Here is a 72,089-nt window from a genome sequence, read left to right as displayed (position 1 = left end):
AGCAGAGGGGAACGTAGGAACAGGAGGCCATTCAGCCCCTCGAGCCTGCTCTGCCGTTCAGTGAGATCATGGCTGATCTGTATCCTAACTCCATTTACCCACCTTGGCTCCATATCCCTTAATACACTTGGCTAGCAAAAATCTATCGATCTCAGATTTAAAGTTATTAATTGAGCGAGCATCAACTGCTTTTTGTGGAGAAGCATAGAAAAGCTGGCAAAGCAGCGAGTTGCCGTGGCCTGGGAATGTGGTGGAAGAAAGTCAGATAGACTCCAGGCGTGCGGACCACCCTGCCGGCCGTGTACCAATAGTGGATCCCCCACCCCAAGCAGCAGCCCGCACCGCCTCCACTTCCAGTGGCTCTGGTGTGGCCATCCTCCATTACCAGCGCCTGAGAGAAAATGGGAGCGGTGATTAAGATGTGAACTATTAACTTTAAATAGTTTGTGCACAGAATGTTTGTAAACACTTTTTCCAACTTTTTAAAGATAGAATGGGGACATGGAGCTGATTATTATACTCTATTCTAGAATAAAACACACTGCAATGTTTAGTGCAATGGCAGTGGACAATGATATCATATTGGGCGGCACCAGTTTTGCTCATTCTAAGAATGTAGGCTCTTATCAGGTATTAATCTACAAATGCTTCTTACCCCATCCTATGGCTGTACTACAAAGCACACACTCTAACATACTGTTCAACTGTTTCAAATGTCATTACTGAGATAACAAGTGAGCTGTGTAACTGACTGGTTTGCTCAATTTCAATCTTTAGGCCCCTCCCATATTTCGACAGCACTGTTCATCAGGCCATATTACGTCAGAAAATGACTAAACACCAGCAGTGCCAGATTAAGATCAGCTGTCTGATTTCAAACTCCCCCCGCCTGGCAGAAACGTGGCTCTGGTGGAGTTAAAATGGAGGTGGAAGACTTACTGCTCCACTGTCATTTTACCTGGGGCTTTGTGCTGGGTGGCCCAGGCACCTGCCTCAATCAGCCGGGATTTTTCTATTGATCTATGAAAATCAGGGCACTATTACATACATTGTTAATATATTGTTTGCAGCCTGTGCAACTCCCTGGCCTCAACATTGACTTTAATTACTTCAGATCTTAATTTTAATGGCGGATCGTGCGCAGTGTTACTCTGCTCAGTAAAACCTGGCGGTACAGCAGAAGAGGCTCAAAAAGAGAAGTGTTAAAATTATTTCTCTGGGGCCAGGAGTGCTCCACCGAGCACCACAACAATAATGTGGGCCGCTGTCGACTGAGCTCCTGCTGTCCGAGATCACACCCGCCCCCCTGGATCTACCTCCCTGCCAGCCAGCTTGCAAATGGCATGGCAATGAGGCCCCAATATCAAAATGGACCCGGCCAGGATCGAGCTCCAGCCCAATAGTGCGAATCTACCCCTCTGGTTTCAGTTCGGTAAATAGCTGAGGATTCTATATATAAATGACAATTTTGAGCACAAATATTAATGTAATTATTATTTTTTAAATTCTTTCCTGGGATGTGGGTGTCGCTGGCAAGGCCAGCATTTATTGCCCATCCCTAATTGACCTTGAGAAGGTGGTGGGGAGCTGCCATTTTAAAGGACAGTTAAGAGTCAACCACATTGCTGTGGGTCTGGAGTCACATATAGGCCAGACTGGGTAAGGACGGCAGATTTCTTTCCCTAAAGGACATTAGTAAACCAGATGGGTTTTTACAACAATCCGGTCGTTTCATGGTCACCATTACTGATACGAGCTTTTTATTCCAGGTTTATTTAATTATTTTGAATTTATTCCCCAGCTGCTATGGTGGGATTCGAACTCATACCTCGGGATTATTATTCCAGGCTTCAGGATTACTAGCCTAGTAAACTAACCACTATGCTATCATAAACTCTAAACTCAGTACTATAATGAAGTGTCAGCCTAGATTAAATGCTCCGACCTTGTAGTGGGCTTAAATAAAGGAAACTACGATGGTCTGAGGAGCGAGTTGGGTAGGATTGATTGGGGAATGGCACTCAAAGGGTTGACGGTGGATAGGCAATGGCAAACATTCAAAGACCGCATGGATGAGCTACAGAATTTGTTCATCCCAGTTTGGCATAAAGATAAAACAAAAAAGGTGACTCAACCGTGGCTAACAAGGGAAATTAGGGATAGCATAAGATCCAAGGAGACGACATATAAATTGGCCAGAAAAAGCAATAATCCTGAGGATTGGGAGCAGTTTAGGATTCAACAAAGGAGGACAAAGGGATTAATTAAGAAAGGGAAAATAGAATATGAGAGTAAGCTATCAGGGAACATAAAAACTGACTGTAAAAGCTTTTATAGATATATAAGGGTCAGCAGCTTCAAATTCCTGGGTGTATTCATTACGGAGGACTTAACGTGGTCCCATCACATCGACGTTGTAACCAAGAAGGCATGCCAACGCCTGTTCTTCCTCAGGAGACTGAAGAAATTTGGAATGGCCCCCCAGATTCTCACCAACTTCTACCGGTGCACCATCAAGAGTATCCTGTCCGGCTGCATCACTACCTGGTATGGCAACTGCACCGCCACAGACCGCAAGGCTCTACAGATGGTAGTGAAAGCTGCACAACACACTATAGGAATTAAACTACCTGCTGTGCAGGATATCTACCCCGAGAGGTGCCGGGGGAAGGCCCTGAGAATCATTAAAGACGCGAGCCACCCCAGCCACAATCTCTTCGCCCTGCTCCCGTCCGGTAAGAGATACCGAAGCATACGGTCTCGTACCAACAGGTTTCGAAACAGCTTCTACCCCCAGGCCATAAGACTCATGAATGATTAATTTATTATTATTTATTACTGTTGTTTTATTTATTATTACTGTCTTTCTATTAGTATTTCTATTAGTATTTTTATCATTGTTATGCCATATTTATTCCAATGTTGGGAGGACTCGTTAAAATCAACATTTCATTGTGCAGTACACACGTCTGCTGCATATATATGACAAATAAAATTGAATTGAAATTGAAATTGAAATTGAAGAGAAAAAGATTGGTGAAGTCAAGCGTAGGTCCCTTGCAGTCAGAATCAGGGGAATTTATAATGGGAAACAAAAAAATGGCAGACCAACTAAATTCATACTTTGGTTCTCTCTTCACAAAGGAGGACACAAATAACCTCCCAGAGATGCCGGGGAACATAGGGTCTGGTGAAAGGGTGGAACTGAAAGAAATCAGTATTTGTAGGGAAATGGTGTTCGGAAAATTGATGGGACTGAAGGCCAATAAATCCCCAGGGCCTGATAATCTACATCCCAGGGTACTTAAGGAAGTGGCCCTAGAAATAGCAGATGCATTGCTGGTCATCTTCCAGAACTCGATAGACTCTGGAACAGTACCCATGGATTGGAGGGTAGCTAATGTTACCCCACTATTCAAAAAAGGTGGTAGAGAAAAAGCGGGGAATTATAGACCGGTAAGCTTGACATCGGTAGTGGAGAAAATGCTAGAGTCTATTATAAAAGATGTAATAGCAGAGCACTTGGAAAGCAGTGACAGGATCGGACAAAGTCAACATGGATTTACAAAAGGTAAATCATGCTTGACTAATCTACTGAAATTTTTTGAGGATGTAACTGGTAAAATAGATAAGGGAGAACCAGTGGATGTGGTGTATTTGGACTTTCAGAAGGCTTTCGATAAGGTCCCACATAAGAGATTAGTGTGCAAAATTAAGGCACATGGGATTGGGGGCAAGGTATTGACTTGGATAGAGAACTGGTTGGCGGACAGAAAGCAAAGAGTTGGAATAAACGGGTCGTTTTCCGAGTGGCAGGCAGTGACTAGTGGGGTACCGCAAGGATCGGTCCTTGGACCCCAGCTGTTCACAATATATATTAATGATCTGGACGAGGGAATTGGATGTAATATCTCCAAATTTGCAGACAACAAAAAGCTGGGTGGGAGGGTAAGTTGTGAGGAGGATGTCGTGAAACTCCAGTACGATTTGGACAGGTTGGGTGATTGGGCAGAAACATGGCAAATGCACTATAATGTGGATAAATGTGAGGTTATCCACTTTGGTGGCAAAAACAGGAAGTCAGATTATTATTTGAATGGCAATAGATTGGGAGAAGGGGAAGTGCAACGAGACCTGGGTGTCCTTGTGCACCAGTCGCTGAAGGTAAGCATGCAGGTGCAGCAGGCGGTTAAGAAGGCAAATGGTATGTTGGCCTTCATAGCAAGAGGGTTCGAGTACAGGAACAAGGATGTCTTGCTACAGTTGTACAGGGCCTTGGTGAGACCGCACCTTGAGTATTGTGTGCAGTTTTGGTCGCCTTACCTGAGGAAGGACATTCTTGCCATGGAAGGAGTGCAGTGAAGATTCACCAGGCTGATACCTGGGATGGCAGGAATGACGTATGAGGAGAGATTGTGTCGATTGGGCTTATACTCACTGGAGTTTAGAAGATTGAGAGGGGATCTCATCGAAACCTATAAAGTTCTGTCAGGCCTGGACAGACTAGATGCAGGAAGGATGTTTATGATGGCCGGGGAGTCCAGAACCAGGGGTCATAGTCTAAGGATAAGGGGTAAGCCATTTAGGACTGAAATGAGGAGGAATTTCTTCACCCAGAGAGTGGTGAACCTGTGGAATTCTCTGCCACAGAGGGCGGTGGAGGCCAGTTCATTAAATATATTCAAGAAAGAGTTGGATATATTTCTTAAGGCTAAAGGGATCAAGAGATATGGGGAGAAGGCAGGGACAGGGTACTGAATTTGGATGATCAGCCATGATCTCATTGAATGGCGGAGCAGGCTTGATATACCTATCAATTCAGTTCATGAAAAGCGACGAGTTAAGTTAGTAACTATAGGTTTTTATTGGCTAAATAACAGAGCCTACCCTCGTGGGTGATCGGATCCAACAAGGAGGAATACCAGCCAGTCGACCACCTTTATACCTGGGCAAGCAGTCGGAGCCATGGGCGGAGTCAGCTGTGGTCAGCCCAGGTATAACAGCGTGACAAGAGGTGACCTTGTGTAGTGATACAACAGTGTAAACAGTGATAACCATAGTGTAACGATATAAACAGTGATAACCATAGTGTAACGATAGTGAACGATAAAAGTGGTTTACCACATTCACCCCTTGTTTAAATTTGAGTCCGGCGGGGTGAAGTGTATTACCAGTTCGGGTATGTCAGTCTGTCCGGAGGCCTCGTAAGCCTTTCTGATCGGCGCAGCAGCGGCGGCGGTGTTGCAGTATCCGATGTTAATGCTGGTGTCTGCGTGGTCGGCGAAGGCTCGTGGGGTTCCGGCATGCCATCTACCTGGGCTGGATTTGGGGGGGTGGTGGGGGGTAACGGTGGTGTCTCAGGGGTGCCCGAGGGTGCGAGGTCTCGTAAGGAGACTGTGTCCTCCCGCCCGTCTGGGTATGCCACATAGGCGTACTGGGGGTTGGAGTGCAGGAGGTCCACCCTCTTGACCAGGGGGTCCGTTTTATGGGCCCTCACGTGCTTTCGCAGCAAGACGGGCCCCGGAGAAGTCAGCCATGTTGGTAGCGAGGTTCCCGTAGTCGACTTCCTGGGGAAAACAAACATTCGTTCATGGGGGGTGGCGTTAATGGCAGTGCAAAGCAGTGACCGGATGGAATGCAGCGCTGCCGGGAGGACTTCCTGCCAGCGAGAGGTTGGGAGGCCCTTAGACTTTAAGGCTAAGAGAACGGCCTTCCAGACAGTCGCGTTCTCTCTTTCCACCTGGCCGTTCCCTCGGGGGTTGTAGCTGGTGGTCCTGCTTGCAGCAATACCTCTCGCTAGTAGGAACTGGCGAAGTTGCTCGCTCATGAAGGATGAGCCCCAGTCGCTATGTATATAGTTCGGGAACCCGAACAAGGCGAAGAGGTCGTTCAGGCATTTGATGACCGTGATACTGGTCATGTCTGGGCAGGGGAAGGCAAAGGGGAAATGGTCAGAGGACGGGAGGGGCCCCTTAAAATCGATGCTCAAGCGCTCGAAGGGGCGGGTGGCCTTGATCAGGCTTGCTCTGTCCGGCCTAAAGAAATGCGGTTTGCATTCGGCACAGGTTTGGCAGTTCCTGGTCATGGTCCTGACCTCCTCGATGGAGTAGGGCAGGTTGCGGGCCTTAATGAAGTGGTAAAGTCTGGTGACCCCGGGGTGGCAGAGGTCGTTGTGGAGGGTCTGCAGTCTATCAATTTGCGCGTTGGCGCATGTACTTCGTGATAGAGCATCTGGGGGTTCGTTCAGTTTACCAGGCCGGTACAAGATATCATAATCGTAGGTGGAGAGCTCGATTCTCCACCTCAAGATCTTGTCGTTCTTGATTTTGCCCCTCAGCTTGTTATTAAACATAAAAGCGACCGAACGCTGGTCGGTGAGGAGGGTAAATCGTTTGCCTGCCAGGTAATGCCTCCAGCGTCGTACTGCCTCCACGATCGCCTGGGCCTCCTTCTCGACCGAAGAGTGTCGGATCTCAGGGCCCTGGAGGGTCCTTGCGAAGAAGGCCACAGGTCTCCCCGCCTGGTTAAGGGTTGCAGCTAGGGCGAAGTCGGATGCATCGCTCTCCACTTGGAAAGGGATAGACTCATCCACCGCGTGCATTGTGGCCTTAGCAATGTCTCCCTTTATGAGGGAGAAGGCTGCGCATGCTTCTGCCGTCAGGGGGAAGGAGGTGGACTTCATGAGGGGTCTGGCTTTGTCTGCATAATCGGGCACCCATTGGGCATAGTAGGCAAAGAGCCCCAGGGTTCTCTTCAGCGCCTTTGGACAGTGGGGGAGGGGAAGCTCCATGAGGGGGCGCATTCTTTCGGGGTCGGGGCCGATGACTCCGTTCTCTACTACGCAGCCGAGGGTGGCAAGACGCGAGGTGTTAAACACACATTTCTCCTTATTGTAGGTGAGGTTCAGCCGTTGGGCCGTACGGAGGAATCTCTCCAGATTAACATCATGGTCCTGCCGGTCGCGGCCGCAGATGGTGACGTTATCTAGATAAGGGAACGTGGCATGCAGCCCGTTCTGGTCAACCATCCGGTCCATCTCCCTTTGGAAGACCGAAACCCCGTTGGTGACGCCGAAGGGAACCCTAAGGAAGTGGTAGAGGCGGCCATTCGCCTCGAAGGCGGTATACTGGCGGTCCTCAGGGCGGATAGGGAGTTGGTGATAGGCCGACTTAAGGTCAATGGTAGAGAATACCCGGGACTGTGCAATCTGATTGACCATATCAGATATGCGGGGAAGGGGTTATGCATCCAGCTGGGTGTACCGGTTTATGGTTTGGCTGTAGTCGATGACCAGGCGGTTTTTATTGCCGGTCTTAACGACTACGACCTGGGCACGCCAGGGGCTGGTGCTCCCCTCGATGATGCCCTCCTTCAGGAGGCGCTGCACCTCAGAGCTAATAAAAGCTCTGTCCCCGGCGCTGTACCGCCTGCTCTTGGTAGCGACGGGTTTACAGTCGCGGGTGAGGTTAGCGAACAGGGAGGGGGGCGGGACCTTGAGGGTGGATAGGCCGCAGGTGGTACGCGGTGGGCGGTTTGAAAGCTGCTGGTTGTAGACTGTGAGTGGGGGGAGGGGTCCACCGTATGCCAAAGTGACACTTTGGAGGTGGCATTGGAAATCCAGCCCTAGTAGGACGGCAGCGCAGAGCTGGGGCAGGACGAGAAGTTTAAAATTTTTATACTCCGTGCCCCTAACCGACAGGGTCACAACACAGTAGCCGCTGATGTCTGTAGAATGGGACCTCGACGCCATCGAGATCCGGTTGCGCGTTGGCCGGACAGTGAGGGAGTAGTGGCTCACCGTGTCTGGATGGATGAAACTCTCCGTGCTTCCGCTGTCGAACAGGCAGGTCGTGGCGTGGCCGTTTACTTTGATGTCCATCATGGACTTGGACAGGTGATGCGGGCGAGCTTGGTCAAGTGTGACGGAGGCTAGTGTATGGCTGAGCGAGCTGCTGTAGTCTGCGGGTGAGGTGGTGGTCGGGTCTGGAGACAAGGTGGCGGTTGAGTGTGGTGAACAAAATGGCGACGCCCACGACGTTGCATAAGATGGCGGAGAAGATGGCCGCCCCCACAACTCACATGAGGCACTGCCGGCGTCGGTGGCCTTGATCAAAGATGGCCGCCCCCACGACTCACACGAGGGGATACTGGCATCTGTGGCCTTGATGAAAGATGGCCGCCCCCACAATTCGCATGAGGCACTGCTGGCGTCTGTGGCTTTCCCCCTGCAGGCCTTCGCGAAGTGGCCTTTCTTGTGGCAGTCGGAGCAGGTCGCGTTTCTTGCAGGGCAGCGCGCCCTCGGGTGTTTCGCCTGGCCACAGAAGAAGCAGCCGGCGGCCCGATCGCGGGGCTCCGATGTCGCAGCCGGTACCGGGGGTGGCGGTCCCGATCGGTTCCGGGACACCGACGCTGTGGTAGGTCCCAGAGGCGGCGGTGCGAGGGGTATTGCGGCCGGGGTCGGGCCCGAGTCCCAGGGTTGCGCAGCACAGTACCTGGAGTATGCCTCGAGGTCCCGATGGGCCACTTCCAAGGAGCGAGCGAGGGTAGCAGTTGTTTTCAGGTCGAGGTCCTTTGATTCCAGCAGTCTTTGCCGTGAGTAGTCTGACCGAAGGCCTTTCACGAAGGCATCTCGGATGTTTCCATCTGTATGTTCTGCAGCTGTTACGGCTTTAAAGTCACAGTCCCTGCCGAGTATTTGCAGCGCCCGTAAGAAATCATCAACCGACTCTCCTGGCTGTTGCGAGCGGGATCTTAGGAGATGCCTGGCGTACATTGAGTTTACAGGGCTCCGATACTGTTCTTTTAGCAGGTTGAGGGCGTCCTCGTATGTGGCAATGTCCCAGATGAGTGCAAATACTTTAGGGCTCACCTGAGCGGTCAGAACTCTTAGTTTGGATGCCGGCGGCACGCCGGATTCTCCCAGGTAGGCTTCGAAGCAGCTCAGCCAGTGTTCGAAGTCGAGGGCTGAATTCGCAGCCTGTGGGTTTAGATCCAGGTACGGCGGCCGGAGGGCTCGTAGCCAGGCCGGCTGCTGGGGCTGTTGTAGATGGCCGTTTGGCTGAGGCTGTACGTCTGACTGGTCGTTTGGCTGCTCCGTTGTAGACATTTCAAAATTTAGCCAATAAAATTGATATACCTATCAATTCAGTTCATGAAAAGCGACGAGTTAAGTTAGTAACTATAGGTTTTTATTGGCTAAATAACAGAGCCCACCCTCGTGGGTGATCGGATCCAACAAGGAGAAATACCAGCCAGTCGACCACCTTTATACCTGGGCAAGCAGGCGGAGCCATGGGCGGAGTCAGCTGTGGTCAGCCCAGGTATAACAGCGTGACAAGAGGTGACCTTGTGTAGTGATACAACAGTGTAAACAGTGATAACCATAGTGTAACGATATAAACAGTGATAACCATAGTGTAACGATAGTGAACGATAAAAGTGGTTTACCACAAGGCTCGAAGGGCCGAATGGCCTACTCCTATCTTCTATGTTTCTTATCCAGAAGTGAGAATGGTACTAACTGAGCGAAAATGAATTTTAGAGATTACCTTCAGCAGGAAGACCCTTGGGTTCTAAAGTAACTCATTACCATGCTTAACTGTCTCCAAAACTACTGAGCAATGTGCATCATTTCTGTTTGCTTGATATGGAGTACATATGCTCTCCATGTGGCGACATATCTCACTCACCTAAATCTAGAGAGCCAAAGTACAGGTTGCCAAAGCCAAGACTTAGGAACCCATAAGTTTGTATACAGGCATTGCTAGAGTTCAACTGGCTAAATGTGTACAGCTTATCAGCACCAAGCACTGGTAAACTTCCTTTGCCTTGTCCAGCTAGGACCATTTGGGCATTGGTTTGCAAATCCAAGGTTCCAAATGGGAAGAAGCTCAACCCCATGGGGATGATCTATCGCACTAGATCTCATCAATGAACCAGGCTGGTGGGGGTAGATTATCAACAGCATCCTGGAGTATTGCAGACCAGCCTCTCTCAGGAAGTCTATATAGCAAGAGACTGACATTGTTCCAAAACTTCTGTCATCTGAAGATTCAACCTGACCCCAAGGAGACTCCAATTACTACCCCTCGGAGGATACACACACTCCCAGAATGATAGCCATAAACCATTTACACATAGAGTGCTGTATTTTTCAGAGTTAGATAAAGCAAATCACAGAATGATACAGCACAGAAGGAGGTCATTTGGCCCATCGTGCCTGTGCCGGCTCTTTGAACGAGCAATCCATTAGTCCCACTCCTCCTGCTCTTTCCCCACAGCCTTGCATTTTTTTTTCTTTTTTAAGTATTTATCCAATTCACCTTTTGAAAGTTACTATTGAATCTGAGGAGTGGGACTAATTGGATAGCCTACTTCCAGCTCCGTAACATCACCCGTCTCCACCCCACCTCAGCTCATCTGTTGCTGAAACCCTCATCCATGCCTTTGTTACCTCTAGACTCGACTATTCCAACGCACTCCTGGCCGGCCTACCACGTTCTACCCTACGTACACTTGAGGACATCCAAAACTGGGCTGCCTGTGCCTAACTCACACCAAGTCCCGTTCACCCATCACCCCTGTGCTCGCTGACCTACATTGGCTCCTGGTTAAACAATGCCTCGATTTCAAAATTCTCATCTTGTTTTCAAACCCCTCCATGGCTTCGCCCCTCCCTATCTCTGTAATCACCTCCAGCCCCACAACCCTCCAAGATCGCTGCGCTCCTCCAATTCTAACCTCTTGAGCATCTAATCGCTCCATCATTGGCGGCCATCCCTTCAGCTGCCTGGGCCCTAAGCTCTGGAATTCCCTCCCTAAACCTCTCTGTCTCTTTTTCCTCCTTTAAGACGCTCCTTAAAACCTACCTCTTTGGCTAAGCTTTTGGTCATCAACCCTAATATCTCCTTATGTGGCTCGGTGTCAAATTTTTCTCTTGTAACACTCCTGTGAAGCACTGTGGGACATTTTACTATGTTAAACATTCAGGGGGAGAAATTCGGTATCGCCCATTTTGAGGCGCGATTATCGGCCGGGCACAAAATGTAGCGCCTGGCACAAATTATCGCCGCCGACTGCAAAATTCGCCTCTATCACCCCTGGAGGTGATTGGAGCGCTAAATCAGGCGTGGCACAACTCTCTTAAGGCGCTAAGCCCGAGGAGCGAGGCACTACCTCAGAGGGCGGGCGCAGCGCAGGTGCTGTCAGTTAGTGATTGCACACAGACACATTGGCGCCGGTCAGTTCTTAAAGGGGAGGGTCGATCTTGCTTTGCAGCCGCACCCTGCTCATTGGAGCCTTGAATCTCGGCCTGGACAGACCTGTGGCTAAATCTTGCAGCCAAGGACAATGGAGAGGGCCAGGAAGCGAGCACAGCGCTTCAGCAAGCGGGCCTTGGAGGCTCTGGTTGGCGCGGTGGCGCGCAGAAGATCTCTACTGTACCCAGAGAGTGGCAGGAGGCCTTTGCCAAGCGAATACAGAAAAGCGTGGAGGGAGGTGGCTCACAGAGTGACCTCAAGCAGCATGGTGCCTAGGACCCCTGTGCAATGCAGGAAAAAGTTCAACGACCTCACTCGGGTCGTCAGGGTGAGTGCCTTTTTCCAAAACCTCTTCATCCCTCCATTTCCACCTCACTTTATGGCCAGAGGGTCTTGAAAGCCCCAATGCCCGGCACTCATCCAACACCTATGGCCCTTTGATGAAACACACACACACATTCCACACTTTGCATACAGTAAGGGCTATTCGTCCATGGGAGGCATTCCAGGCAAGTTCATGGCTCCATACAGTAAGGGCTGTTCAACCATGGGAGGCATTTCAGGCAAGATCGTGGCTGCATACAGTAAGGGCTATTCGACCATGGGAAGCATTTCAGCCAAGATCATGGCTGCATCTTTACTCAGATGTCGTCCTTTTTCTTGCAGGCCAAGCTGGCTCATAATAGGAGACAGCAGCAATGGACCGGTGGAGGGCGGCCTCACCTTCAAGCCCTCAGCGATCTTGAGCAGCACGTCCACAGGATTGTGGCAAGCCGGATGCTTGGTCCAGTCGCCACTGGAGACGCCGACCCCATTCTGGACAGCAATAGTAAGGTCATCACCTTTTTGTCCTCTCTCCTTCCACTTGTTCCTCACAACAGCAGCCTTTGACACTTTCAATCCAAATCACTACATCGCTGCACTCATGCCTCCCTTGCTGCCACCCTGTCCTCATGCTAAAGCCACTCTTGTACCTCCCTGCTTTCAGATGGTGATTCACCAGATGAGGAGACGGGCCCGCAAGCTGCCAGTGGGAGTGAAGCTGAAAGCGAGGAGGAAGAGGAAGCCGGACCATCAGCGCCACCCTCTACCGAGGCAGCCCATGGCCATACTTGGGACATGCCTTCCCTGGAGGGGAGCAGGGGGGAATGGTCTGATGAGGGTGAAGCTCCAGGACCCAGCGGGCTGGAGCAAGGCGAGGGGGGTAGGGAAGCTCAGGGGCCTTCTCCCCAGAGGGAGAGTATGGCCTCGAGTCCTGCTGCACTGAACGCAGACGAGGCGCGGGTCCTCGCTGAAATGAGCGCCCAGGAGGAGCAAAGGCACACTGAGCTCATGGCTGCAATGGCAAGGATGCCCGAATCCATAGAATCACTGGCAAGAAGTGTGGAGCACTTCGGTGTAGCACAGACGGCTGCCACGCAAATGCTAAGTGCTGCAATGCAGTCAGTGGCTGGTCTCATGCAGACGCAGACTGAGGCCACGCGAGCACTAACTGCTGCCACCCTCGCTGGGTCGGGCAGATTTCCCCGGGGCCCTCACCGCGCCGTAGCAGGCCAGCAATCTGTGCTCCAGCAGATTGCTCCGCATGCTGAAGTGCTGCCCCGTGGGAGTGCCAGTGTGTCGGTCGAGCAGGGAGTTGCTGTCCTCTCTCAAGATGACAGCATTCCTGCTGCCAACACTGTCACTTCTCCACTGCAGTTGCCACCACCTGTAGGACAGACTGCTGTCGCCCATGCAGAGTTGGAGCAGTCAGCAGCCGGGCCCTCCAGGCCCAGAGCTGGTCCAGGCCGTCCCTCAAGGGCATCTGCAGTCTCAGTTTCTGACACTCAGCAGCCTTCCACGAGCCTTGCTGCAGCCACTGGGGTCCCATTACGGAGGAGCTGCAGGGTGGGAAGGGGGCAATTTCGCAAGGGAAGCAGATCACCCTCGAAGGGCAAAAAGTAGGAGGTGTGGCAAAATGTATTTCATTGTTTTATTGAAGGCCGAGGGTCGTGGTCAAATTTTTGTTACTGTTTTGGACATTGTCTCCAGGTTGTGAGAGCCAGTTATGTGAATGACTGCTTTTTTTGTGTTTCTTTCTATTACTTTGTCATGCGGAAATGAGACACAGTTTGGGAAATAAAGAACTGTCTTTATTCAAAATGTGCATGTTTGGTCTTTGCACTCATTGTTGCCTTGACCAGCTTAGGGGATGCGGGATGGTTTCATTCAGTTTGTTTGAATGGCAGTAGCCATTCCCTCAGAGGGGGCCTAGAAGCGACTTGCTATGAGTCTTTGACGGACGGCCCTTCCACTTTGTGCCTCCCTCCCGCCTTGGTGCTGCTGATGTTCATCCTCCTCATCCTCCTCCTCTGCTGCTGCTCCAATGTCTGGTGGCATTGGCTGGGTCCTGAGGATTGCCAGGTGATGCAGCATGCAGCACACAACAACGAAGTGGGAGACTTGCTCAGGCGAGTACTGCAGGGCTCCTCCAGAATGGTCCAGACAGCGGAACCGTTGCTTGAGCACGCCGATTGTGTGCTCAACGATGTTCCTGGTAGCTTGATGGCTCTCGTTGTATCGTTGCTCAGCAGGGGTGCTGGGCGAACGGAGCGGGGTCATCAGCCAGGTGCACAGAGGATATCCCTTGTCCCCGAGAAGCCAACCTCCTGGGTGAAGCGGTGCCTCGAAAAGGTCTGCCACAGAAGTCTGGCGCAGGATGAAGGCATCGTGGCTGCTGCCTGGAAAGTGGGCACTGACAGCGAGTATCAGCTGTCTGTGGTCACAGACCAACTGGATGTTTAAGGAATGTAAGCCCTTTCGGTTGCGGAAATCCTCGGCATTCTCTTGCGGCGCCCGCAAAGCCACATGGGTGCAGTCAATGGCACCCTGCACCATGGGGAAGCCTGCTATCCTTGCAAAGCCCGTTGCGCATTCTTGCTGCTTGTCCGGGGTCATGTGGAAAGAGATGTACTCTCGTCTCCTTTTAAAGAGGGCATTTGTGACCTGACGGATGCAGCAATGCACCGCGAACTGGGAGATATTGGCGATGTCACCAGTAGCGGATTGAAAGGAGCCAGTGGCATAAAAGTTGAGAGCCACTGTTATCTTCACTGCCAACGACAGAGACGTCCTGCTCCTCAGTTGAGGCTGCAGATCTGGCTGAAGCAGGTGGCAGAGCTCAGTGACCACCTCCTTGCTGAATCGCAGTCTTTGCAAACACTGCTCCTCAGACATATTAATGTAGGAGAACTTTTGGCGAAAAACCCTGGGAGGGTAAGGTCTCCTGTACCGACGCCTGTTAGCCCTCCTCCGTCTGGCCATGATTGCCACTCTCTCTCTGCATCTCTGTGCCCTCTCAATGTGATGGAGAAGGACGACGTTCCCATCCATTGCAACCCCCATAGTATGTGGGCAATCAAAGTTATGACGGTCAAAAAGCAAAGTACCTTCAAAGTTATGGTCAGAAGCCAAAACTACCTCAGACAGCGTTGACTCAATGCAGAAGTCTCTCTTTCTCTTTGTCTCTCTGCAAATCTCTCTCTCTCTCTCAGAACGAGTGGTGCAAAAATGGCTACCACACAAAAGCCAGCAAGAGGCCCCCTTTAAATAGTGCCTCCCCCCAGCCCCACAGCGACTGGGAAGCATTCCAGTCAACCTGTCGTTGGTAACGCCAGGCGGAAAGGAGGGGGGCACCACTGAGTTGCCGGTCCGGGGCGCCCCAAGGGCGTTGCACTCTCGAATGACGTCAAGATCTGCGTGCGCAGGTGATCGGGCGGTATTGTTTAGCGCCGCCGCAAAATGTCCACTCAATTTTGCAAGAGGCGCAGGTAGCGCCGCACCTGGGCGCTAGTTGGTTAGCACCCCACTTAGCGCCCTCCTAAGGCACTAACGGGTGGCGCTAACAACTGAATTTTGCCCCCTCACTGCCTCCACCCGTACCGTGGCTGCAGTGTGCACCATCTACAAGATGCACTGCAGCAACTCGCCAAGACTTCTTCGGCAGCACCTCTACCACCTAGAAGGACAAGGGCAGCAGGCGCATGGGAACACCACCACCTCCAAGTTACACACCATCCTAACTTGGAAATATATCGGCCGTTCCTTCATCGTTGCTGGGTCAAAATCCTGGAACTCCCTCCCTAACAGCTCTGTGGGAGTATCTTCACCACATCAATGACCTTCCCTCCAACATATGGTCAGAAATGGGGATGTTCGCTGATGATTGCACAGTGTTCAGCGCCATTCGCAACTCCACAGATAATGAAGCAGTCCATGCCCGCATGCAACAAGACCTGGACGATGTTCAGGCTTGGGCTGGTAAGTGGCAGGTAACATTCGCGCCACTAAAGTGCCAGGCAATGACTATCTCCAACAAGCGAGAGTTTAACCACCTCCCCTTGACATTCAATGGCATTACCATCGCCGAATCCCCCACTATCAACATCCTGGGGGTCACCATTAACCAGAAACTTAACTGGACCAGCCACATAAATACTGTGGCAACAAGAGCAGGTCAGAGGCTAGGTATTCTGCAGTGAGTGTCTCACCTCTTGACTCCCCAAAGCCTTTCCACCATCTACAAGGCACAAGTAAGGAGTGTGATGGAATACTCTCCACTTGCCTGGATGAGTGCAGCTCCAACAACACTCAAGAAGCTCAACACCATCCAGGACAAAGCAGCCCACTTGATTGGCACCCCATCCACCACCTTAAACATTCACTCCCTCCACCACCAGCGCACCGTGGCTGCAGTGGTGCACCATCTACAAGATGCACTGCAGCAACTTGCCAAGGCTTCTTCGGCAGCACCTCCCAAACACGCAACCTCTTCCATCTAGAAGGACAAGGGCAGCAGGCGCATGGGAACACCACCACCTCCAAGTTCCCCTCCAAGTCATGTATCATCCTGACTTAGAAGTATATCGCCGATCCTTCATCATCGCTGGGTCAAAATCCTGGAACTCCCTCCCTAACAGCACTGTGGGAGTACCTTCACCACACAGACTGCAGCGGTTCAAGAAGGCGGCTCACCACCACCTTCTCAAGGGCAACTTGGGATGGGCAATAAATGCTGGTCTTGCCAGCAACGCCCACAAGTGCAGCACTCCCTCAGTACTGTACTGGAGTGTCAGCCTAGATTTTTGCGTTCAAGTTCTGGAGTTGGACTTTCAACCATAACCTTCTGACTCAGAGGCAAGAGTGCTGCCCACTGAGCCACAACCGACACCTCAGCCTACGCCCCAGCTCGAGGCCCCAGCCTGGCCTCCCCCTACCGCGGGGTACGGATACCGGCAGCAAGCCCGTCAGACGGATGCCTGTTTGTCAGATTCAATAATACCTTTCAAAAGAGGAGCTGGAAAGGAATACTTGGAATCTATAGATATGTGAAGAGAAAAGGATTGGTGAAGTCAAGCGTAGGTCCCTTGCAGTCAGAATCAGGGGAATTTATAATGGGGAACAAAGAAATGGCAGACCAATTAAATACATACTTTGGTTCTGTCTTCACAAAGGAAGACACAAATAACCTCCCAGAGATGTCGGGGAACATAGGGTCTAATGAGAGGGAGGAATTGAATGAAATCAGTATTTGTAGGGAAATGGTGTTAGGGAAATTGACAGGATTGATGGCTGATAAATCCCCAGGGCCTGATAATCTACATCCTAGGGTACTTAAGGAAGTGGCCCTAGAAATAGTAGATGCATTGCTGGTCATCTTCCAAAATTCTACAGACTCTGGAACAGTTCCCATGGATTGCAGGATAGCTAATGTAACCTCACTATTTAAAAAAGGTGGTAGAGAGAAAACGGGGAATTTCCCCACTACCTGACCTCGGTAGTGGGGAAAATGCTAGAGTCCATTATAAAAGATAAAGTAACAGAGCACTTGGAAAACAGTGACAGGATTGGACAAAGTCAACATGGATTTACAAAAGGTAAATCGTGCTTGACTAATCTACTGGAATTTTTTGAGGATGTAACTGGTAGAATAGATAAGGGAGAACCTGTGGATGTTGTGTATTTGGACTTTCAGAAGGCTTTCGACAAGGTTCCGCATAAGAGATTAGCGTGCAAAGTTACAGTACACGGGATTGGGGGTAAGGTACTGTCTTGGATAGAGAGCTGGTTGGCAGACAGGAAGCAAAGAGTTGGAATAAACGGGCCCTTTTCCGAGTGGCAGGCAGTGACTAGTGGGGTACCGCAGGGATCGGTGCTAGGACCCCCAGCTATTCATTATATAAATGATCTAGATGAGGGAACTAGATGGAATATCTCCAAGTTTGCAGACGACACAAAGCTGGGTGGGCGTGTGTGCTGTGAGGAGGATGCAGAGAAACTCCAGTATGATTTGGACAGGTTGGGTGATTGGGCAGATGCATGGCAGATGCAGTATAATGTGGATAAATGTGAGGTTATCCACTTTGGTGGCAAAAAGAGGAAGGCAGATTATTATCTGAATGGCAATAGATTGGGAAAAGGGGAAGTGCAACAAGACCTTGGTGTCCTTGTGCACCAGTCGCTGAAGGTAAGCATGCAGGTGCAGCAGGCAGTTAAGAAGGCAAATGGTATGTTGGCCTTCGTAGCGAGAGGATTTGAGTACAGGAGCAAGGATGTCTTGCTGCAGTTGTACAGGGCTTTGATGAGACCACACCTTGAGTATTGTGTGCAGTTTTGGTCACCTTATCTGAGGAAGGATGTTCTTGCCATGGAGGGAGTGCAGTGAAGATTCACCAGACTGATATCTGGGATGGCAGGAATGACGTATGAAGAGAGATTGGGTCGATTAGGCTTATATTCACTAGAGTTTAGAAGAATGAGAGGGGATCTCATTGAAACTTATAAAATTCTAACAGGACTAGACAGACTAGATACAGGAAGGATGTTCCCGATGGCCAGGAGGTCCAGAACCAGGGGTCACAGTCTAAGGATAAGGGGTAAGCCATTTAGGACTGAGATGAGGAGGAATTTCTTCACCCAGAGAGTGGTGAACCTGTGGAATTCTCTACCGCAGAAGGCAGTTGAGGCCAATTCATTAAATATATTCAAGGAGTTAGATATATTTCTTAAGGCTAAAGGGATCAAGGGATATGGGGAGAAAGCAGGGCCAGGGTACTGAATTTGGATGATCAGCCATGATCTCATTAAATGGTGGAGCAGGCTCGAGAGGCCGAATGGCCTACTCCTGCTCCTATCTTCTATGTTTCGATGTTCCTTCATCGTTGCTGGGTCAAAATCCTGGAACTCCCTCCCTAACAGCACTGTGAGAGTACCTTCACCACACAGACTACAGCGATTCAAGAAGGCGGCTCACCACCACCTTCTCAAAGGCAATTAGGGATGGGCAATAAATGCCGGCCTTGCCAGCAACACCCACAAGTGCAGCACTCCCTCCGTGCTGTACTGGAGTGTCAGCCTAGATTTTTGTGTTCAAGTTCTGGAGTGGGACTTTAATCCACAACCTTTGGACTCAAAGGCAAGAGTGCTGCCCACTAAGCCACGGCCGACACCTCAGCCTACGCCCCAGCTCGAGGCCCCAGCCCGGCCTCCCCCTACCGCAGGGTACGGATACCGGCAGCAAGCCCGTCAGATGGATGCCTGTTTGTCAGATTCAATAATACGTTTCAAAAGGGGAGCTGGATAAATACTTGGAAAGGATAAATTTGCAGGGCTACAGGGAATGAGCAGGCACTCATTGGATAACTCTCTCTTCTTGCTGGCAATTGCCAATTTAAAGTTAAGCACGCGCCCCCTTTTTAAAGGGGCACAAACAATAAGGACTGTAACTTAACCAAAAATTAAAAGGAAACTTAAAAAATGAAATTAAAATGCTATTCCCCGGGTTGATGATGCACTCCAGTCTCTCTGGTGCCCACCGGTCGTGGAAGGCCTGAAGCGTGCCGGTGGACACACCGTGCTCCATCTCCAGGGCTGTAAACCGCTTTAAGATGTCCGCTGGTGAAAGGTGCTGCAGAAATGCAAGTCTTTCTTAAATGGGCAACCCCCCCCTTATCCTGAGATTGTGTGGCCCCCTGGGTTCTAGATTCCCCCAGGAGGGGAAACATCCTCAATAATAACAACAGAAAATGCTGGAAATACTCAGCAGGCCAGGCAGCATCCGTGGAGAGAGAAACAGAGTTAACGTTTCAGGTCTGGGACCCTTCATCAGAACTGGGAAAAGCTGGAGATGTAGCATATGTAACAGGTGCAGAGACAGTGGGGGGGAGGGGAGGAAGGAATTGAAGGAACACACTGTGCTTAGGTAAGAGGCAGGAAAGATAAAATGTTGCAAATGGGAGTGGCAAAAATCATACAGCATGAGAAATGGGGGCAGGGGTTATTGTCTGAAATTGTTGAACCCAATGTTGAGTCCGGAAGGCTGTAAAGTGCCTAATCGAAAGATGAGGTGCTGTTCCTCGAGCTTACGTTGAGCTTCATTGGAACAATGTAATAGGCCAAGGACAGAGAGATCAGAGCGGGAGTGAAGCGGTGAATTAAAGTGACAGGCGACCGGAAGCTCAGAGTCACCCTTACGGACTGAACGGAGGTGTTCCGCAAAGCAGTCGCCCAATCTGCGTTTGGTCTCCCCAATGTAGAGACCGCATCGTGAGCAGCGAATACAGTATATTAAATTGCAAGAAGTACAAGTAAATCGCTGTTTCACCTGGAAGGGGTGTTTGGTGTGGTGTATGTAACCTGTTCCACCTTAAGAGAACTGCCTTAAGAGATGTACTACTTTCTCTTGGCTGCTGTATACTGTAATACCGGTGGTGACCACACCGGTATATAAGTGTTGTGTAGGGATTTGCTGGGCAGTTCAGCCCTGACCTCCGAATAGTAAAGACCTGTTAAAGTTATTCTTGTGGTCTGTGTCCAGTGATTTATAATAAGCATAACTGGGACACACAGACTTAACAGTGGCGACGAGCCCGATCTTACCCTGCGGCAGTTTTACATCCAAGGCAGCTTCGTCCTCAGAACGGGCGTCGAGAAGAGGCATCCGCCCTCATCATCCTGCTGAGCACCATCGCACGGGAGGCATCGAGAACCCGGGTTAAAAAGAAAAAAATTCTGACCACGAAGCCCTCCATCAGCAACAGGCAGTGATCATCCCTTCTACCATGGTGGTGGGTAAGCTGATCAGCGACACGAGCAGAAAGTCGGCCGCGTTGACTGCGGAGTGGGGGAGGGAAAACAGAGGAAAAAGGGCGGAGAACTCGACCACGGCCGGTGAAAAGGGCCGGGCTGCAATCGAGGCCGAGAGGCGCAGCGACTGGGGCAGCTTAAGGCACGAGAGCCGCGGAGAATTCAAACGCAGCCGGTGTAAAGGACTGGGCTGCATGCGGGGCTGAGAGGCGTAACAGCAGGGGAAGCGTGAATGCCCACGGGAACCGCGGGGGAGTAAAAGCAGCGTCGGGGAATTGAGAACCGCTGGGGAGGCGAGAACGGCAGCAGCACGGCAATCGCCATTGCAGCCAGCGGGGGAAGAAGACAAGCGCGGGAAGCCGCCATTTTGAGAAAAAGAAAAATTTAAAAACTTGCAAGGATGCCTAAACATGGGAACATTAATACCTTTGATAGCGATATCGAAGATTGGACCACGTATGTAGAACGCATGGAAGTTTATTGTAAAGCAAATAAGGTACCAGATGATGAGAAAGCACTAACCTTATTAAGCTCAATGGGTGCGAAGACATACGGGCTATTGAAGCACCTTCTGTCACCAGATAAACCGGCGGATCAGACTTTCGCGAATATTGTTACTGTCCTGAAAAATCATTTAAACCCCACGCCGCTGATGATAGCGGAACGATTTAAATTTTACAGAAGAACGCAGCTGAAAGACGAAAGCAACGCTGAATTTTTAATTGAACTGCGTAAGCTATCAAAGTACTGTCAGTTTGGAACAGGACTAGCAGATGCGCTGAGAGATAAATTTGTGTGTGGATTGTTAAAAGAAGGAACACAAAAGCGACTGCTTGAGGAGAATGATCTTACGCTTGATAAAGCTGTCACTATTGCAGCATTGCACGAAGCCGCAGCGAGAGGCACTGCGGAAATGCAGCTACGGTCACCGGAACTCAGCCCCAATCAAATGGTCTTGAGTACAGTAAAATGTTATCGTTGTGGAAAGACAACGCACGATCAGAACCAGTGCTGGTTCAAAAATCAGGAATCACAGAAACCCCACAGTGCAGATAGAGGCCATTTCGGCCCATCGAGCCTGCACCGACACATATCCCACCCGATCCTCGTAACCCCTACACAAACACATATCCCACCCCTATCCCCGTAACCCCACGTATTTAATCCCCCTAACACTAAGGGTCAATTTTATCATAGCCAATCAACCTAACCCGCACATCTTTGGACTGTGGGAGGAAACCGGAGCACCCGGAGGAAACCCACGCAAACACGGGGAGAATGTGCAAACTCCACACAGACAGTCGCCCGAGGCCGGATTCGAACCCGGGTCCCTGGCGCTGTGAGGCAACAGTGCTAACCACTATGCCACCGTGCTGCCCTAAAATAAGGAGACCAAAACTGTACGCAGTACTCCAGGTGTGGTCTCACCAATACCCTGTACAGTTCACAGAATCACAGAAACCCCACAGTGCAGATAGAGGCCATTTCGGCCCATCGAGCCTGCACCGACACATATCCCACCCGATCCCCGTAACCCCACGTGCAGAAAATGTGGCAGGCTTGGTCACATAGCTAAAGTATGCCGGTCAGGAAAGAAGACCAGCAACAAAAAGTCACCGCAGGAAAAGTACAGAAAGGTACACAAGGTGACAGAGAACAGTTCGAACGAACAGAAGTCAAATTCAGACTCCAGCAGTAATGAACTGGGTAGTCTAAGAGTACACAATGTTGGTAATGAAGCAGACCTCCAAACAATCTGGGTCACATTTCAGATAGCAGGAGTCCAAGTGAAGATGGAATTGGACACTGGATCGGCATTGACGGTCATGAATAAGCAAGATTACAAAAGGTTATTCCCACATATTCCCCTACGGGATACGGAGATTGTATTGAAAACATACACGGGGCAAAGAGTATACCCCATCGGGAAGATAGAGGTAAAGGTGGTCCACAAGGGCAAAGAAAGCCGAGGAATGGACTTATATGTGCTACCTGAGGGAGGTCCACCACTACTGGGACGGGAGTGGATTAGGAAAATAAATATGGACTGGCATTCCTTAAAAGCACTAACGGTAGATTCCGGTAAAAAAGATGTCAAACCTAAACGATTGTCCAGAATATTGGACGATGCTAAAGAGGTGTTCCAACAGGGACTGGGAACACTGAGAGGAATTACGGCAAACATCAAGGTTGAAGAACATGCAAACCCAAAATTTTTCAAAGCCAGACCGGTACCTTATGCGATACGACCTGCTGTGGAAGCTGAGCTGGAAGGGCTAGAACGTTCAGGAGTACTGTCTAAGGTAGACTGGAGTGAGTGGGCCACGCCCATTGTCCCCGTCATGAAGCATTCATCGAGCAACAAGCCGAGGGAACCGGGGAAGGTTCGCATCTGTGGAGATTTCAAGATCACTGTTAATCCGGTGCTTCACACGGTGCAGTATCCGCTTCCGCGGATTGAGGATATCTTCGCTTCGTTGTCTGGCAGGAAACACTTCACCAAGATAGACCTGGCGCAGGCGTACTTACAGATGGAAGTTGAGGAAGAGTCACGCCAGTATCTCACGATCAACACGCATAGAGGCTTGTACCGGTATAATAGACTGGTTTTTGGAGTGGCATCGGCTCCAGCAATTTGGCAGAGGGCCATGGAGCAGGTATTACAGGGAATTCCAGGCACACAATACAATACAATACAATACAATACAAATCGCTTTATTGGCATGATAAGGTACATCTTATGTTGCCAAAGCATCAAAATACATTTATGGTTGAACACATAAACGCGGTTCCATTCATACAGTGTATAAACAGGTATATCCCTGAGTTTATAAATATATTTTCGCCTTGTTTATATATACTCTTGTCTTAGTTTACTGGTTGTCCCTCTGTTCATGGCAAGCTGTAACATAGTGTGCCGCCAGTGTTACACAGCTTCTCTCCTCCCCCAGTAGGAATGGGAGTTTTTGGTTGTCAGTCACAATGTTACCTGGACGATATTCTGATTACAGGAGATGATGACGAGGAACACCTTGCAAATTTGGAACTGGTGCTCACCAGATTGAAAGAATATGGACTTCGAGTTAATCGTCAGAAAGGTGAGTTCTTTCAGAAACGGATCTCGTACTGTGGTCATGTCATTGACCAGGAGGGGCTTCATAAGTCTCCTGACAAGGTCGAAGCTGTTGTGAAGGCTCCCGCTCCGGATAATGTATCCCAGTTGAGGTCGTTCCTAGGGTTAACTATTACCATAAGTTTCTGCCAAATTTATCCACGGTGCTGCACCCACTGAACACTCTTTTGCAGAAGGGAGTACCATGGAAGTGGAGCGAGGACTGTAAGAGGGCCTTTCGCAAAAGCAAGGCATTGATCACCTCAGAGGAAGTGTTGGCTCACTTCAACCCAACGCTGCCTATTCGTTTGGCTTGTGATGCTTCTCCATATGGTATTGGGGCAGTACTCTCACACAAGTTGCCAAATGGCCTGGAGAGGCCAGTTGCGTTCGCATCCAGATCATTGACCTCCGCTGAGCGCAACTATGCTCAGATAGATAGGGAGGCTCTCAGCCTTGTGTGGGGAGTAAAGAAGTTTAATCATTACCTGCAGGGCCAAAAGTTTACGCTTCTGACAGACCACCAGCCGTTGGTATCCATTTTTAACCCTAAGAAGGGTGTTTCGGTGATGACAGCACAGAGACTCCAGAGATGGTCCCTTTTCCTAGGGGCACATCAATATCAGATCGAATTCAAAGGTACAAAGCAGCATGGTAATGCTGATGGGCTGTCGCGCCTGCCACTACCTACAGAGGAGGAGGCACCGACGGTTGACCCTGTTGAGTTATTTCACTCGACCATCATCGAATGTTTACCAGTCACCAATGCAAGTATTGAAAGAGAAACCAGGAACGACCCGACACTGTCCCGGGTCTACGAAGTGACAGTGAAGGGATGGCCAGCACATGGTGATCCACTGTTACCGGCATTCTCAGCAAGACGAGAACAGCTGTCCGTCTGTCAAGGAACATTGATGTATGGAACAAGGGTGATTATTCCTCCTAAGTTAAGAGAGAGAGTTCTAAAGGAACTGCATGAAGGTCATCTGGGGGGAGTCAAGATGAAAAGCCTTGCTAGGGCTTATGTGTGGTGGCCGGGTATCGACCAACAGATAGAGGATCTGACGAAAAGCTGCTCAGGGTGCCAAAAAGTGCAAAATGCACCTCCGATTGCACCGCTGCATCCATGGGAATGGCCTTCAACCCCATGGCAACGTGTACATATTGACTTTGCTGGTCCATTCATGGACTCCATGTTTTTAATTGCGGTGGACGCACATTCTAAATGGCCAGAAGTGATTAAGATGACTACCACTACCTCGGAAAAGACGATCGCGGTGCTAAGAACGATATTTGCAAGAAATGGATTGCCAGAACAAATATGTTCAGACAATGGACCGCAGTTCGTGTCAGAAGAATTCCAGAAATTCATGAAGAAGAATGGGGTGAAACATTATACCTCTGCCCCATATCATCCGGCTACAAACGGGTTGGCCGAGAGATTTGTACAAACGTTCAAAAAAGCAATAAGGGCCATGAGCGAAGATCAGATTCCACTACAACACAAGGTGGACAAATTCCTACTGGCATATCGAAACGCCACTCATGCAGTGACAAACCAAAGTCCTGCCATGATGTTCTATAACAGGAGGTTGCGGTCCAGGTTGGACTTGTTAAAACCAAATGTGCGGAGGGAAGTTGAAAACAAACAGTTCCAGCATATAAATAACAAGACCACTCGGAGTTTCGAAATAGGACAACCAGTGTTAGCCCGGGACTATAAAAACGAGAAATGGCAATCTGGAACAATTCGGGCCAGACAAGGACCCCTGATGTACACGGTAGATATTGGTGAAAATGTAATACGGCGTCATGCTGACCAACTGGTAGAATCGAGAACAAGGGTCGAACCCATGGTTACGGCAGAGACAACCGTGGAAGAAGTTAGTGAACCTGAAGCATCTACCTCAGAAGTGAATGTACCTGATGATGATGTCCAATCCATAAGAGACCAACTAGATGAGTCACCCCAGCAACGAGAATCAGAGACCCCTGAAAGGCGTTATCCAACTCGAATCAGGAGGCCTCCTCAGAGACTGAATCTTTGAACTGTTTTGCATGAAGTTGTATATATATATGTTATTGTTATGTTAAATGTGGATATAACTGTTAAGCTAAAAAGGGAGGATTGTGGTGTATGTAACCTGTTCCACCTTAAGAGAACTGCCTTAAGAGATGTACTACTTTCTCTTGGCTGCTGTATACTGTAATACCGGTGGTGACCACACCGGTATATAAGTGTTGTGTAGGGATTTGCTGGGCAGTTCAGCCCTGACCTCCGAATAGTAAAGACCTGTTAAAGTTATTCTTGTGGTCTGTGTCCAGTGATTTATAATAAGCATAACTGGGACACACAGACTTAACATTTGGGGCCCTGGACAGTGGGAAGGGAGGAGGTAAAAGGGTATGTGTTGCATCTCCTGCGCTTGCACGGGAAGTGCCAGGTGAAGGAGAAGGGCTGTTGGGGGTGATTGAGGAGTGGACCAGGGTGTCACGGAGGGAGCGGTCCCTTCGGAATGCTGAAAGGGGAGGTGAGGGGAAGATGTGTTTGGTGGTGGGATCACTTTGGAGGTGGCGGAAATGGCGCAGGATGATCCGTTGAATGTGGAGGCTGGTGGGGTGAAAGGTGAGGACAAGGGGAACCCTATCGTGGTTCTGGAAGGGAGGGGAAGGGGTGAGAGCAGAAGTGCGGGAGATAGAACGGACACGGTCGAGGGCCGTGTCAACCACAGTAGAGGGGAATCCTCGGTTGAGGAAAAAGGAAGACATGTCGGAAGCACTGGTATGGAAGGTGGCATCGTCAGAACAGACGCGGCGGAGACGGAGAAACTGGGAGAATAGAATAGAGTCCTTACAGGAAGTGGGGTGGGAAACATCTTCCCTGCATCTACCCTGTCAAAGGCCCACCTTCCCCATCAGAATCTTTTTTTTTGTTTACTGTTTTTTTTATTCTTTATTCAAGTACAACAGTACTTATACAACTCATCAATTACAAAGTAAATCCATTACATCCATTGACCACAATAAGAAAAGAATAAAGCCTTAAAAAACAGCTTTATGTTTAACAATATAAATGCAATGATAAATTTTTACAAATAAATCAATAATATTTACAGTACAAACTTGCACTATTTCAATAAACCAAGAAAAAAAACCCGTATCACGCCAGTCCTACTGGCATTGTTTACCCCATCGGAATCTTACACCTTTCAATAAGAGCTTGGCTTTTTGACTTTTTTTTTGAGTCAAACATATTTATTTAAATATGGTGGTACTTGTTACAGCTCATCAATTACATAATAAATCCATTACATTCATTAGCCGCAATAAAACAAAGCCTTAAAAACAGCTTTAGGGTTAACAGTATAAATGCAGTGGTAAATTTTACAGACAAATCAACAATATTAACAGTAGAGGTACCCATAGTGAAAAACAATTTTACGCCAGTCCTATTGGCAATCTAGTGACTCTTCGTTTTTGCTTGTTATTACCTGTTGTCCTTTTTTTTAACATTCAAGTACAACAGTACTTATACAACTCATCAATTACATAGTCAATCCATTACATTCATTGACCACAATAAAAAGGATAAAGCCTCAAAAAAAACAGCTTTATGGTCAATAATATAAATACAACAATAAATTTTTACAGGTAAATCAATGTTTACAGTACAAAGTACCACTATTTCAATAAACCAAGAAAAAAAAACATCAGAATCTTACACCTTTCAGTAAGAGCTTGGCTTTTTGACTTCCTGTACATAGAAACATAGAAGATAGGAGCAGGAGTAGGCCATTCGGCCCCTCGAGCCCGCTCCGCCATTCAATGAGATCATGGCTGATCATCCAAATTCAGTACCCAGTCCCTGCCTTCTCCCCATATCCCTTGATCCCTTTAGCCTCAAGAAATATATCTAACTCCTTCTTGAATATATTTAATGATGAAACATAGTAACATAGAAGATAGGAGCAGGAGGAGGCCATTCAGCCCATTGAGCCTGCTCCGCCATTCAATGAGATCATGGCTGATCATCCAAATTCAGTACCCAGTCCCTGCCTTGTCAAATCAAATCAAATCAACTTTTATTGTCATTGTTAGTGCACAAGTGCAGTACAACGAAATGTAGGCTTGCGGCTCCTGAGAGTGTACATTTAGATTAAGACATTTAAACATTCAACATACATTTGGCTTGTAATACATTAACATAAAGATAACCATAATAAAGTGCATTGGCAGATGTGCAGGCTTTAGAGTTTATTTGTGGAGTTCAGTAGGATGACAGCCCTGGGAAAGAAGCTGTTCCTAAATCTGGTCGTACGGGTGCGAATGCATCTGTAGCGTCTCCCAGATGGCAGGAGGGCGAACAGACTGTGGCTGGGGTGGGTAGGGTCTTTGATGATGGACCGTGACCTCCGTAAACAGCGTTTCTGGTATATGTGCTCTATGGTCGGTAGCCGGGTGCCGGTAATGCGTTGGGCAGTTTTGACTACCCGCTGCAGGGCTTTCCGGTCATAGTAGCTACAGCTGCCATACCATACTGTGATACAGTTCGTCAGGATGCTCTCTATTGTGCAGCGGTAAAAGTTAGAGAGGATCAGGGGTAACAGGTTACATCCCTTCAGCCTCCTTAGGAAATATAGGCGCTGCTGGGCCTTCTTCACCAGAGAGGAGGTATTGAGGGACCAGGAGAGGTGTTCCGTGATGTCTTCCAGCCACAGTCTGTTCGCCCTCCTGCCATCTGGGAGACGCTACAGATGCATTCGCACCCGTACGACCAGATTTAGGAACAGCTTCTTTCCCAGGGCTGTCATCCTACTGAACTCCACAAATAAACTCTAAAGCCTGCACATCTGCCAATGCACTTTATTATGGTTATGTTTATGTTAATGTATTACAAGCCAAAAGTATGTTGAATGTTTAACTGTCTTAATCTAAATGTCCCTTGATCCCTTGAGCCTCAAGAAATATATCCAACTCCTTCTCGAATATATTTAATGAATTGGCCTCCACTGCCTTGTGTGGTAGAGAATTCCACAGGTTCACCACTCTCTGGGTGAAGAAATGCCTCCTGTACTTTGGCTGTCTTCACGTGGGGAACCCAGCCCAGCATGGGCCGGATGGGCCGAGTGGCCAGCTACTGCTGCTGTGATTGGTGTTGGGGGCGGGGGCGGAGCAGCCATTGAACCAGCGAGTGTGTGGGTGGGGGGGGTGGTGATTGTAATTCAATTGAGCTGCGAGCCGGGGATGAGTTATAAAAAGGGGGCGGCGGAAGGAAGTGCTGAGCATTAGCTGCTTTCCAGTGAGAGACCGACTGTGACACTTACCCGGCCTGGCGATGAGGAGCCCGGGTCTGAGCGCCTCCGCGGCGTCGCTGCTGTTGCTGATGATCTTCCTGCAGCTTCCAGAACCTGCGGTGAGTGGCGCGCGGCTCGTTCAAACCCAACCGACAAAACCGGGCGACCGACCGACTGAGTGAGTGAGGGGCCGCTCGCTGCCGGCATCCATACCCCGGCGGTGCTGGAGTCGAGTGTGTGAGGAGGTTGTCGGGGCCGGGCCGTGGATTTAGCCGGCTTATCGGGAGGCTGTCTGGGGCCGGGTTGGAGTGCTGAGGTCTGTGTGTGGGGAGGCTGTCGGCTCGGAGTGTCGAGCCGGCGGGGATGTGAAGTAAGGAGGCTGTCGGGCGTAGATTGAGCCGGATTATCAGGGCTGTGGGTCGGGGAGGTGGAGTGTTAACCGCCTTTATTGGCGCTGTTGTCTCCTCTCCCGACGCCGCCGCCCCCGGGTCAACTGTGGTGACAGCCCGCGCGCTGGCTCGCCGGAGTGGGTGGAAGGCTCGATAGTGATGGGGAGGGGGGTGTCTATGCTGCGGGGTTTGGGGGGGGGCTCTGTTTGATGCCCAGGGGGGTGATGTACGCGCCCCCCCACAGTGTGATGGGGTGGATTGCCCGAGGGGACGGCGCGCTCCCTTTCCCCACGTGACTCCCTCCGTCACCCGTGGTCCGATCGGCGTTCTGGCCACTGCGCCTGCGCGGTGAAAGTTCATTCCCCTTGGCTGCAAGTTTCCTCGTGACTGTCATTGCGGATTAGGGGTCCGAACAACGACTTTGTATTTATACAGGAGCGATTATAAGACACAAACCGAGCCACACATTGGGGCAGCTGACCAAAAAGCTTGGTCAAAGAGGCTCCTTAAAATCTCCCTCTGACCAATCTTTTTTTTTTTCTTTTATATAAACCCAAAAATAAACCCTTAAACAAATAAACCCTTTAAATAACCCGATTAATCAAATTAAAATTTGGCCTCTTAAATCGATTCTGACCAATCTTTTGGTCACCTGCCCTAATTTCTCCTTGTGTGGCTGTCAACTTTTGTCTTCTAATACTCCTGTGAAGCATCTTGGGACGTTTACATACGTTAAAGGTGCTATATAAATAGTTGGCTTTTTAAGGAGTGGCTTAAAGGAGGGGGGATAGCTAGAGTCTAAGGGAATTTTAGAGCTTGGGGCCTAGACAACAGAAGGCATAACTGCCAATGGTGAAGTAATTAAAATTGAATGTTCAAGTTGGAATTAGAGGAGCATAGATATATTTAGGGGGTGGTTACAGGAGATTAGAGGGAGTGGTAAGGCCATGGTGGTATTTGGAAACCGGATGAGAATTTTGAAAGGTTTTGCTGTAACAAGAGCCAATGTTTATCAGTGAGCACAGGGGTGATAGGTGAACGGCAGTTGGTGTGAGTTAGGACACGCAGCTGAGTTTTGGATGACTAAGTTTACTTAAGGTTAGGTACTAGCTGTAATGTGTCTGGAAGATTGGCATAGATTGTGGCCAGACTTTAAGACTTTTTTAATATAAATTGTTTTGTCTTGGTGCAAGGGTGAGATTGTGTTTGCAAACAATGAACTTGTTTAATCAGCAAAGCAGCTTTCTGGAGTTACTGGAGTTTAAAATGCACTTGACTGGTTGTGAAGAGATGTATTAATCTTGTGGTCTGCATATTTTTCTGATCTAACATCATACAGCACAGGAGGAGGCCATTCAGCCTGTTGTGCCTCTGCTGGCTCTTTGACAGAGCTCTCCAATTAGTCTGACTCCTCCTGCTCTTTTCCCCATAACCCTAATTTTTTTTCAAGTATTTATCCAATTCCCCTTTTGAAAGGTACTATTGAATCTGCTTCCACCACCCCCTCAAGTAGTGCTTTCTGATCATCAGAATTACATTGAATTTACACCACAGGAGCAGGCCATTTGGCCCAACTGGTGGTTATGCTCCACACGAGCCTCTTCCCAACCCTCTTCTACCCATCAACATATCCTTCTATTAATTTCTTGTTTGCCTAGTTTCTATTTAAATGCATCTATGCTATTTGCCTCAACTGCTTGTGGTAGGGAGTTCCTCATTCTTGCCACTGTGGGTAAAGCAGATTCTCCTGAATTCCCTATTTATTTTGATTGGTGATTTTTATATTTATGGCTCCTAGTATTGGTTTCTTCTTTTCTCCCCCCCCCCCCCCCCCCCCCCCCCCCCCCCCCCCCCCCCCCCCCCCCCCCGGAAACCTCCCATGTCACGTCCGTCTTATCAGTCCCTTCATAATGGTTAAAAAAAACCTCTTGGTCACTCCTCAGACTTCTCTTTGAAGAGCCTCAGCCTTTCCTGATCAGTAAATCCTCAGTTCTCCTAGTAGTAGCATTAACCTGAATTGAATGAGCCTAACTGCCCTTCTGCCAGTGGAAACAGTTTCTCATTTACTCTACTAAAAACTTTTTTTTTTTTTTTGTTGGTGCTGGATCTTTAAGATCTTCCTGTGACTGCCTTCTCCCAGGGGGGAGGAGAAACTCCAAATTTACCAGATTTGAGTGTTAATAGTTCTAGTCTTGGGATTGTCAATATTTGAACAAACCTACTTGAGAAATGTGTATAATTGGTGTCTCAGCACAATTTATCATGGTATTCCTCTTTAATAATGTTTAAGGGATTTTTAATTCTCTTTTCCAGATGAGGTTAATCATGACTGCTTATGTTCACATCCTCTTAACCTCTTCTTGAGGCTTGTTAGGTTTTTTTGACCCTGCCTGCATCTTGTAGGTTTCTACTGTACAACATTGTCTAGGAGCTTGCTAACCAAACCCCTCATTAGACATGGAATGGTCTATACTTGTGACTCAGCTATGATGTGGCTTCTCAGTAAAGGGCCTTTGCCCTGCCTATCAATGAATCCTACAGGAAACTGGCCATCTGAGTGGAATTTGACTTGTCTTGCTGCCCTGTTTGGTCAAGTAGTCTAGATAGTGAATGCATGTAATCTGGCAAATGATTGGCCACTTGGGAGATGGCCAGTGGCTTCAAGTGATAAGGGGAGACAACATTTGGATAAGTCTGCAGGTTGACTGCCACTGATTCAGTAACCAGTGATATTTTTCACCTTGACCCCATCCCTTTGCTTCCTCCCTCCCCTCAGTCATGGGATGAGACTTTCGGTGTGATTTTCTTTTTGACTGTGCACTATTCCATTGCTTTCAGCCTAGTTGAGTGGATTTGACTGGAGCAGAGGAGTTTTCCAGTGTCCTGGCCAATATTTATCCCTCAATCAAAATGGAACATCTAGTTGTCGTCAATTGCTGTTTGTGGGAGCTTGCTGTGCACAAAATTGGCTGCTGTTTCCCACATTACAAATATTTGAGTGGGTTTATACCTGATTCTGCTAGTCTGACAATACTGCTGTGGGGTGGGGGGGGTGCAGGCAATAGTAATCTTTCAATGATTCTAGTCATGCCATTGTTCTTTCTGCCTGCAAAAGTCAATTGAAAGCTGTTTTTCTTAAGGTAGCATTAACTGAACTTTTTTTTTTTTGGGTCAGCATTCAGTCTTTTGGATGAGATGTTAAACAAACAGAGCCCCGTCTGCACTTGGTGGGTGTAAAAGTCCTATGGCAGGGGAGTTCTCCCCAGTGTCCTGGCCAATATTGATCCCTCAGTCAACATCCCTAAACAGATGATCTGGTCACTATCACATTGCTGTTTGGGAGCTTGCTGTGTGCAAATTGGCTGCTGCATTTCCTGCATTACAACAGTGACTACACTTCAAAAAGTACTTCATTGGCTGTGAAGTGCTTTGGGATGCCTGCTGGTCATAAAAGATGCTGTATAAATGCAAGCCTTTTTAAATGCCTGACACTTTATCAAACTGTGAATTTGAGAACAAGTTGTGTAAGTGAAGTTAGACATTATGCTGGTAATGTAGGAAAACCAACTTAATTTTCCACAAATCCTGTCATGAAATGCTTAATTTGATAATTCCCTCTTTGTTGACTTAAGGTTCCCCCCCCCCCCCCCCCCCTCCCTGATGAAGTTTGTCAAAGTGCTTGTTCCAGTGCTGGGTTTTGAAGTGTGTGGGTTTGGATGGTGGCTCTCAGCTGACTTGAGGGTTGGCAATCTGTCTCCTTGTCAAAAAATGCTTCAACATTTCAAGACGTTGAACTCTTGGTTAAAAATAAGGTTGATCCTCACATGCTGTTTCTAATTATAGCTGACATGTTGCGCTCATTTCCTAAAACTTCTCCTTTCACTTGCCCAGTAACGGCCATGAAATCCACTGCCACAGCATTCTGTGGATTGCTCTGTACCTGAGGAATGGAAAACCACTGCAGCACTTGCTACAAACTTTTGAAGTTTAGTTGATGTCTCTTCCTGATCCTACATAGAATTTTACAGCAGACAGGCTGTTCAGCCTAATGGGTCCATGATGGTGTTTATGCTCCACACAACCCTACTACATCTCACCCTATCGGCATATCCTTCTAGTCCCCTCTCCCTCATGTGCTTATCTAGCATCCCCTTAAAGGCATCTATGCTATTCACCTCAACCAATCCCTGTGGTAGTGAGTTCCACATTCTGAAGTTTCTCCTGAATTCCCTATTGGATTTATCAGTGACTTATCTTTATGGCTACTAGTTTTGGATTTCCCCCACTAGTAGCAACATCTTCTCTGCTGTCTAACCTTTCATCATTTTTCGCTCTCGTGCTCTCTCTCACACACTCGCCAAACAATTTTGACCTTCGTTGGGTACATACAATATTAGTTTAAACAATATTAATTTAAAGTCGTTGAACATCGTTGGGTACATTCAGTATTAATTTTAAACAGTCCTCAGGTTGTGACATGTTACATATTTGGCACCAAGGTATGGTCTGTCTCCTTCTCCCAGGACTAATCTTAATTTTGACAGGTCATCCAATTCTTTGAAATCTGGGGTCCCTCTCCCTCTCCTTCTCCCTCGTGTATGAATCCTGCCAAGCTGGGGTCTCTCTCCCTCTCCCTGGTGTATGAATCCTGCCAAGCACCCCCTAATACTTTGTACACATCACATCTGTTGACTAGCTGACTTGTCTATTGCTATAAACCTAGTAACTGATTTTTCTCTCTAGGAATTTGCACAAAATGGAACTTGTGTTTGGTATGGTGAATGTGGGACAGATAAAGCCACACAGAAGCGGTACAACTGTAAATATGATGGCCCACCAAAACCACTGCCTAAAGCAGCATATGAATTAATTGACGTAAGTGCTCAGTGTGGTTTTCAAACCTTGGACTTTCAAACTTTGGTCTGTCAACAGAATTTTACAGCACAATGCTTTGAAATTAATTTCCTGGCTGGAGGTATTTCTTGCAAACTGAACAGATCACTGAAAATATTTGTGTAGTCTTTCAGTATGTCTGCAAAAGAGCCACAAATTAGAATCTCTTATTGCCAAAACATTTTGATGACCCTAAAATGGACAGGTTTAAATTGAGCAGAATAAGGCTGGCTCAGCATGACTGACTGACTGACTGACTGACTAGCTGTTTCTCAGGTGTTGATTTGCCAGCTGATGCATTTCAGTCTTTATCATGCACTTTTGAGCTGTCTTGATCTGAGTTTACTGGCTTTTTTCTATTGCCTTACCATGACCTAGCCTGCCATGATCACTGCTTCAGTGATGCATTGGTGGTACGCTTGTCCTACAATGCCCCAGCTGATATCAGTCAATACTCTTGCTGAGGCACCCCTGTTCTTGCTGACCTACATTGGCTCCTGGTCTGGCAATGCCTTGCATTTAAAATTCTCATCCTTAAAACCTACATTTGCTGACCTGTCCTAATCTCATGTGGCTGTGAAATTGACAATGCTCCTGTGAAGTGCCTTGGGACGTTTTAGTACATTTTAATAGCACTACATAAAAGCAAGTAGTTGTACCCTTTCGAAAAGATACAAAACCATTCCTTGTTGACTGCTCTAAGCACTGCTCTTGGTGAAATTGGATCATGGCAATGTTTTGATTCTTTCAAGAAAATATTTGAGAATGAATATACCCCCTGTGTGCAGTTTCCTGAAGTGCTGTACTTTAAAACTAGTGCATGTAGCCTTTCATTTGTAACAAGCATATAAATGAATCACTTTTCTGTCCCCTCCAGGAATTGTGCCCAAATTTTCACTATGGCAATGTTAATCTCTGCTGTGATGTTCAACAACTGCACACGCTTAAGGATAATATGCAGCTACCGCTACAATTCTTGTCCAGGTATTCATTCTTGGTCTTTTGCTTAAAACCTGTTGTGATCCAGACTGGGAACAAGTTCTAATTATCCTCCCAAGCTCTTGCTAGGAGGCCCAGGAGTATTGCTAATATTGACTTTTGACAAAGGACCTTTCTCCCCTAGACAAGTGCATAAAGATTGCAAAATCCCTAGGTGAATGTTGGACTTTACAAGAGGCTGTAGTGTCACAATAGTTTCTTGAGGTTCAGTAGTGACACCTGCTCTATTTGCCTGTTGTATTAAAACATGTTTGCTGTAAAGCTAATGAGCATAAGCTAGTTAAACAACTCCTTCACTGGGATTTTCCAGTTTTGTGATGTTTACCAACCTCAGGTTTACCGACCATAGAGAACATCTACCAGAAATGCTGTTTAGAGGTCACTGACCATCAAAGACCCTACCCACCCCAGCCACAGTCTGTGCATCCCCCCCCTGCCATCTGGGAGATGCTACAGATGCATTTGCACCCGTACGACCAGATTTAGGAACAGCTTCTTTCCCAGGGCTGTCATCCTACTGAACTCCACAAATAAACTCAAGCCTGTGCATCTGCCAATGCACTTTTATGGTTGTTAATGTATTACAAGCCAAATGAATGTTGAATGTTTAAATGTCTTAATCTAAATGTACACTCTTGGGAGCCGCAAGCCTACATTTTGTTGTACTGCACTAACAATGACAAAGTTGATTGATTATTAAAACCAGTGATTGGTGCTGTCCCCTTCCTCCTTGTCTTTCTCCTTCCCTTTCTTGCACTTCCTACTCTTTTTACTAGACTGTTGTAATTTAAGGATCTACGACTAATTCCATTCCATGCTGTACTATCTTGCCAGTGACCAGGCCTTTTGGGATGCAGTTGTGCTTTAATGCCTTCATGCAGAAAAGCTTTAGTACCTCACTTATGGTTAGACCACATCTGGGGTACTGTTCAGTTCTGGGCATTGCACCTCAAAGCATATATTCCCCTTGGAGGGGGTGCAGTGCAAATTCACCAGAATGATACCAGGACTAAGGGTTAAATTTATGAGCGGTTACATAAACTAAGCTTGTATTCCCTGGAGTATAGAAGATTTAAAAGGTGATCTAATAGAGGTGTTTTGGTGATTAAAGGAGTTGATTTTCCTCCGAGTCCAGAACATGGCATAACCTTAAAATTAGTGCTAGACCATTCAGGGTGATGTCAGGAAGCACTTCACAGGGTAGTGGAAATCTGGAACTTCCCCTGAAAAACTCAGGCTGGGGGTCAATTGCAAATTTCAAAACTGATAGATTTGAGTTGTGATAAAGGGTCATTGACCTGAAATGTTAACACTCCTACAGATGCTGCTTAACCTGCTGGGTATTTCCAGCATTTTCTGTTATTTCAGATTTCCAGCATCTGCAGTATCTTGCTTTTGTGGTGGTTTTGTTGGGTAAGGGTTACAGAACCAAGGCAGGTGAATGGTGTTAAGGTACAGATCAGCTGTGATCTAATTGAGCAGAACAGACTTGAGGGGTTGAAAGACCGCCTTGTTCTTACTCCTCATTCCTAATGCCTGAAGATCAAGCTGCCAAACTATTTTTATATTGCTTGACTGCTGAATTGAATATTTTTACAAAGCTGGCTGTTTATAGCATTTGCTATTTTCTGCCTTTTTTAAGGTAAAACTTAACTGCTGTTTTTGTCTTGCAGATGCCCATCTTGTTTCCATAATTTCATGACCTTTTATTGTGAACTGACTTGCAGCCCTGCTCAGAGTTTGTTTCTCAATGCCACCAAATTTGAACCATATGTTCAGAACCAAACCAGCATCACTGAGGTGGAATATTACATTGGAGCAAGTTTTGCAAATGGTGAGAAATCCAGTTTTTGATAACATACATTTCTGTGGCAATAACATTTTTAAAAATTGGTTGAGGAGTTTTATGATTGGGGTGAACAGAAGGACTTTACAATTTTTTTACTTGACTATCCTAGTAGACTGAACTTAAATTCTTCAGTGCTGCAGCTGCTAGTGAGCTTCTCTCCTGATGACAGACTCACTGCCTAGCTCAAGTAGCTGTTCCTTATCTACAAGCCTGGTGGTTGGTTGACTAATTCTAAGTCTGACCCTGTGTTCTAGCTATCTAAATCCCTCCACATTTGAGGCAGGAATCTTGGCTTTTCTCCTCTTCCTGGACTGGTGGTAATTTACACAATCCATTGCTTCTGCAGCTGAAAATAGTTAACTCTCCATATGGGCCAGGGACTGAAGCTGGGTTCTTTCTGCCCTGTATGGCTTGGTACTATGCAGCGTGACTTCCTGTTGAGGTGCAGACTCCACGTGGCTTTCTTTTATTCTTGATGTGGTTTTTTTTTGGCAAGTGATGGTGGGCCTTGTTGAACTGTAGTCCTTGTGGTGATGGCACACTCAATGGTGAATGGATATCTATCCAATCTTGTGTACTATGAGCTCATTCTTGCATGCAAAATGTTCATGAGACTTGTGGAACAAAAGGTTTTGTCTGACTGCAGACTGATTGATTGTTTTAAGGAACTACATCAGTTTCCCTGCACCAACTGCAGCCAAAAGAGCTGGTGATGGGGAGAGCAGGTGGTATCTTCCACTCTACTGCTCCTAGATGGCTTGGTCCACACCTTGCCCCTAGGGGAGTGATGCCTTTTTGCTTAATAAATCCCAAAGCAAGCCACTAACACCTGGTTAATCTTTAGATTGTGTGAATCCCTGGTTGTCTTGCATTACCACAATAAAACCATCAGATTTCAGTGCTATTGCTTTTGTTAAAAATAAATGGAGGCTTCAAAAGACAAACGAATTGAACATTTGATGAATGGAAGTGCTATATGCAAGAATCTATAGTATTTTAACACCATATCCCTGGGAAGGGATTGTAAAGTTTTTGGTACACAAGCTGTAATAAGCTTCATGCCCTGTAAAATTAGGTTTTTTTCCAGATGAAAGGATTTGCATGGTTGGAGATCAGCAGTCCTTGCAGGATTTTCCATTTGTGAATTTTAATAGTTGGGTTTTCCAGTCACATCCCAATTCTTGAGCCCTCCAAGTGGGTTAAGATACTGGGTGTGCAAATTAATAAAATCTGTTCCAAGTCAAACTGTTGCAAAGATCAGTAATGTTATACTGTGCAAGGTGGGATCACTTAACATTTCAATGCTTTGCATTTTGAGACTGACCATGGCCTCAAGATATTGCTGATGAAGGTTACTGAGAATGCCCATTGATTGATTGTTTTGTTTTTTTAGCCATGTATAATGCCTGTAAAGATGTTCAGTCCCCTTCAAGTAATGACAAGGCTCTGGGGCTACTTTGTGGAAAAGATGCAAAAGATTGTAATGCAACCAACTGGATTCAGTATATGTGTACAACCAGTAATGCTCAGACACCCTTCAACATTATTCCCATCTTCAGTGGTAAGCCTTTGAAGAAATTTACTGTACATGAGTGTACATACTGATTGATTTACACTAGTTTGTATAGCGCTGCCTCTTGTGTTCCTGATTGCTTACCAGTGATGGAACAAATCAAGGACTTTAGTGGATGAAAATGGTGTCGGTGTCTTGCTGCTGCTGCAACGCAATACTAACCAGTTACAGAAGTAGTTTTGACCTGAGTACCAGTGATTGCTGTGATAACTCCCATCTTCAGCTTCATACAAGTTGGCCACATTTTAACCACTAGATTTGAGATCAGTGTCTTTTTGAAACTTCTCTACACAAGGTTACAAAAGATATTGTAACAAAGTTGTTGTAACCAAAATTTAGAAAATTCCTGGAAGTGGGAAAACCCACTTTATATTTGTTTATGGGATGTGGGCATTGCTGGCAAGGCCAGCATTTATTGCCCATCCCTAATTGCCCTTTAGAAGGTGGTGGCGAGCTGCCTTTTAACTGCTGCAGTCTGTGGTGAAGGTACTCCCACAGTGCTGTTGGGGAAGGAGTTCCAGAATTTTGACCCAGCAACAATGAAGGATGTCTATATACTTCTGTCAGGATGGTGTGTAACTTGGAGGTGGTGGTGTTCCCATGTGCCTGCTGCCCTTGTCCTAGGTGGTAGATCGTGGGTTTGGGAGGTGCTGCCGAAGAAGCCTTGGAGAGTTGCTGCACTGCATCTTGTAGATGGTACACACTGCAGCCACAGTGCACCGGTGGTGGAGGGAGTGAATGTTTAAGGTGGTGGATGGGCTGCCAATCAAGCGGGCTGCTTTGTCCTGGATGGTGTCAAGCTTCAAGTTGTTGTAGCTGCACTCATCCAGGCAAGTGGAGAGTATTCAATCGCACTCTTTACTTGTGCCTTGTAGATGGTGGGAAAGCTTTGGGAGTCAGGAGGTGAGACACTCGCTGCAGATTACCTAGTCTCTGACCTGCTCTTGTTGCCACAGTATTATGTGGCTGGTCGTTAAGTTTCTGGTTGATGGTGGGGGATTTGGGAATGGCATGGGGAGGTGGTTAGACTCTTGTTGGCAATAGTCATTGCCTGGCACTTTGGTGAATGTTACCTGTTGGCATGCTTAAGATTTAGTCAAGCCATCCCAGCATCCTTTTTTCTAGGGTTTATATTGGCAATATGGGAGAAAGGGAAATCGTAATCTTGTCTATGAACAATGCAGTTCAAGACCGCACCTACCATAGTAAGGAGTCTATGTACTAGAGGCAAAGGCTGAAAAGATAAGTTGGGTAAACACACAAATGTGGCTGCAGCTAAACATGTACAGTACATATTCATACCTACATATTACAGAAGCACTAGCCAAGGTTGTATTGTAGTATAAGAATAGAACCAGGTCCTCTTAACATCAGAGTTCTCAAGGGTCAGAAGCAATGCCACTGCAGAGGGTGGGAGCTGGTCACTCCAGGACTTGATTTACTGACAAGTGTTCTCTGAAGTAGGTGGAGCCTGGGAACCAGCTTGTATTTACATACCATAATATAAAGACCAAATCAGTCAGTAATAAAGCTTATTTAAAAACCACGTGACAACTCATGATTCATGCACAATGGTAACCACTAAATTGGCAAACAGCCCCTATGTTTAAAAGTTCTGGCCTCTTTACTATTGTGGCCCATAATAAATAGAAATTCTAATGTGCATTAATTTTTAGACTTCTCATTACCTTGTATTTCAAGTGAGCTGTACTGTAGCTTGCAATTAAAAGCTGTGAGCACAGCAAACCATTTAACTTTAATCAATACTATGTGGGATGACCCAAATGTCAATCCAACTCTCTGCAGAGTAAACAGAAGGAAATGTGAGCGAGGGCAGTGCAAGAGATGCTAGTGGTTTGAGTCTAATCAGTGGAGAGGGGACTTTCCCCAGTCCAGTTTCTATTAGAAGCATATGCATGGTCAAGGGAGCAAGTAGGGAGTTGAAACTGTTACTTCATGGTATCTGTATTGTACTAGACATGCCTTCAATACTACTGGCTGTCTTTTTTTTGGTAGATCGTCCAGTTGGAAGAATGATTCCTATGAATAATGAAACCAGAGGCTGCAATGAGACCTTGGATGATGGTTCTCCACCATGTAGTTGCCAGGACTGTGCACTAGTTTGTGGCCCAAAGCCAGTACCCCCACCACCTCTTACCCCATGGACCATTTTTGGTTTGGATGCTATGGCTGTTATAATGTGGATCTTCTATATGATCTTCCTGGCTGTCTTTGGGGGAGCAGTCATTAGTGTGTGGTATTGCAGGTAACCATTTTAAAGGAAGTAAAGCCTGAACTCTGCATTTATTTAAAAAAAAAAAAAAAAAAAAATCTCTTTGCAACTTAACAGATTTAAAATGCAGCAATGAAGTGTTTTTTGTCTTACCTTACTGATGTTGAACTACGAGTGCTTGTCAAAGCAGTCTTTGGCCATTAAAGTTGTGCTAATGTAAATGCGAGCTATAAACTTGAGCAGGAATTCAATTGTCACTAGTAGGTTTTTTCAAACCATGTCTGTTTACTGGCTGAATCTCATGTTTCACAATTCAAAATTTTTCTACAGGGAAGCACATATTGTTTCTGAATATGCCCCAATTATTGACACCAAGGCAACAGTCATCAGTCGTGATCTAGGTAGGTTATTCCATTTGCTAGTGTCTGCACATGAACTGTGATCTAATTCAACATTCAGCAGGGAATCTGTCACTAAAGCTGACCCATGAAGTTGCCTTTTTGTTTGTGTAGTTGATTCTTTAAAGTCATGGGAGTGTGGGTCTCATTAGCCAACCTGCTTCGGCAGCTAACTTTAGTTTTATTTGGGGGTGGGGGCATGTGCTTTTTTTCCCCTTCCTGGTCTGATAACTTTCCTCTATCTCCTCAGATAAGATATCTTGTTGTGAACAGCTTGGTGCAAAATCAGAGGCTCTCTTGCGTGACCTATTCACCAAGTGGGGGTCCTTCTGTGTGAGACATCCTGCTCCTGTTATCATATTGACCATTCTTGCTGTAGCAGCCTGCTCCTCTGGCTTGATATTCATGAAGATCACTACTGATCCAGTTGAAATCTGGTCTGCCCCTTCCAGCCAAGCTCGCATGGAAAAGTATTATTTTGACACCCACTTTGGACCTTTTTTCCGTACTGAGCAGCTGATTATTACAGCCCCAAATAGCTCGTGGAGCACTTACTCACCTTATCCCTCTGGGTCCGATGTGCCATTTGGCCCTCCATTGGACAAGGACATTCTACACCAGGTTTGTTCTGTTTCTTTATCTGTTTTAGAATTGCCTTTAGGAGACTCTTGCTGGAATGGGACCAGGGATGAGGGCCTGCAGTTGTGCTGAGACTAGAGAAGCTGGGAATTGTTCTTTGAGCAGCAAATGTTAAGGAGATTTAATAAAGTTTGATAAATTGGGAGCTGTTTCAACTGCAGAAGTGTTGGTAACCAGAGACAGAATTAAGGTAATTGGCCAAAAGTGAGATGAGAATTTTGTTTTGCACCATGTTGTAATGTGGAAACAGATTAATAATAACTTTCAAAAGGTAATTGGATAAATACTTGAGAAAATTACAGGACTATGGGGGGAACAAGAGGGTGTGGGACTAGGCATTAGCTGAATAGTCTCCTTCTGCTGTGATTCTGACAGTTTTTTGCTGCAATGATGTGAACAGCACTGTTTCCAATTTAAGACTAAGTACTTTTGATTTAGGTGCTGGATTTGCAGAATGCAATTCAAGATTTAGAAGCCTATTACAAGAATGAAACTGTGATGCTGCAGGACATCTGCTTGGCACCTTTGGCTCCATATAACAACAACTGTACCATCCTGAGTGTCTTGAACTACTTCCAAAACAGTCACGCTGTCCTTGATCACTCTATTGGTGATGACTTTTTTGTGTATGCTGACTACCATAGTCACTTTCTGTACTGCACTAGGTATGTGACCATTGACTGACGTTCCAGCCCTGAATCTCCACAGGGGGTGTTATGTCTCCTGCCATAACTTCAGGAGTTCTACTGATTTCTTGCTGGATAAACCCCAGTGGAAATTCAAGGCATCTAAATCTTGCATGGTGATTTTTGTATTTGTAGATAGACTGCATAGACTTGGGAGGGGCCTCCAGGTTTAGTTTGTGTTACTTTGTATCCCAAGATTTTTTTGAATAATATCTGTGCTGGGGACTTCATGGAAGGTGTCAAACTGCCTTAAAATTGCTAAACCATATGCTGAAGGATTTAGATAAAGTAAATGAACTATTGGCAGGAATGTCAGTAACCAGAAGGCACAGGTTTAAGATAATTGGCAAAAGAACCAGAAGAGATGTTTGCGTTGATCTGGAATGTCCTGCCTGAACAGATGGTGGAAGCAGATTCAAAAGGGAATTGGCTAGATACTGGCTGGAGTTGTGCTAGCACAAAGGAAGATGGTTGCAGTTGTTCAATCATCTCTGCCCCAGGACATCACTGCAGGAGTTCCTCGGGGCAGTGTCCTAGGCCCAATGAACTTCCCTCCAAGTCAAGTGGGGATGTTTGCTGATTGCAATGTTTCAATTTGCAACTCTGATAATTAAGCAGTCCATGCCCTCATGCAGCAAGACCTAGACAACATTCAGGCTTGGGCTGATGTGGCATGAGTTACTTGCCACTAAGTGCCAGGCAATGACTATCCAACAAGAGTTTAACCACCTTGACATTCATCAGCATTACCACCTTCAAATCCCCCCCCCCCCCCCCCCCCCCCCCAACCATTAACATTGTGGGTCCCCATTGACTGGAAACTTAACTGGACTAGCCACAAATACTGTAGCTACAAGAGCAGGTCAGACTGAGTATTGTGCAGCAAATATATTGCCACCTGACTCCCAAAGCCTTTCTACTATCTACAATTCAGGAGTGTGATGGAATACACTCCACTTGTCTGGATGAGTGCAGTGCCATCAACACTCTAAGCTTGACACCATCCAAGACCAAGCAACCTGCTTGATTGGCACCCCATCCACCAGCTTAAACATTCACTCCCTCCACCAGCACACCATGGCTGCAGTGTACCATCTACAAGATGCAACATGCCAAGGCTGCTTCATCAGCACCTCCCAAACCCATGACCTCTTCCACCTAGAAGGACAAGGGTAGCAGGCACATGGGAACACCATCAGGTTCTCCTTGTTACACACCACCCTGATTTGGAAATATCTCTTCCTTCATTGTTGCTGGCTCAAAATCCTGGAACTCCCTCCCTAATGGCATTGTGGGAGTATTTTCTCCAGACTGTAGTGGTTAAAGATGGCTCACCACCATCTCCTGGGCAATTGGGGATGTGCAATAAACACTGGCCTTGCCAGTGATGCCTACCTCCCATGAACAAATTTTTTAAAACTTGCTGTCATGGGGCAAGAGCAGGGGAGTGGGACTCTTTGGATAGCTTTCAAAGAGCAAGCACAATGGGCCAAATGGCCACCTGCTGTGCAATTCTATGTCAAGGACCCAGATTTTCTTGCCTAGTGAATAGGATTTTGAGACCTGCATATACTTTGTGTTCAGCAGTAGGTTCTAGATTTTTGAAGAGGATCCTAGCTAAGGTGGTACTGAAAGCTAAAAGGGATCCTTGTGTTGCTTAAATTGGTTCTTTGGGTTGTAATGCTGGTGTATGATGTGTTAATTAATCCCAAGGGACCAGCTGAATTGTACTCAACCACAAAGTTCTGACCACTGAATTGTTTACTTTGTCATCTCTAAATTGTACCCACTGTTTGGGATATAGATTTATTTGCTTTGCCATTGTCTGGTCCATATTGATTTAGTGTTAACCCAGGTCCCTGTGTTCTGCCACCCCATGTAAAATAATTACCATTTATCTAATTTCCAAACTCATTGAACAGGGAACATACAAGTTTAACTGCATCCCCTCTCCCTGTAACCACTCATTTTGACTTTCATTTTGTTTCAACAATTGTCACAATTTTGTGGCCTAGATTGAGAACCTATTCTACAGGTGCTCCTAGAGCTCACTGATTGCAACAGGCTGTTTTTGTAGACCTTGAAACAATGCACTTGACTCGTTAAATATAGATTAACAAGTGTTAACCATACCTAGTGTTTCCTCCACAATGCATGCCATTTGGTGTGTGAATTTAATATTCAGTTCCCTTTTGCCTATCCTGTGTTATCCCACCAATTTCAAAATATCTGATGCTACACACTAGTATGTAATTCTCAAACTCCTTTCTAACCTAAAGGTTGTGCCCAAAATCCTTTAACTCTTAAGGTAACTTTCCTTTTAAATTGTTTAGACTAGTCCCAAGTAAATTTGCTTCAAGTCTTGACTAATTAATTACTTTTTTGAGGATGCTGTGGGGTGGAGGGTGTTCAAGTGCAATAATTTGTATTTCCTGTGGTGCTTGAGTTGCAGGATGTGGTGGCCGGGGGAAGTGTGTTGGCATTGGGGCTAATCAAACACTTTGCTAAACATCGGTTCACAATGTTTTTACTTTGTACAGTGATGACTTCAGTTTTATTTTACATTGGAGCAGAACTGTTCAGATTTAGACCCCATGTCTGCTGCAACTCCAATTAACCAATCCTAAAACATTGGCTTTTTAAACAGGGCTCCAACTTCACTGAATGATACAACTATGCTCCATGACCCCTGCTTGGGCACATTTGGTGGACCAATTTTTCCATGGCTGGTTGTAGGAGGGTATAATGGTAAGCAAATATTTGGAATTGCATCAAAGTTTGTTGCATCATTTAATTGCTATGCATGGGATTTTCTTGGTTAGGTTAAGTTCCCCCCCAATTGGGTTTCCACCCTTGCCACAGTACTGAAATGGCTCAAGTCACAAATGACATCCTTTGTCTGACAAAAGTAAACTAGCCGCCCTCGTCTTTCTTTGTCTGCAGCCTTTGACATGGTTGACCACATCATCCTTCTACGCCTCGCCACTGTTGTCCAGCTGGGTGGGACTGCACTCTCCTGGTTCCAGTCTCCTCTATCTAATTGTAACTAGAGAATCACCTGCAACAGCTTCTCTTCTGCTCCCACATCGTTACCTCTGGTGTCCCCAAGGATCTATCCTTGGCCTCCTATTTCTCATCTACATGTTGCACCATGGTGACCTCATTGTTGGACTGCTTGTCTGACATCCAGTTCTGGATGAGCAGAAATTTTCTCACTAAATATTGGACAAAGCCATTGTTTTCAGGTCCCCCCCCCCCCCCCCCCCACCAAACTCCATTCCCTAGCCACTGACTCATCCCTCTCCCTAACATCTGTCTGAGGCTGAACCACACTGTTCACAACCTTGGTGTCCTATTTGACCCTGAAATGAGCTTCCGACCACATCTGCAGCATAACTAAGACCGCCTACTTCCACCTCTAACATTGCCTGTCTCTGCCCTTGCCTCAGCTCATCTGCTGCTGAAACCCTCATCCATGCCTTTGTTGCCTCTAGACTTCACTATTCCAATGCACTCCTGGCTGGCCTCCCACATTCCACCCAATGTAAACTTGAGGTCATCCAAAACTCTGCTGCCTGTGTCCTAACTCACACCAAGTCCTGATCACCCATCACCCCTGTGCTCGCTGAGCTACATTGGCTCCTGGTTAAGCAGTGCCTCAAAATTCTTTCAAATCCCTCCATGGCCTTATCTCTATATAATCTCCTTCAGGCGCCCCCCCCCCCCCCCCCCCCCAACCAACCCCTGAGATATCTGCACTCTAATTCTGCCCTCTTGAGCATCCCTGATTGTAATCCCTCAACCTTTGGTGGCTGTGCCTTCTGTTGCCTAGGCCCCAAGTTCTGGAACTCCCTGCCTAAACCTCTGTCTCTTTCCTCCCTTGAAGACACTCCTTAAAACCTACCTCTTTGACCAAGTTTTTGGTCACCTGCCCTAGTGTATCCTTATGGATCAGTGTCAAATTTTGTTAAAATACTCCTGTGCAGTGCCTTGGGCTGTTTTACTACATTAAAGGTGCTATAAATACAAATTGTTGTCTAATTGGTTTGCTGTACATCAACTTTTTTAAACCCTCCACAAACTTGACTAGCAGTAAGGGGTTTCCCTCTTGCCATTGGAACCACAAACTTGCTTGCTAAAAAAACCTCATTGGTGTAAAATGCATTGAAGCAGCGATCTAATTCAGTTGGAAATGAAAGGAGGGAGTTTAAATTCTGTGATGAATTGAATTGCGGTGCTGGCCAATGTTTCCTGTGTGCAGGACCTCCAGACTGCTGCGCAGCTTGGCTGGGACGATGGTACTGGCTGTTCTCCAGTAAGCGCCAAGGAAGTTGAGGATAGACATTTTGTTCCCATAGTAGAGAAAGAAAGGACTTTAGTACATGTTTAGATTCCTTCCCAGTTATAACTAGATGCATTTCAAAAATTCTGTTTTGGAACCTGCCAAGTGATGAACCAATTACTATTTGAAGTAGTTACCTAGCAGTCAACTGGCAGCCAGTTTGCACTCCATGCCCCACAAGTAGCAAAATGAGATTGAATTAAGCAGTGAATCTTTGGCATTGGTTGAGTAAGGAGTGTTGGCAAAGACATGCAAGTTCTGCTTTGCCAAAGAACACTGTAGGAACAAGCAGTCAGGACCTTGGGTTAAGGTCTACTTGAAACATATATATTTCACCTGACTATGCAGAACTCCCTCAGTGCTGCAAGTGTTGGCCTGGATTGTATATTCATCCTGCAGTAAGTTGAACCCACAATGCCTGATCCCAAGGTGAGTGCATTAACTGAGCCATGCTGATTTTTCACTGGTGAACAGATACTTGCTGTGTTCATAATTTAGGAATTTCTTGGCTTACAAATAACTGGATAATTTGCCACTATTATGGGGGAAAACTAAGCCATCCCTTTTTTCCTTTAAACTAGCAGTGGCTGAAGAAACTGGTGTAGAACAAATTGGATTCTGTCTGCATGGTAGTTACATAGTTAGACTCCAGGTTTTCTCATTCTGCCTGCCAGCCCACCATTTTCCTGCCCACTGGAAATGAATGAGCAAGATCATGGGCTAGTATGTGGCCTCTGGTGTGCTTTTAAGTCTAGGCAAGTTGACTTAGGATGTTTTATAGTATTTGACAATGCAAGGGGGTATTTTGAGAAGGCAGGAGTTGGAAGGGGTTAAGGGGAAGGAGAAAACCATTCTTTCCTGCTAAATTGCATGAAAACATGTTTCCTCCTACACCTCACTACTTCAAATTGGAACAAAAGGACTTTCTGATATCACGAGTACTAGTGTTCTAATTCATGGGCAACTTGTGAGGGTGGGGGAGAAATTAACAATTCCTTCAAAATGTTGGAATCTGACACTGGCTGCACATTTTGATATTCTAGTAGAGTAGTGACTTTCTCTTTTGACCCCACAGATGATGATTATAACAATGCTACAGCACTGGTGATCACTTTCCCTGTCAATAATTATCACAATGACACTGAGAAACTCAACAAAGCTTTGGCTTGGGAGAAAGAGTAAGTAATTTTCTTTTTGGGGGGGGGGGGGGGAAATGCATGTTATATTTGACTAGAATGCATAAGTAAACCAGTAGTTCCTTTTTTATGGTTAGATTGTGCCTCCTATTAAGATAAATAAACTTGTGGAATGCATTAATTGGACTGACTTTTTTTTTCAGATTTATTAATTTCCTGAAAAATTATAATGATTCCAACTTGACCATTGCATTCTCCTCTGAACGAAGCATTGAAGACGAGATAAATCGTGAAAGTAGCAGTGACATCAATACAATTCTCATTAGCTATGTGATCATGTTTGTGTACATCTCCATTGCCTTGGGGCACATCAAGAGCTGCACAACTCTCCTGGTGGGTGTAGCTGGAATACACTATTTCAATGGGTTTTGTTTTTAGTGGAATATGAAGCTGCTTTTGAGCAAGCATTTGCTGTTGGGTAAGCAAGAAAGATTAGATAAGGCACTAGGCCAAAAAAAACCTGCTCTTCAGTGTTTAATCCTCTAACGTCCAGCAGCAAAGACTGACTGGACCAGTGCAGAAGACATGTTAAATTATTGGATCGGTGTTCTAGATCAGTAGTTGGCAATGAGATTTGCATTCCCAGCAGCAGTATACTGTTGCTTCACTCCGCTGTGGCTCAGTGGATAGTGCACTTTCCTGAATCAAGGTTGTGGGTTCAAGTCCCACTCCAGGGACTCTAGCACAAAGCTAGGCTGACGTGCTGAGGGTGCTGCAGAGGTGCCGTCCTTCAGATGAGACGTTAAACTGAGGCCTGGTCTGTGCTCAAGTGAACATAAGACCCATGGCACTATCTTGAAGAGCAGGGGAGTTATTCCTGGGGCCAATATTTATCCCTCTACCAACAAAACAAAAACACATGCTCTGGTCACTATCACATTGCTGTTTGTGGGAGCTTGCTGTGCACAAATTGGCTGCTGTGTTGCCCACCTTACAACAGTGACTCCACTTCAAAAAGTACTTCATTGGCTGTGAAGTGCTTTGAGATGTCCAGTGGTCATGAAAGGTGCTATATAAATGCAAGTTTGTTTTTCTTCTGGTAGTAGACCTGAGGCAGGCAAGATATGCTCCTAACACTAGTGGGCAGCCTCCAGTCAAACAAATACTGCAAATGATGGAAATCAGAAATTGAAATAAAAACAATTTTGGAAATGCTCAGCAGGTTGGGTGACATCTGGAGTGAAACTGTTCTCTCCCCAGATGCCAAGTGTTTCCAGCATTTTTCATTATTTCCTTTTATACGTTACCTTTAATGGTTTTTAAAGTTTCCCATGGTGCTTTAGATAAGCAGTTGGATATGAGTGGTGGAAGATGGAATTGGGTATCAATGGGCATGTGGAAGCCGACACTGTCTGCAGATAACATCGCCTGAGGGGTAACATAGATGAGGAGGGAGCCAAGGTATCTTTGGGATGTGACTGCAGGTTGGAAAGAAGCCATTGCTGGAGATGGCCTGGCTACATTTGGATAGTAATGGAACACTGCCAGTTCAGTCACTCACTAAGCAATAAAGTAGGAGTTGATGGGATGAAGCACCACAGCCCAGGGATGTTTGTGACTAGGGCAGGAGCCAGACTGGTGGGTTAAGTGAGGACAAATGGTTGTCTTTGTGACTGGAAGCCTGTGGCCAGTGGGGTACCACAGGGATCAGTGCTGGGTCCCTTGCTGTTTGTGGTCTACATTAATGACTTGGATATGAATGTAAAAGGTATGATCAGTAAGTTCGCGGATGATACAAAAATTGGTAGGGTGGTAAATAGCAAGGAGGGTAGCCTCAGTCTGCAGGACGATATAGATGGGTTGGTCAGATGGGCGGAACAGTGGCAAATGGAATTTAACCCGGAAAAGTGCAAGGTGATGCACTTTGGGGGGACTAACAAGGCAAGGGAATACACTATGAATGGTAAGACCCTAGGCAAGACGGAGGGTCAGAAGGATCTGGGTGTGCAAGTACACAGATCCCTGAAGGCGGCGGAACAGGTGGATAAGGTGGTTAAAAAAAGGCATATGGGATACTTGCCTTCATTGGCCGAGGCATAGAATATAAGAGCAAGGAGGTTATGATGGAGCTGTATAAAACACTGGTTAGGCCACAGCTGGAATACTGTGTGCAGTTCTGGTCACCACACTACAGGAAGGATGTGATCGCTTTGGAGAGGGTGCAGAGGAGATTCACCAGGATGTTACCAGGGCTGGAGCGCTTCAGCTATGAAGAGAGACTGGGCAGATTGGGTTTGTTTTCCTTGGAGCAGAGGGGGGACATGATTGAGGTGTACAAAATTGAGGGGCATAGATAGGATGGATACTGAAGAGCTTTTTCCCTTAGTAGAGGGGTCAATAACTAGGGCATAGATTCAAGGTAAAGGGCGGGAGGTTTAGAGGGGATTTGAGAACTTTTTCACCCAGCGGGTGGTTGGAGTCTGGAACTCACTGCCTGAAAGGGTTGTGGAGGCAGGAACCCTCAACATTTAAGAAGCATTTGGATGAGCACTTGAAATGCCATAGCATACAAGGCTACGGACCAAATGCTGGAATATTAGATTAGACAGGGCTTGATGGCCGGCGCGGAGCCGAAGGGCCTCTCCGTGCTGTATAACTCTGACTCTCTAAATGGGCATAGAGCCGAGCAGCTGAGCTGAAGGACCTTGATCAGTGTTTCCTAAATAAGCCATTCACCTTGAGTAACAAAGCATTCTACTTTTTTTAAATATTCAGACATAACTAATGCATTAATTAAAACCCCACTCATTAAGCTTTGTCTTCTAATAGAATTGGATTATTTCTTCCACTTTTAAATATCTCCTGCCAATCTTTGCAATAGCTGTATAAATGCATTAAGTCCATAATTATAACATTTCAGGCAAATAAACCTTCAACCAACAAGAGTAACCGTTTCACTATCAATAATTTGAGGATTAACTTGACAACTTGAATTTCAGTTGCTTGTAACAGCAGATAACTGATGGCAATGCTTTCATTAGCATTTTGTAAAACACAACCTGGATTTTAACAAGTGCTGTCAGTAACTTGTCTACTTCAATGCAACTAGTTTTCATGGTTCTAAATTTAATAAAACCAAATTCTGGTAATGTATAAAGGCTTGGTTCTGGAGCAAAAGTTGGCAAACTGTTGCATGCAAATAGTCAGATGGTTTCACTATGCCACCCCACAAGTAATGTTTCCCTCTAAGCTGTGGCCCATGCAGTAATGGGAAAGGTTCCACACAGGCCCTGCTCTGGCTTCTCCATTGTGAACACTGCACAGAAATTTAAAGGGACCATACAATAAGACAGGCTGTGCAGAACAAAGTGCAGCATTTGCCAAGTGACTAGAATATTTGAAAGCTCCACTGGCCTTGAGTGATTTAAGACATGGATACTTTTAGATTAGGATTTTCTTCAGATTATACCAAGCATTTGATTAAAGTGGGATAAACTGAATCTTTATAATGCTGAAGTAGTACTCCATAGCCATATTGATGTAAACTGATTTCTTGCTGTGAGTTTTGCATACTGTGCCAGCAATTTTGCTATCTTTACAATCTTTTGTAGGTGGACTCGAAGATTTCTCTGGGAGTTGCTGGTATTGTGATTGTCCTGAGCTCCGTGGCCTGCTCCCTGGGGATTTTCAGCTACGCTGGTCTTTCCCTCACACTGATTGTGATTGAAGTCATCCCCTTTTTGGTGTTGGCAGTTGGTGTAGACAACATCTTTATCATCGTTCAGACATTTCGGGTATTGACGCTGTTTTAGTGTTAATGTTTTCACCAGCATATGCTTAACTTGGACCGCATGCATGGAGTACACTTATCTTCCTCTTCTTCCTATCCAGAGAGACAGACGGTTACAGAATGAACCACTCGACCAACAGATTGGCAGAGTACTGGGGGCGGTAGCACCGAGTATATTCCTGTCGTCCTTCTCTGAGACTGTGGCGTTCTTTCTGGGTATGTGGTGCACTGATGGGAAAATACTTTCTTTACATGTGAGGGAGGCAATGCTGCAGGAGATTGAATTACAATTTGCATCAAATGCTTCATGAACAAAAACAAAGTACAAATGGTTAGCTTGGAAATAAAACTTTTTTTTTAACAATAACCTGGAAATCTGAAACTAATAGTACTGGAAACATTCAAGTCAGTCAACATCTGGAGAGAACTAAATGTTTCACATGTAGCTCTTTTGTTTCAGCAGTTGCTGACTAATCTTGGGTATTTCCATCATTTTTCTGTTGTCACCCTTTGCCATTCATAGAATTAGAGATTTATGGCACAAAGTTTGGCCAGAACAGACATCGGGCCTACTCCCATTTTCCAGCTCTTGGTCCATAACCTTGTAAGTTAAACATTGCAAGTGCATATCCAAGTACTAATAACTTGACAATCATTAATTAGTGAGGTACATCTGTACTATTCACTTACTATCCAATTTCATAGCAATTTGCTATATGCTAAGCTTTCTCAACATCCTTGTTCATCCACTTGCATAATTCCTGCAGGAGATGCATGTTGAATCTTTTTATGCTGAAACCCAACAATCCATTATAGGATTCCCCTGTACCACCAAAAAAAACCTTAAGTAGATATTTGTACAATAGTTTAAGATGCTATTGTATTGAAATAAGCACAAAAAGTTGACCAGCAGCATTACCTAGATGGTCAAATTCAGACGTTACAGGTGGATTAAGTGGCAAAGGAACTATAGCCACCATGGAAAGACCTAGATGATATTTGCAAGTGAAGAAATCTTATGGCAAATGAAATTGGAAAAGATACTGCAAAAGTAAGACCAAAATGGAAGACCTGATCTTCAATGACCAGCTGAGAAAGATCAGAAGCAATGAGCTGTATTGCCCATTCAGTGCATGTGTTGACTTTATCATTCTGGAGCCATATAGTGCTTTGACAAGGCTGTACTTTGAATACGGCATTCAGTTCCCAGCCAGGGAAATGTGCAGTGTCCTGTACACAATTGGGAGAAAATTTGATGGGTAAATAGTGCTGTCTGTACCAGTAAGTATAGGAGCTGGAATAATTTTGCTTAGGAATGAGCCAATATCTTTTTTAAAAAGTACACTTACTTGGTTCAGTGTGCTTTACTGTTGGTCACTAATTACATGGAGTGGTTGAGGCAATTAACAGATGTATTTTAAGGGGAAGCTGGTTAAGTGCTGGAAGGCTGTCTAAGGAGAGATTAAGTAAATTAGGCTTGTGTAGAGCATAGACCTGGATGGCCTGTTGCTATAAATTCTAATGTGTGTTTGGCTTGGTGTTTTTTAGGTTCGTTATCCACGATGCCAGCAGTCCGCACCTTCTCCCTATTTGCAGGAATGGCTGTATTTATAGACTTCATACTCCAGATAACATGCTTTGTAAGTCTCTTTGGGCTGGATATCCAGCGGCAAGAGGTGAGTTGAGTCTGCATGTTGGAATGAAGCTCCAATTGACTCCTGGCCAACCTCCCAGCTTCCACCTCCATAAACTTGAGCTCCTGCTCATATCCTAACTCTCTCCGTCCCGTTCACCATCACCCCTTGTGCTCGCTGACCTACATTGGCTCCCAGTCAAGCAACACCTTGCTTTTTAAAATGCTTGTGTACAAATTCTTCCATGGCCTCATCTCTTGCTCTGCATCTTGTGCATCACCAATTTCTATCACTCCACCATTGGCAGTTGGACCCTAAGCCCTGGCATTCCCTCTACCACTACCCTGCCAAGATGCTCCTTAAAACCTAATTCTTTGACCAAGCTTTTGGTGACCTGTCCTAATATCTCGTGGCTGGTAAATTGTGTCTGCATGCTCTTGTAAAGCACTGATGTTTTACTATGTTAAAGGCACTATATAAATTAAAGTTCTTATGTATTTTCATTGTTGCAGAGTAATCGTATGGATATCGTGTGTTGTGTGAAACGGGAAAAAGTTGATGCAGGCCATTCGGAAGAACTCCTCTTCAGATGCTTCAAACATATCTATGCACCATTTTTATTAACTAAGTGGGTGCGGCCCATTGTGGTAAGTATTGGAATTCTATATGGGCTCTCGGAGCTCCTTTTATTCCACTAACACTTTATTCCACTAACCAACAGACTAGTTATCTCGTTCTTCCATTTCAGTAGTGCAAAATGTGGTAAATTTAGCTTTATTTGGTTGCCTATCAATGTTGCTGTGATGGTGAATTCAGTTATTGGCTGTCTTGTGTAAGTTTACAGAATGGGAGGAAGAACATTATCTCTTATCTAAAACATTGAATTTTGTTTTAAAGTTTGGTTAAAACTAAATTTTTATGTCTAATACAGCACTAGTTCAGTTGTGGGATTCTATGAATAGCTGTCTTGATTAGCCTGGGAGTTTGTTGCAAGGCACAAATGGATACTGGATTTTGTAGAAAGGTATAGAATGCAAGTCAGTGTAATGATAAAACTTTAAGAACTCAGTTGGAGTACTGTAGTTTGGGTTCCACCTGAATCTAATCAGCTTTAACTCTCCCTGGTGATGGTTTCAAAATCAGTAGAGATGAATGTTGGTATTTAATGCAAATTATGTCTGGGTTGTGTACAGCAGAGTGGGGGTAAATTGATGTGGGAGGAAGATGAGAACTATGAAAAGAAATACACCTTAAACACTCCATTGTATGGAGTTCTAGGCACCATTAGTGGAAGGAAAGGGTAGTGAAGATTCGCTGAAAATGGAAATCGCTGGATGAAAGACCAGGGTTCACCTAGCATCCTGGTAGTCGCATGATGCAATGATAATGGAGTTGTGGATGGAGATTGATCAACAACAGACCAGACAGGAGGCGAGGGGAAACCCCAGTGGTGGAGAGCTTTGGGAACCATAGGTTTAAATCAGTTCTAAAAGGTTTTAAATTCAATGAGTTTATGGGGGTTTGTCATTTTGTTAAAATGATGAGGATAGTGAGATGTTTGGGTCTAACAGGAGGATGTAGATTCCAGATTTTTTTTTTTTTCCTCCCAAGGGTTATTAAAACATAATGTTAGAGGCAGAGACAGAAAAATTGAATGGGATAAATATTTAGAGGAAACCAATAGCATTGAAGTAAATGGTGATGTGCACTATTGTAATATACTGTTAAGAACATTATCAGGCACTTGAGCCTGTTCTGCCATTCAATAGATGATGGCTGATCTGTATTGTAACTCCATCTACCTGCCTTGGTTCTATAACTCCTACTCTTGCCTAACATCTGTTGAAATTTTCAATTGACACACCCCCCCCCCCCCCCCCTGTAAATATTCAACTTGTGTTGAAATGAACTTTTAAAATGGTGCTCTACTTATGCGACACAAGGAAATCAAATGTGCAAGGATTTGAATTGTATATTCAATGTAAATGAGCCTTTGGCTCAGCACTTTGCGTATGTTGCCAGGAGGAGATAGTTCTCCTAATTCTACATGCCTATTGGTAATAGTGGTTTTACAAATGTCAATTGTTTCTCTGAAGCCTGGAATATATTCATTGCTATTTCAAGTTTACTAATTTGTCTCTTTTTTTTTAGTAATCTGATCATTTGTGTCCAGACCTATTGGTACTGAACTAAACTTTATTTTGCTCCATAGATATCTGTATTTGTTGGCATCTTGTCATTCAGTATTGCAGTAGTAAACAAAGTGGAGATTGGGTTGAATCAGAGTTATTCGATGCCTGATGTAAGTACAAAACCATGTGACTCACTACTTTCTGAACTGCTGCAATATAACCCTTCTGATCCAAGTGAATTATTCCCTTTCTAGGACTCTTACATTCTGCCCTATTTTGAATCGATGGCAGAGTACTTTCATGCAGGCCCTCCTGTGTACTTTGTGGTCGAAGAAGGACATAACTACACTTCTCTTGAAGGACAGAATGCTGTGTGTGGTGGTGTTGGCTGCAACAATGATTCGCTTATCCAACAAATCTACACTGCGGCTCTGCTGGACAACTAGTAAGTTCCAGTGGAGCACTGGATTTTGTACTTTTGTGGCACTTATAATAACCACTTAATGCATGCCATTTAATACTTGCCAATCACATAACTGATTTCCTTGGGACACTCCCTCCAAGGTAGATATAGTCCCCACAACTCGCCCCTGCCTATATCTGGCATGGCACTAGCCATTTTCCATCAGTGTCAATTAAAGGTGCTGTAAGTGGGCCAGCTATTTTGTACAGTGTCTATTTATTTTAAAGCTTGGTTGATTTCTAGCCAAGTCCACTGTTAGCATTTGGAAAGTGGGAGACATCTAGTGGCTTCAGATGGCTTTACTGTCTTAACTGTGTATAGCAAGCAAATTGTACAAACTTCCCTGCTGTGGGGTGTGGACTGTATTCTGAATTGTCCCAAGGTGTAAACTAGAGGCAGTGTAAATTTTGGCTCCTTAACCAAGGGTGTATAGTGAACATTTGTCTCATTGTTCATTCATGTCTTGGATTGCAGTAGTCTGTCTTTGGGATTTTTTAACCAGAATGAATGTGGGACCAATTTGTATTGGTAAATTGTAATCCACATAACTGAAGTCTCTGGTACCATTCTAGTAAATCTCCTTTTGCATCCTCCGAGGCTGTGATGTCCTTCCTAAAGTGGGGTGCCCAGAATTAGACCAACATGCCAGCTGGGGCATAACCGGTGATTTATAAAAGTTTAGTGTAACTTCCTTGCTTTTTCTACTCTGCTTCCATTTATAAAGCAAAGGATCCCATACATTAATAAAACAGCCTTGTCAACTTATCCTGCCACCTTCAAGATTTTCCACACCACTTTTATAAATGACTTGTGCTGTCAAGTGCAGTGTTTTCTTCAACTAGTTTTGTAACTATTCAATTTCCCTCAGTACAAGAATTGGTTTCCCACCATCGTCATGGATTGATGATTACTTTGACTGGGTGAAGCCGCTATCGACCTGCTGCAGAGTCTACAATAGTTCGGAGAAGTTCTGCAATGCAACAGGTGAGTTTGTGATTTGGCTGCCCAGAGTTAATGGGACAAAACTAAAGTAGAAGAAATGATTTAATAGAGTAGATAGAGAAACTATTTCCTCTAGTGGAGTCCAGAACAAGGGGCATAACCTTAGAGCAAGGGTGATGTCAGGAAGCACTTCAACAAAGGATAGTGGAAATCGAACTCTTTCTCTTTCCCTCTTTTTTTTTGTTGCCCCCCCCCCCCCCCCAAAATTATGGGGGTGTCATCCTGTATAGACTGCTGTAGATTGGTGGGCGGAGTGGCTTCTGGAACCCCAGGGCACTAGATTGGCCAAGGTTTCTGTTCATGATGCCCATTTTGGAACCCTCCTGGAAGTATGATTTTTGTGAATAAGCCTTGGCTGAGATGGTGGTGATTCTCTAGGGTTGTATAACCTGCTAGCACTTGCTGCCCAGGTATGCACAAGTCTTCTGGAGGGAGGTGGAAAGAAAAGTGAGGATTTTACCTGAACTTCAGAAGTTTCTTGGAAAGAAGGAGGAAAAATTAACATGTTCGTTCTCTGCTCTTGTAGTTGTTGATCCATCATGTGTTCGTTGTCGTCCGCTAACTTCAGAGGGAAAACAAAGGCCATATGGAGAAGACTTCATGACCTTTCTCCCCATGTTTCTGTCTGACAACCCAACTCCCAAATGTGCCAAAGGGTGAGGAGCTACAATCCTTTTGGCTTCAAATACAAAGATTAAGGAGTGTTTAATGGATTTGTTTTAAGTCTGTTACACTTGAGCATGGCCACTGATTTATAGTGACATTGTTAACTGCACTTCAAAACTTTTGGAAATTAAATCTGAAATACAATTTTCCCATACTAAACTTTTGTATGATCCATGGGCACTGCTGGTTTTGGAAGCCTAGGTGCTGTTGCCTTCTGAATCCACTTGTGTTTGAAGAAACTCCTACTACTTGAGCAGGTGTCTGTGACTTGCAGCTGTCAAAACAGCAAAAGCTGCATGTTGCCATGTAACATGATTTATTACAAGTGTCTTTTTGGACACATGACTGGCTGGAGAAAAGTTTGTCTAATTGGATGGGTTTAATATGGCACTTTTTTAAAAGCCAGTCTGACCAAGCAAAAATGTTGTTTTTAACCTGTTCAGTGCTCCCTACTGAAGTGCTCCTAAATGGGTGCATCCAGTGGTCAATTGGAGGCTAATTACTGTTGCACAGACTTTAAAAAGCAGAGCTATAGACAAGTGGGTAAATCCACTGTTTAATGAGCCTAGTGCAGGGTTGTCTGTATGCTAGCTCCAAGATTTGAATGCTCTAAGCATAACAGATGCTTATTCACTTTACACTTGACACCAATGACAAGCCAACTGGTTCACATGTTCCTGGCAGGTGTCTACCAGCATCACTTGAGGACAGGTTGAACACCTGTAAATAATTGAGCCATTGCATAACCAAGTGTAAATGGTTTTTGTAACTGCAATTGAGTAATAACCTAGAAATGGGAACAGGAGTAGGCTGAGCCTGCCCTGCCTGATCATGGCTGATCATCTACCTGAACTCCACTTTCCTGCACTATCCCCATAGGCCTCGATTTCCTTAATATTCAAAAATCTATCACTCAGTCTTTAATATACTCCAAGACTGTGTGCCACAGCCCTCTGGTAGAGAATTTCAAAGATTCGCCACCATCTGAGTGAAGAAATTTCTCCTCCCCAGTCCTAAATGGCCAACCCCCTTCAGGAACTGTGACCCCTGGTTCATAGAATCATAGTTACAGCACAGAACGAGGCCATTTCAGCCCATCGTGTCCACACCAGCCAACAAGGAGCTATCCAACCTAATCCCAGCTCTTGGTCTGCAGCCCTGCAGGTTAGAGCATTCCAAGTACTTTTTTAATGTAATGTAGTTAGGGTTCCTGCCTCTACCACCCTTTCAGGCAGTGAGTTCCAGACCCCCACAGCCCTATGGGTGAAGAAATTGCCCCTCCAATCACTTCTAAACCTTCCACCAATTACTTTAAATCTGTGCCCCCTGGTTTTTGACCCCTCTGCTAAGGGAAATTGGTCCTAAAATCAGTCCTATCTATGCCCCTCATAATTTTATACACTTCTAAGATCTCCCCTCAGCCTCCTTTGTTCCAAGGAAAACAGACCCAGTCTTTCCTCATAGCTAAGATTCTCTACTCCCAGCAACATCCTTGTAAATCTCCTCTGTACCCTCTCTAGTGCAATCACATCTTTCCTGTAATGTGGTGACCAGAACTGCACGCAGTGCTCTAGCTGAGGCCTAACTAGTGTTTTATACAGTTGAAGCATAACACTCCCCTGCCCTTGTATTCTATGTCACAGCTAATAAAGGCAAGTATTCCTTATCTACCTGGCCTGCTACCATCAGGGATCTGTGAACATGCACACTAAGGTCCCTTTGTTCCTCTACACTACTCAGTGTCCTAACATTGAATGTGTATAGTGTCATCTGCAAACTTCTTAATCATACCCCTAATATTCAAGTCTAGATCATTGATATATATCACACAAAGCAAGGGACCTAGTACTGAGCCCTGCAGAACCCCACTGGAAACAGCCTTCCAGTCACAACACCCATCAACCATTACCCTCTGCCTCCGAGCCAGCTTTGAATCCAACTTGACACTTTGCCCTGGATCCCATGGGCTTTTAACTTTGTGACCCATCTGCCATGTGGAACCTTATCAAAAGCCTTGTTAAAGTCCATATACACTACATCAAACACTATCTTCATTACCTCAATTCAATCAAGTTTGCCAGACATGTCATTCCCTTAACAAATCTGTGCTGACTACCCTTGATTGATCTCTTTTCTAAATGAAGATTCATCCTATCCTTCAGAATTCTTTCCAATTTTCCCACCACTGAGGTTAGGCTGACTGGTCTGTAATTACTTGGTCTATCTTTTTTTTTAAACAAGGGTACCACATTAGCAGTCTGGCACCACACCTGAAGCCAGAGGATTGAAAAATGGTCAGGGCTGCTACAATTTCCTCTCTTGCTTTGCTTAACTGCCTGGGATACATTTCATCTGGGGATTTAGCCACTTTTTTTTAAAGCTGCTAAACCCCTTTAATACTGGTTCTAGACTCCCCAGCCAGGGGAACAGCCTCCCTGCATTTTGAATGTTTCAGTGAGATCACCTCTCTAACTCTAGAGAATATAGGCCTTGTCTACTTAATCTATCCTCATAGGACAATTTCTTCCCCCCCCCCCCCCCCCCCCTCAAAATCCCAGGAACCAGTCTGGTGAACCTTTGTTGCACTCCCTCTATGGCAAGTGTTTCCTTTTTGGTAAGGAGACCAACTGTACACAATACTCCAGGTGTGGTTGCACCAGGGTCCTATATTAACCCTTGTTCCCATGTAGTGTTTGGTGGTAGAGAAGCAGTTTTTTTTAGGGGTAACTTTAGTACTTGTTACCAAAATTTGCCCCATTACTTTCTGTCTCCATCTCTTTCCTTACTGTGCAGCCACCCTGTAATGCCACTAGGCAAGTCTTGGAGCAGTGCCATAGGTTAGATGGGTGGCTTGAAGGAAAAGGGATTCTGGGAACACCAACACATGGAGTTGGCAGGATGAATGGCAATATGGGCTGGTTGGTCTGTTATTTCTACAATTCATTGGGTCTGATACTTCTGGGATGCTGGATTAGCTCTTCAGGCTGGCTTCAAATATAAACCTAGCTGCATGTGATCTGGCAAGAGATGGGGTTTTTGTGCAAACTATATTCTTAACTTTCACAAGTGGAAAGGAAAAAATGTTTGGTCCTATTGACAATCCAAAACTGCACATCTGCTCAGTGCCTTGCTGTTTCCTGTTTGGAAAAATTACTTATCCACTTTATAAAAATGCATTGGTCTCACCACCTGCCCCCTTCCTGTGGCAGAAGCATTCATGCTCAAAGTGCTTTACAGTCTGAACTTTTCCAGTGTAGTTGGCTTTTCCCCTAATCTCTTAAACAATTTGTTTAATTGACCATCACTGAATATTTTCCCCTGATAGGAGGTGTGGGGGCAGTTGTAAGAGAATTGTAACATTTAAATGTTTTGGGGTGGGACAGAGAAATTATTGGCAGAAGAATGATGTGTAAAAACAATAGACAATTACTTGACTAAGGCTAACCAACTTTCTATTCTGTAGTGGCCATGCAGCATACGGCTCTGCAGTGGACTTGATTGATAACAATACAGCTGTGGGAGCCACTTACTTTATGACTTACCATACAATACTGAGAACATCTGCTGACTTCATTGCTGCAGCCGAGGAGGCACGCATTCTAGCTCAAAACATAACTGAATCCATGGGCATTTCACACAAAGGCTATCGTGTTTTTCCATACAGGTAACTAACTATACTCCCTCAGACAGCAATGCTTTTTTAAATTCAGAACCTTGATCATTTCCTGAGGGAATCTCTAGCAAGTGCTAATGTACAAGAATGTGTGTGTGTATATGACCAGACCAGTGGTTTTTTAACTACTTTCCTCTCTTTTTAATTACTGGGATATCCTAAATTTGATCTGTTGGCAAGAGGTTGGACTAGAAATGAGGGAATTGGTGGCAAGCCGCAAGTAGATTATGTGTAAGAACAGAGGCGTTCAGCTAATCTGCATCTCTGGGGCAACAACTGGAGACGGTGAGCCGTCAATACGTTGTACTAGATTAGTGGAAATGCACATAAATTGCTATCTCTCGGAAGGAGTGTTTTGGGGCTTTGAGCAGTTGTGGGAGGTGAATGGACAGGTGTTTTGCATTTACATGGGGAAAGTCTGCTGTGGGGGTGCCCACTGGCTCCCACTTCCTTGGCTATTTTCACACCATTAAACCTGTCCATGATTTCACTAAGTGATGTAATGGCTCAGAATACCCCCTCTGTGACACTGACTGTATAATGTCTACCTTTTTCAGCTCTAGCATCTGAAATGTTGCTTTTGTTGGGTCATTCTGGCCAATGTTTCCAGTATTTTCTGCTGTTTGGCTTCCAGCCTTTGCAGTATGTTTGTCCTCTTTAACCTTTCACTAAGTTTGCTTGTCTTAATGCCAACCTACATTCTTGGGCATCTTGTTTAGCAAATGGCACACTAATATTGGAATTGTTTTTTGTTTACAGTGTGTTTTATGTCTTTTATGAACAATATTTCACAATTGTGGATGACACCATTTTCAACCTCTGCACATCACTGGGAGCTGTGTTTATAGTGACTACAATCCTGCTGGGCTGTGAAGTTTGGTCTGCTGTGATTGTGTGCATCACTATTTCTATGATCATCACAAACATGTTTGGAGTTATGTGGTTGTGGAACATCAGCCTTAATGCAGTCTCACTAGTAAACCTGGTTATGGTAAGTTCTTTCTGTCTGTCAACTTACTGCATTTACAAGCTGCCCTCTAATAGCTATATCTAGTAGTCTTGTTCTGATGCACAGGGTGGGGCTAGCACACCTAATCTGGATGATTGAGCCATGCTTAACTGGTCTTGTATTTTAACAATAATAAATTGAATATTTTCTGTCCCCCCTGGGAGTTTAGAATGCAGTGTCCTGTATCTTGTACTCTGCTAATGCTGCTCTCAATTAAGATTTACCTACCGTGGAGTGGGACTGAGGTTAGATTTATACGATACCAGAATTATTTCAGTGAGAACTAGACCAAATACAGTAAGTTAAGGGATGTGAAGATTAAAATAAGATGGCGGGTAACAAGGGAACCCAAAAATCTTCTTCCAGCATGTTAATGGGTAGTGTCGAAGTTCGAGTAAGACTCTGACACACGGTAACTGGCAAACAACACTTGTATTTTTACTTGTCACAAGGAGAGAGCACAAGGAGAGCAATACAGTCACAAGGGGAGCAATACAATGAATGATATCGCACCTCCAACAAACGTTTACAAGAGGCTCATATTTATACATTGGAGTAATGGGTAGTAAGAGGCAGGGTGGGGCCTATTGGACAAAAGGTGATATATGCTTAGAGATGCAGGGCAAGGCTAGAATTGAGTACTTTCTATCTGTTTACTAAGGAGGTGGATGCTGACAATCAGAAGCAATAGGTGAAAATTGCAACAGGATGTACTAGAACGACTGGGTATGCTTGGAGTGAAGTCACCTGGTCCAGATGGCTTGCATCCCAGGTTGCTAAGGGAATTGGGGGAGGAGATAGCAGAAAGGCTTGCCATAATTTTCCAATCTTCCCTAGATGCAGGGGTGGTGCCTGAGGATTAGCAAGTGGCAAATGTGACCCCATTGTTCAAGGGGTACAAGGACCATCCTAGTAACTACAGGCTGGTCAGTTTAACATCAGTGGTGGGTAAAGTTTTAGGAACAAAACAAATGGGCACTTGGAGAGGTTTAAGCTAATTAGTGAGAGCCAACACTGAATTGTAAAAGGCAGATAGTGTTTGACAAATCTAATTCAATTTTTGATTAAGAGGATTGATGAAGGGAATGCAATGGGTGTTGTCTACATGGATTTTTCAGAAAGTGTTTGACCAAGTACAGGAAACTGTTATCTGGCAGCTAACTGCGGCGAATGCTCGAGCCACCGGCAAAAATAGGTGCCGTTTTGTTAGGGTTTTTCTTCTCGTTGCTTTTTTCCTCAACAGCCAAGTTCTGCTGAAGCTGTTGCTAAGCTAGAGATGCTTGGACTGTTTAGAAGCTGCAACAGGGTTTGTTGACAGATACGGAGCTCGGAAGCTTCCGTATCTTTCAACATTAGCGCTAGAGTGTCCGGCAGTTTTGAGGGAACGGCAACAGCTCGGTGCCGGATGGCACAAAGTTTCCTGTACCACATGGAAGGCTGGTTAAGAAAATTGAGGCTCATGGAATAGGTGTCATAGAATCTAAGTTACAGCACGGAAGGAGGCCATTTCGGCCCATGTCTGCGCCAGCCAACAAACCTATCCAGCCTAATCCCACTCCCCAGCTTTTGGTCTGTAGCCTTGCAGGTTAAACATCCCAAGTGCACATCCAAGTACTCTGTAAATGTGGTTAGGGTTCCTGCCTCTACCACCCTTTTGGGCAGTAAGTTCCAGACCCCCACAACCCTCTGAAATTTCCATTCCAATCCCCTCTAAACTTTCCACCAATTACTTTAAATCTTTGACCCCTCTGCTAAGGGAAATGGGTCCTTTCTATCCACTTTATCTATGCCCCTCATACTTTAATACACCTCTAAGGTCTCCCCTCAGCCTCCTTGGTTCCAAGGAAAACCAACCCAGTCTTTCCTCATAGCTAAGATTCTCTACTCCCAGCAACATCCTTGTAAATCTCCTCTGTACCCTCTCTAGTGCAATCACATCTTTCCTGTAATGTGACCAGAACTGCACGCAGTACCCCAGCTGAGGCCTAACTAGTGTTTTATACAGTTGAAGCATAATCCCTCTGCTCTTGTATTCTATGCCATGGCTAATAAAGGCAAGCATTCCATATGCTGCCTTAACCACCTTGTCTATCTGGCCTGCTACCTTCAGGGATCTGTGGACATGCACACCAAGGTCCCTTTGTTCCTCTACACTACTCAGTGTCCTAACATTTAATGTGTATTCCCTTGTTAGCCCTCCCCAAATGCATTACCTCGCACTTCTCTGGATTGAATTCCATTTGCCACTGTTCTGACCAATTTATTATCTTCCTGCAGTCTACAGCTTCCTTCAGAATCAACCCCACAGCTGATTTTACTATCATCTGCAAACTTCTTAATCATACTCCCTATATTAAGTCCAGATCATTGATGTATACCACAAAGCAAGGGACCTAGTACTGAGCCCTGCAGATCCCCACTGGAAACAGCCTTCCAGTCACAAAAGCACCCATCAACCATTACCCTCTGCTTCCTGCCTCTGAGCCAGTTTTTGAATCCAACTTGACACTTTGCCCTGTATCCCAGTGCTTTAACTTTGTGACCAGTCTGCCATGTGGAACCTTATCAAAAGCCTTGCTAAAGTCCATGTACACTGCATCAAATGCACTACCCTCCTTGTTACCACTTCAAATTCAATCAAGTTTGTCAGACACGACCTTCCCTTGACCAATCTGTGCTGACCAACCTTGATTGATCTGTCTTTCTAAATTAAGATTTATAATGTCCTTCAGAATTCTTTCCAATAATTTTCCCACCATCAGGGTTAGGCTGACTGGCCTGTAATTACTGTATCCTTTTCACCCTTGTTTAATAAGGGTATCACACTAGCAGTCCTCTGGCACCACCTGAAGCCGGAGGAATGATGGTCAGGGTCTCTGCTATTTCCTCTTGTTTTGTTTAACAGCCTGGGCTGCATTTAATCTGGGCCTAGATTTATCCACTTTTAAAGCTGCTAAACCCCTTAATACTTTCTCTCTCGTCTAATATTTTACACCACCTCCCTCTTCCCACCCCCATAGCAATGTCTGCTTCACCCCTCCTTTGTGAAAACGGATGCAAAGTATTCATTAAGAACCCTACTGACGTCTCCCATCTCCACACACATTGCCCTCATGATCTCTAATGGGACCTACCCTTTAGTTATCCTCTTACTCTTAATATATTTATAAAACATCTTTGGGTTTTCCTTGGCAAGTAAAGTCAAGAATTTTTCATGCTCTTTGCTTTCCTAATCACTTAATTGCACCTCTACTCAGATTCTGGAGTATTTAGCCCTCTGTATCTGTCCTACACTTTTTTTTTTCTTTATCCTACCCTGTGTGGCTCTAGATTTGTTAGTCCCACTTTTTTTTTTTTTCTTTAAGGGCACACATTTGGTCTGAACCCTCCGGATCTCCTCGAGTGCCTCCCCACTGCTCTGACACTGATTTACCTTCAAGTAGCTGTTTCTAGTCCACTCTGGCTAAATCCTGAGTTTAGCAATTTGCTTTCTTCCCCCCCCCCCCCCCCCCCGCCCCATTTAGAATTTTTATTCCTAGTCTAGCCTTGTCCCTTTTCCATAACTACCTTTTTTAAATCTAAAATATGGTCACTAGCACAAATGCTCCCCACTGATGCACTTTCTACCTGCCCAGCTTCATTCCCTAAAACTAAGTCTAGAACTGCCCCAGTCCCTTGGGCTTGCTACATACTGGCTAAAGTTCTCCCTGGATGCATTTTAGGAATTCCACACCTCCTTCTACACCCTTCACTAATCCAGTTAATATTGGGGTAGTTGAAATCTCTTTACTGCCCTATAGTTTTTGCACTTCTCAAATTTGTCTACATATTTGTTCCTCTATCTTTGTTTGGGGCTCCCAGCAGTGTGATCACCCCTTTGTCAATTCAACCCATATGGCCTCATTTGATGAGTCCTCCTCACAGCTGTAAGTTTACTTAATCAACACTGCAACCCCCCCTCCCTTTTACCTCCCTCTCTATCCAGTCTGAAAATCCTATAGCCAGGAATGTTGAGCTGCCATATCTGCCCCCCCTTTCAGCCACATCTCTAATGGCTATACTATCATAGTCCCAAGTATCTACCTGTGCCCTCAGCTCAGCTGCCTTGTTCACTATACTCCTTGCATTGAAGTATATACCATTGGGTACAGTCAAACCTCCTTGTTGATGACTATCTAGCCCTTGATTCCTCTGTCCTTCCAATTTACTTTCTACATTTTGTTTTTCTTCCCTCCCTATTGATTGTATACTTGGGTTCCCATCCCCCTGCCAAGCTAGTTTAAACCCTTTTCCCCCCCCCCCCCCCTAAACCAACTGCACCAGCAAACCCTCCCTCAAGGATATTGGTCCCATTCCCATTGAGGTCAGTGGCAGCTTGGATAAGGAATTGTCTTAAGGACAAATCAGCTGTTTTTCAGACTGGGGATGGTAGTGTTCCCCAAGGGTCATTGCTGGGGTCGCTGCTTTTTTTGATGTGTATATAAATGACTTGGATATTGGAATACAATAGAATTTCTAAATTTGCTGATGACAAGCTTGGCAAAAGGGGTGAATGATAGCAATTGACTGCAACAGGACATACAGGCTAGTAGAATGGGCAGACAAGTGGCAGATGGAGTTTAATAGAGAAGTGTAAGGTGATGCATTTTGGCAGAAGGTACAAGGAGAGGCAATATACACTTAATGGTACAGTTTTAAAGTGTGCAGGGACAGAAGGACCTGGGAGTTGATGTGCATAGGTCCCTGAAGGTGGCAGGATATATTGAGTGGTTAGCAAAGCATATGGGATCTTGGGCTTCAGAGGTATCGAGTACAAAAGTAGAGAAGTTATGCTGAATCTTTATAAAGCACTAGTTTGGACTGGTCACACTTTAGGAAGGATGTGAAGGCCCTTGAGTGGGTGCAGAGGAGATTGAAGTGTGGTTCTGGGATGGGGGATCTTGGCTAAAAGGACAATTTGGAAAAGACTATGCCCTAGTTCTAGCTTCACCATCGGGAACATCCTCCCCGCATCCACCTGATCCAACCCCTTCACAATCTTATATGTTTCAATAAGATCGCCTCTCATTCTTCTGAACTCCAATGAGTAGAGTCCCAATCTACTCAACCTCTCCTCATATGTCCATCCCTGGGATTAACCGAGTGAACCTTCTTTGTACTGACTTGAGAGCAAGTATGTGCTTTCTTAAGTATGGACACCAAAACTCTACGCAGTGTTCCAGGTGCGGTCTCACCAATACCTTGTCCAACTGAAGCAATACCTCCCTATTTTTATATTCTATCCCCCTAGCAATGAGCCAACATTCCATTGGCCTTCTTAATCACTTGCTGCACCTGCATACTAACCTTTTGAGTTTCATGTACCAGGACCCCCAGATCCCTTTGTACTTCAGTACTTTCCAGTTTCTTGCCATTAAGATAATAACTTGCTCTACGATTTTTCCTTCCAAAGTGCATAACCTCACACTTTCCAGTATTGTATTCCATCTGCCAAATCTCTGCCCACTTACTTAGCCTGTCTATGTCCCCTTGCAGGTTTTTTATGTCCTCCTCACTCTCACTACTTTCCCTCCCATCTTAGTATCATCTGCAAACTTTGATATGTTACACTCGGTCCCCTCCTCCAAATCGTTAATATAGATTGTAAAGAGTTGGGGACCCAGCACTGACCCCTGCCGAACACCACTAGTTACTGATTGCCAGTCTGAGAATGAACCATTTATCCCAACTCTGCCTTCTGTTAGATAGCCAATCCTCTATCCATGCCAGAATATTACCCCCAATCCTGTGATTTTTTATCTTAAGCAATAATCTTTTGTGTGGCACCTTGTCAAATGCCTTTTGGAAGTCTAAATACACTACGTCCACTGGTTCCCCTTTATCCACCCTATATGTTACTTCCTCAAAGAACTCCAGCAAATTTATCAAACATGACTTCCCCTTCATAAAACCATGCTTCACTCCCTTTTGTCTTCTGCATTCAACCAGCAGTCCTAGTCCCCCTGTCCCAATTTTCTTGTAACTCAACTACTCCTGGTATGTAATTTTAATCTAATTATTGCATTTGCCTCCAGCTTGCTGTGGCCAATCACTTTATACAGGTTATTGGTTTTCTGTGCACACCCTCTTCATCTTGACTTGTAATAATGACCAGCGTTGGAGGACAAGGGTGTGGAAGTTATTTTATGGGTGTTTCTGGGAGTACAAAGTGCAGTGAGTGTTCATGCTCCTAATACTGCAAATGGTGCTGTAATAGAACTAGTCTGATTTTCAGTTGAAGGAATAATGGGATCCAGTCTTGCAATCTGGGACAATAGAATGGATATTGATTGCCATTAACTGAGGTTTTTTTTTATCCCCTTGTAGTGTTGTGGTATTTCAGTTGAGTTCTGTAGCCATATAGTTCGAGCATTTTCTGTCAGTATGAAGAAAACCAGGGTGGAGCGTGCAGAGGACGCACTGGCAAATATGGGTAGTTCGGTAAGTAACTTAATGTGGCATCTAGCATCACCTCGGGATCCATGATATTTAGCTTAAACAAATCAACAAACTGTCTAGATTATTTAGAATTTTACTATCCGGCAGGTCATTTCTTTTAAATCTTGAACATTCGTCAGCTAGCACTGGAATTAACTTGGCCCACCACAGGAGCCGGTCCTTTCTCATAGCTAATGCTAACATGAAAGATGGGTAGCTAATGCTAACATGAAAGATGGGTAATCAGTGCTGTAATTGTTGTGCTGCTCATGCATGTGTATATCGGGACCTGGGCTTACAACTTCCTCTCTCTCCCCAGGTATTTAGCGGCATCACACTGACCAAGTTTGGCGGTATTGTGGTCTTGGCATTTGCCAAATCCCAGATTTTCCAGATCTTCTACTTCAGGATGTACTTGGCGATTGTGCTTTTGGGAGCTGCTCATGGCCTCATATTCCTTCCTGTATTGCTTAGTTATATAGGTAAGATTGTTCATCCATTTTTGTTTGAAAGCAAGTTCATAAATTTCAAATCACTGACAGTCAGTTATTTTAAATGCTTAATTCACCCAATTGAGCCTGTCTTGCACTGCTGACAAGGAGAGTATATATAATAATAATTTGGCTTCCTCTTGTTACTATCAATTCTTGTGCCTAATGTCACTTATTCAAGCTAAAGTTACCACACCTTAGGATGTATTGGCCTTGGAAGGCATGCAGTGTAGTCACCAGAATATTGCCAGGACTCCGAGGGTTAAATTGAGGGGTTACATAAACTAGGTCTGTATTCCCTGTAATATAGAAGGTTAAGGGATGAGTTGAGCTTTGGGGATTTTGAAAGGAATAAATGGGGAAGTTTGGGGAAACCCCATGCAAGAGGTGGGTAGATAGGAGTTTACAGATCAGCCATGATCTGAATGGCAGAACAGACTCCATAGCCTACTCTGATGGCCTTTGAGGAGAAGCTGAGCTATTACAAGCACCTTTTTATGGTACAATTAGCTGGTCTGTGGATGAGACTAATTTCCACAGGAGTAATTTGCAGGTCAGTAAGCACCACTCATTGTAGTAGCTGTATATCACTGTTCTGCTCTGGCCTTGAAGACAGCCTCATGAGCAATGCCACAAGATTGAGGAAATGGAGTGAAGTCATTTTCTAAAAATGCTCACAACCTGAGCCTTGTCCTGAAGTGTGGCTTCTGTGTAACTGGTGGCGTTTAACTTGTACCCTAGCAGACAATTTTAGTTTGAGCTGAATTCTTGCTTTGCACTCTTCATTCCAGTACATCGAAGTTAGATTTTATACTGTTTTTACAAATATTGTCTTAATTGCTAACTAGTTTAAATGTGTTTAGGACCAACTGTAAACCGAGGAAAAGTTTCTGCACTGCACAACCTGTACAAGGGCACTGAACGGGAGCGACTGGTAAACCAGCATTAACCAAGAGCTTCAGAATCAAGAACTGACTATTGACCCCATACAGATCCTGATGAAATTCAAAGGATTTTGAACTATCTTTGCAGTTTAATGCAGAAATTTCTTGGTACTTTGAACTCAGGAAATTGGCTAGTTTGCTACAGAACAGACTATTTATTGAAGGTTCCTGACTGACTTTCCTGTTTTATTGGATTAGTAATACCTTAACTGGCAATTCAGCCAAGAAGTGGATCTGTAACTGGTAATTGCAATGCTAGTTTACTCTTGCCAGTTGACTAGTTAAAAGAATGACACTGGGAAGTGACACTAATGCATACTTTTAATACATGCCAAAATTGTGTAAATTTTTTATGGTCCTTTTATAATACACAAATAAAGTTTCTAGACATTCAATAACTAATGGTGCATTGCTTTTCTGTCCTGAGTTCATACAGCCATAGCTTGCTCTCCAAAAAGGCTTTTGAAATGGGAGATGTGTTCTTTGCTGTCCTAAAATAAAAAAAATTCTCAATGGTGCTGAAGTACAATGCATTTCCATAAGCTAGGAAATCCCTTTCCACAAGGATCTAAAGCCCAACAACTGAGTGATGTGCAATTTTTTTTTTTAACTTCCAATTTAAGGAGTGGTAGCAGAGAATGCTTCATGGCACATACTGGCTACTGTTACCCAAGCTCCTTTTGTAGTAAGGATGCCTTTTGACACTTAGCATCAATGTCATACTGATGCTGCATAAAAGGTAAAGCAGAAGGACACAAGTGTGACTCGAGCTGGCTTAAATGCAGATGTGTAACAGCAATACTTCCCCCTGAACCTAAAATGAGCTTTTAATCTAAACTGAGGGACAGGTTAGCTTTAAAAACAGCAACAATTTACCCAAATTAATACCAGCAGATCTCTTTTTTTTTTTTAAATGATCAACTTTGCATATTTTTCACTGCCAAAAAGCTAGCTAATCAGAGGGGGGGAAAAAACCTGTAATTATACTGCCATGGGACATCCCAAAGTGCGATGAAGCCATGTCACAGTTGCAATAGGGCAACCACACTGCAAGCTCCCACGTGCAAAGATCAATGACCACGGAATCTGTTTGTGATGCTGGTTCAGGGATCAATATTCACCAGCTCACCAGAAACTCCTATTCAAAATGCCGTAGGATCTTGGGCCCATCTGAGGGAGCAGTTGGGACCTCTACCATTGGATCCAAAACAAAATGGGGGGAAAAGCAGAATTGAGTTTCAGTTCTTGATTGATTAAACATGTAAATACACAAAGTTGCAATTTTGTAATGTGACTTGCTGTTCATTAAAGACTTCTATGAAAGTACTCATTTGAAAAACTCATTCTTTCCTGATCTTGTATGAATTATGGGTAAGTGAGTGGTTAATCCACCATTGCAGGTGAGGTATTGCAGTAATCAATGAGAACCTATGCTTATTTTCTCCCCCAGTTGTCTTCAAAGCACTTCTGGGCTATACTCACCTGGTGTAAAGTGTGAACTTCCTCGTAACCTCTGATTCCTCTGTTCAAAAAACTTGAAGGTGGTGTAGAACAGCATTGCATCTCCAGTCTGTCTTGCTGCATCCAAGAATTTCCGGGCCGATATGTTGTCGTGGCTCCCAACACTTCGAATAAACCTCAGTGCACCCAGAACCTGGCACACACCCATAGCAAAGTTGATCATGTTGCCAACCACGTACAATCCATGCAATGTTCCCTCCACCTCACCAACATGAATTCTGGATTTCAAGTTGGTCCGATTAGGAGATGCTACCTGTTATGGCTTCTAGTGCTTTGTAAAGATGACTCTGGACTCGGTAGTTTGTAATTATAACTACTGTTTTATTTGTGTTGTAATGGCTGCCTGCCGCTTGGGGCAGGGTG

General features: G+C 45.4%; 1 protein-coding gene across 1 annotated transcript; it reads left to right on the top strand.

The window, feature by feature from the left end:
- The first annotated feature begins 28,752 nt into the window (after positions 1–28,752).
- Positions 28,753–71,531, top strand: npc1 (Niemann-Pick disease, type C1). The gene is made up of 25 exons (XM_085992222.1): positions 28,753–28,906; positions 33,920–34,051; positions 34,947–35,053; positions 36,742–36,902; positions 38,311–38,478; positions 40,507–40,756; positions 41,054–41,124; positions 41,372–41,742; positions 42,199–42,425; positions 45,094–45,194; positions 47,864–47,966; positions 48,128–48,317; positions 51,536–51,718; positions 51,816–51,930; positions 53,263–53,390; positions 53,861–53,995; positions 55,561–55,650; positions 55,735–55,925; positions 56,812–56,927; positions 57,472–57,601; positions 61,075–61,275; positions 62,044–62,275; positions 68,660–68,773; positions 69,090–69,252; positions 70,125–71,531. The coding sequence occupies exons 1-25, from the start codon at positions 28,829–28,831 to the stop codon at positions 70,208–70,210; spliced, it is 3,843 nt and encodes a 1,280-aa protein (XP_085848348.1). The 5' UTR covers positions 28,753–28,828; the 3' UTR covers positions 70,211–71,531.
- The last annotated feature ends 558 nt before the right edge of the window (positions 71,532–72,089 follow it).

The sequence above is a fragment of the Somniosus microcephalus genome, chromosome 7 (genome assembly GCF_052327205.1).
Source record: "Somniosus microcephalus isolate GS21.2 chromosome 7, FLI_Smic_1.0, whole genome shotgun sequence".
Classification (NCBI taxonomy): domain Eukaryota; kingdom Metazoa; phylum Chordata; class Chondrichthyes; order Squaliformes; family Somniosidae; genus Somniosus; species Somniosus microcephalus.
This window is presented reverse-complemented; position numbering and strand designations above follow the sequence as displayed.

Excerpts from the sequence above, each read along its gene's own strand:
- npc1 (XM_085992222.1), top strand. The coding sequence starts at position 28,829 with ATGAGGAGCCCGGGTCTGAGCGCCTCCGCGGCGTCGCTGCTGTTGCTG. Across the intron at positions 42,426-45,093 it reads CACTTTCTGTACTGCACTAG|GGCTCCAACTTCACTGAATG; the intron begins GTATGTGACCAT and ends CTTTTTAAACAG. Across the intron at positions 55,926-56,811 it reads GCGGCTCTGCTGGACAACTA|TACAAGAATTGGTTTCCCAC; the intron begins GTAAGTTCCAGT and ends AATTTCCCTCAG.